The 72,089-nt window shown below is 39.7% G+C and overlaps 2 protein-coding genes across 3 annotated transcripts in view; both read right to left on the bottom strand.

Moving 5' to 3' along the window:
- stt3b (STT3 oligosaccharyltransferase complex catalytic subunit B) overlaps positions 1 to 3,708 on the bottom strand; it is a 35,089-nt gene extending 31,381 nt beyond the window's left edge. The window contains exon 1 of the mRNA XM_053633316.1: positions 3,215 to 3,708. Coding sequence (XP_053489291.1) covers positions 3,215 to 3,471 — 257 coding nt within the window. The 5' untranslated portion in view covers positions 3,472 to 3,708. The remainder of the gene's footprint in view (positions 1 to 3,214) is intronic.
- Positions 3,709 to 23,020: 19,312 nt separating this feature from the next.
- tgfbr2b (transforming growth factor beta receptor 2b) lies at positions 23,021 to 48,045 on the bottom strand. Of its 2 annotated transcripts, XM_053633355.1 has the most exons (8): positions 47,676 to 48,045; positions 40,923 to 41,070; positions 40,573 to 40,763; positions 39,858 to 39,917; positions 31,490 to 32,271; positions 29,376 to 29,517; positions 26,398 to 26,525; positions 23,021 to 24,407 (listed from the first exon to the last, which is right to left on the bottom strand). In XM_053633355.1, the coding sequence occupies exons 1-8, from the start codon at positions 47,752 to 47,754 to the stop codon at positions 24,219 to 24,221; spliced, it is 1,719 nt and encodes a 572-aa protein (XP_053489330.1). In that variant the 5' UTR covers positions 47,755 to 48,045; the 3' UTR covers positions 23,021 to 24,218. The 2 variants fall into 2 exon arrangements, with proteins under 2 accessions (XP_053489330.1, XP_053489337.1); XM_053633362.1 differs by lacking the exon at positions 39,858 to 39,917 and having other exon boundaries at positions 23,028 to 24,407; positions 47,676 to 48,034.
- Positions 48,046 to 72,089: the final 24,044 nt, after the last annotated feature.

The following is a 72,089-nucleotide window of genomic DNA, read 5'->3' as shown; positions in this document are numbered from 1 at the left end:
CACAAGAGATGTCTCCGTGTATTAACAGCTGCACTCTTCCTATTTGTATTTGGCCAGAGACATCTGAAAGCTTTTTTTTTTTTTTTCAGAAGAGGCTTTGTTGCTTCATAAACTCTCCCCTCTCACTCATTCTGAGTGATTACTAAAACACAAGGGAATCGGAGAATGTAGAAGCTAATGGTAACCACACACCGTTAAAATGTGTGTAGACTAAAACCTAATCAATTACTTCCTCTCCAAATTGAACAAAGTCAGTTTCAGTGAAAGTCAAGTCACACATCACTGATGTTCCCCACAGCTAAGGGCTTACACTAATAAGAAACAGCAGCGTGTCAGTCATTTACCAGAGGTCAAGTTAAAGTGAAGTGATTTCTGGAGATCATTAGCCAACGCATGTAGGAACTATACGTTATACTCCAGTCTGCTCCGTGCATGTGTTACATGCCTATAAAAAGAGGACAAAGCAAACAAGAGCTGTCAGGACTAAGCCATGGAAAATGGATTATAACCTCCCAAAGCTGGGAACTGAGTAAAAATGGGGACAGCATGATAATTCTTAATAAGCCAGAGTGTTTTAGATGAAGGATTTATTCTGTGGACATGCAGAGTCACAACTGTAAAGAAAATGTGTACTGCAGCATAAGCCTCAGTGTAGTACATTCATTAATAAAGAGAGAAAAGAATTACAATTAACAGATTTCAAATCTTCTAACCAAGTTTGCCTAAACTACAATGTTCAGGAAATTGTGTGTTATGCAAACAGCATTACTAGAGGGAATTTCAGAAGGACACAGGAAACTGGATACCTTAAACCTAAATTTGACTCAAATAAGACAAGGATCTAAGAATAGTGAATAATTCCCAGTAGGACTTTTATCCTATAAGAAAAAAGTTAGAATCTGTTCTTTCCTAAAATTATTCAACTCTATTCTAGTTGTCTTCAGAAAATCTTCCTTTGATATGCAAACTGTCATGCCAGTTCAATGAATATGAAATTTAGTCTAACAGAACCAATAGTCCTGGGGAGGGGAAGGACCTGATCCAACTCCTCTTATAACCTTCGCTCTGACCCCTAACCTATGAAATGCTATACAGGAACAAATCCACAAAAAAAAAAACAAATCCGGACTAACGGACTGAGCTGGACTTTGGGTCGACTCCGCCTTGGTAGGACGAGCTGGATCAGGTCTGTCTCCACCTCCTGGATGTTTAGATTCTGCAGCGAACAGTGTTTGGACTTTGAGCACGCATTTTCTACTTTCACATTAAAAGAGCTGGCACCCTTTTTACTAGCACTCTAGTACTTTGAAACATGCATCAGTGTCTTGATAGTCTTAAAGTGCACCTATTATGGTTTTTCAAATATTACCTTTCATGTAGTGTTTTATAGAGCTGTTTGTAAATGTAAAACGTCTGCAAAGTTTCAAAAATCAAAGCGCATGACACAAGGAGTTATTGACACCCAAACGAAGGAACCGATTCTGAACAGCTGAAACGAGTCGTTAGTAATTCCAGACTTACTTCCTGTACTAACCTACATAGGTTTGTAACAAAAACCCTGCCTCTGGTCTTCATTGGCTACTCGCGAACAACGTGTACTTTGACCCGCCCTCAAACACTACAGTTGTAGTTGCCCTGAAAGAGTAGGTTCCTGTTGTCGTCGTGTCTAAAAGACATTTTCTGCACTGCAAAAGCAAAACCACTTTGCAGTTAAACTCCGAACTTCATTTGTGTTCCTGTCATGTCACTGATGACTGCTTCTCAAATCCAGCTGAAGTCAATGCGGTATTTGCAGAAAGATTATTCGTTAAAGACGGGGCTGTACCCACTTTATTTGGACCAGCTTGAGCCTCTGGATCTCAGCCTGTTAGTATGATTAATTATTTATGTATACATTTTCTAGAGTGTTCCAAATGTGTCGTTTTGTGTTGTAAAAGTATATAGCCTGTGCACAGCTGTTATCTGTTAGCCTCTGTTAACCGACTATCTTACGTTATTGCCAAACTACATATAAACTTATCACTGAGAAACGTCCTGTTCTCATCGTGCTTGCGATGGTGGCTCGGGTTGATCTTCCAATACATCATTATCGGGACTCGGGCTCAAATTGATAAAGGTAAAACCGACAACACTATTACTGAGCTGAAATTCAGATATGGTAGTGGGCGTTTACTTTCCGACACACGCCGCAAGCGGTAGACCAATCACGACAGACCTGTGACCTCTGACCAATCAGAGCAGAGTCAGCTCTCTGAAAGGAGGCTTTTATGACACTAAGGAAAAAGAGGTGATGCAATGTAAATTATGAGAAAAAACTAGTGTTTTTTGACATCAGACGCATGTAAACCAAATGTACGAGACCTCTAAAAACAAAATTAGGCACTTTAATATTGCATAACAGGTGCACTTTAAACATGAAGATTGCAATATTGATACCCATCATTAATACACCCCTTGCCTGTTAAAGAGAAACTAGTTTAAGTCAACAAGTACCACTCAAGCATTATAGCATTATTGTTGCATTCATTTTTACCAATAACAGATCAATTTATGATCAATTAACCTCTACTGCTACACTGAATTCTTGGACCAGTCACATCTCCACCTGATTTCTCCAAAAACCACACTCAATGCAGACATTACTAATTAGTCCAAAATATTTCTCAGTGAATAAGGATCATTCTGTGTGAATTAAAAAAATAACGGTTGCAAAAGTTTTCCTTTTCTGACAGCAAACACATCACTATACCGTTTCGGATATTTCCGGTTTCCTATTACAGCAATATCAACGTTTACACAGTTAGCCATGTCTTCTGACATAAGACCTAACAACAGACTTAATACTCTGTAAGATGTAATGTGTTTCCGTTAGAGAAATGTAGGCTACAGAAACGGAAAATCTATGAAGTAGTAAACTTCTCAGAAATCTACAACTCTCTGTCTGTCGCTCGTGTGAATTTATTTATTGTGTGTAATATAAAAGGCTAACTGTGTTCATTATGGAGAAGGCACTAGCTTGTGTGCTGCACTGTCAGTCAGCGGTAACTCTGAGAATTAAACGTGAAAGGAAAGATAGATAGATAGCGCTATGTTTGGTTATACACACATTGCAAAAACATGCATTTCCTTCAACGCTGTTTGTGTTTAACTGAGACCATTAGCAAATGTATTATGTTGCTAAGACAGCTAGCAGAGTACGCTAGGATTTACTCACCAGGGGTCAAACTCGTGGATGATGCTCTCGAATCGGATGACTGCGAAAAGCCGAGAGCTGAAGCCTGCTAGCCAGGCCAGAAAGAGGATGGTGAATGACAGGAGAGACTGCCACCCTGCAGGCTGCGTTAACCCGCCGGACAGGCCTCCAGCACCGCATGCCGCTGGAGTGTTAGCTCGCCCGTTACCCGATAACGAGCCGCTGGAGTTCAGACTCGCTTTGTGCTTGCAGTCGGAGGTGGCGCGGTGCTCCGCCATGTTCTGCCGCGGTGTGTCAGTCAGCAAGAGCTTCCTCACAGGCCACACTCACACACCGCTCCGGCTAAAGCGCGTAACGCTGCTATCTCTTTCTTTTTTTTCAGCTTAGCTTCCTAGTCGAACACAAACTGCATGTATTTGTACTATTTGTTTTAAATCGATGCTAATATGTGAGCGGCATGCTAGCCGGCTCGTATCTCACGGCACGCGAGATTGAGCGAAGGGGGTAGAGGGGCGGGACAACGCGACGCATCAGGAAGAGCGCCCAGCCTCTCACAGCGAGACAGGTAACACTATGGAGGTCACGCGCTCGACAACACGAGCCAATCATCGCCAAGCACGCACCAGATGGACAGCAAGAGTGACCAATAGAAAATGGGCTTGCAGTCCGGATAGTTGTCAAACAAGCTAGGCTAAGGTGCGCGGTGAAAAAAAAGACCAATGGCCAATCAGTGCTACTGTAACTTACACCAAGAACAACCAATCAGCACAAAGACAGCCAAAGCGCCGCGGATATGAAAACCAATTAAATAAATGAATTTGGTTGGAGAAAGGCAGGGAGAAGTTTGTTATTGGCTGCCGTGGAAGAAATTTTGTATCCAGAGTGAGAGTTCAAATCTTTATTTATTTATTTATTTCTCATATACAGCTAAATTATGTTAGTTTGTTTAGACCGTACACATAAGTGTGCTTGTTAGACTGGTCTACCTTTGGGCTGCGTTGCTACATGTATTTACACTGCGGGTGTTTTTTTTGTTTGTTTGTTTGTTTTTTTTTAAAATAATGGAGCCCTGCTTTAGATTTAATACAGGACTTAGAGACCAAACAAAAGAGTTATCTTTTCCCAGGTGGAGAAGCTTCGTAGTGGGTGTATGATTCAGAGAACTCAGAAGAGGTTTTGTGTGTGTGTGTTTAAATCCCACTGCCGCCCACTCCCTAAAAAAATGTGACCCTGCTCGCCCACTTCCACAAACACTTGACTACTCCTGTACAGTTCTTCCCTCTCCCGCCCACAGTACTTCAACTACACACACACACACAAAAACATATTTCAGCAACATTTAAGGGCAACTAACACAAACGTGCATACAGGGTAATTAAAAAATGTACGAAATAAAAAATATTAATAATGAATTGGCTTTGACATTGGCAGTTATTAGCCCAATATACATTTATGTTATTTGACAGTGATTAATTTACATTTTTTTGTTTACAGTATATTGCACATACCCTTGTTCACCAGGAATTACAGAGGAGCTTTGTTGAAAAAAAAAACCCAAAAGAAACAATCACCAAAAGAAATTCTAATGGTTTCCACTACAAATACCATTACAAACCATTAAAACAATTGCCATTACTATTATTGGTCTAGGCATAACATGCCACCAGTAGGCAACAAATTACTGGTAGAGATCCACAGGGACCCTTACAGTTTCCATTAAACTAATACATTTCCCATTATAACCATTGAAACCATTACAAATTCTATGAGGGTTTCTTTTCTTTCTCTTTTTTCAGCAGGGATCCTTGAACTTTATCATCAGCAGGTTGATGTGTATATTACAAGGAATTAGAGCAGCACCTTTCAAAGTGGGACGGATACTATCCTGCACTAAAAGGCCAATGTTAATAAAGCACAAAAAAGTAGTTGAGCGACTACTTGCTGTAAGCTACACTGGTACACAACACTGAAATGGTGCCAGGATATAACCAGCTGTTTTCACTAATTTATTTACCCACTGCTACAATGTTATTTCTAGTGACCTCTTTTTTAGTTAGTTACAGTTACATGTAGATAGCGTTTTTCTAGACACTCAAAGCACTTTACTGGGGGGGGGGCGCCAGGGGGAATCTCAACCACCACTTTGTAGCATCTACCTGGATGATGCGACAGCAGCCATAGTGCACCAGAACACCCACCACACATCAGCTATTAGTGGAGAAGAGAGTGATGTAGCCAATTCAGAGATTCAGCCAATTCAGGGAATTTCCCCAGGACACCTAGGTATTTTTAATGACCACAGAGAGTCAGGACCTAGGTTTAACGTCTCATCCGAAAGACAGTGGTGTTTTTACAGTATAGTGTCCCAGTCACTATGCTGGGGCATTAGGGGCACCCACACAGACCACAGGGTGAGCACCCCCTGCTGACCTCACTAATACCACTTCCAGCAGCAACCTTAGTTTTAGCAACCTTAGCCAGGCTCAACCCTGCTTAGCTTCAGTGGGAAACCAGGCGAGATCTACAGGGTGATATGGCTCCAGGTAAGCAACCTACACCCGGCCATCCACATAATGTAAAAGAAAACATGACTCATCAGACCTTCCTTCCGTTGCTCCATGGTCTAGTTCTGATGCTCACATGCCCATTGTAGGTACATTGGTGGTGGACAGTGGTCAGCATGGGTACTCTGACCGATCTGCAGCTATGTAGCCCCATACACAGCAAGCTGCAATGCACTGTGTGTTCTATCATAGTCAGCATTATCAATTTGTGCTGCAGTAGCTCTTCTGTGGGACCGGACCAGACCAGATGGGCTAGCCTTTCCTCCCCACATGCATCAATGAGCCATGCACACCAATGACCCTGTCACCAGTTCACTGGTTGTCTTTCCTTGGACCACTTTTGATAGATACTAACCACTGCATACCAGGAACACCCCACAAGACCTGATGTTTTGGAAATGCTCTGACTCAGTCATCTAGCCATCACAGTTTGGCCTTGTCAAAGTCTCTCAGATCCTTACGCATTTTTCCTGCTTCCAACACATCAACTTTGAGTAAGGACTGTTCACTTGCTGCCTAAGATATCCCACCCCTTGACAGGTGGGACAGCCATTGTAACAAAACAATCAATGTTATTCACTTCACCTGTCAGTGATTTAAATTATATGGCTGATCTGTATATTTATATATTAATAATATGTATTCAGTACAGTGCACGGAGTAAAAATATATTTTTTTGGTCTGTACTTATAAAAAACTAGTCAAAGCATATGTAATTTTTTCTACCCCATATTCTTTTAGGTCAACTTCCTGTTTGATGCCAACCACTTTAATTATATGATGCTACATGAAATAAGTCATGTTAGTTCTATCAAGCAGTGAGTTTTGACTTTGACTGTTTGTTATCAAGCCAGATAACTAACCCTGCTTAGTTACACAGTCCAATTTACCTGATTTCCCAATATATCTGAATTCACCCTACTGTATTGTTGGCACAAAATCTAGTTTGGCCAATCTTTCCTCTGTCAGATGTAGCTTTGATCTGTAATGTTTGCATTGCTGTACAGTGCTGTGAAAAAAAAAAAATTATTTACTTCTGTACTGTTTTCTTCTGTTTTTGTATATATCTCATACTAAATTTTTTTCAGAAATTTAAAATCTAAACTAAAACAGGCAGCCTGAGTAAACACAAAATACAGTTTTTAAATGATAATGTTATTTATTGAAGTAGAAAAGTTATCCAATAGCAACTGGGTCTGTGTGAAAATGTATTTGCCCGTGTGGTTACTAATTTCCCACATCTATGAAACTGCATTCATAATGGGATTCAGCTGGACTAGACGCAACTAGGCCTGATTACTGCAAACCTTGTTCAATCAAATTAACACTTAAATATAACTTTTTTCAACAACATGAAGTTGGACCACAGTGAGAGCCAGTATCTCCAAATGGAAAAATTGCACACAGTAGTGAACCTTCCCATAAGTGGCCGACCTTCCAAAATTCCGCCAAAGAGAAAAACAATGACTCCAGCAAGTTACAAAACTACCAAGAACAGCATCAAAGGACCTACAGGGCTCTCTTGCATCAATAAAGGTCAATGTTCATGACTCCACTATCAGAAAGACACTGGGTAAAAATGGCATCCACGGAAGAGTGGTGAGGTGAAAACCACTGCTAACCCAGAAGAACATTAAGGCTCATCTGAATTTTGCCAAAACACACCTTAATGATCCTCAAACCTTTTGTGTGGACTGATGAGTTGAAACTGGAAATATTTGGAAGACAGGGGTCCCGTTACATCTGGTGTAAACCAAACACAGAATCCCACAAAAAGAACATCATACCTACGGTCAAGCATGGTGGTGGAAATGTGATGGTGTGGGGATGCTTTGCTGCTTCAGGGCCTGGGCAACATGCAATAATTGAGGGAAACATGAATTCTGCTCTCTACCAGAAAATACTAAGGGAGATGTCTTCAGTCCGTAAGCTGAAACTCAAGTGCAACTGGATTATGCAGCAAGACAACGATCCAAAGCACAGGAGTAAGTCCACCTCTGAATGGTTCAAAAAAAGCTAAATTAAAGTTTTAGAGTGGCTTAGTCAAAATCCTGACTTGAACCAATTGAGATGCTGTGGTAGGACCTTAAATGGGCAGTTCATACTTGAAACACCTCCACTGTGGCTGAACTAAATCAGTTCTGTAAAGAAGAGTGGGCCAAAATTCCACCACAACACTGTGAAAGACTGATCTCCAATTATTGGAAATGTTTGGTTGAAGTTATTGCTGCTAAAGGTGGCACAACCAGATTTTAAGTTTAAGGGGGCAATTAGTTTTTCACATTGGTGGTAGGTGTTGGATAACTTTTTTGCGTCAATAAAAAAAGTGTATTGTGTGTTAACTCAGGTTGCTTTTATTTTATGTTGTACTTTGTTTGAATATCTAAAACTATTTTGTATGAGATATACACAAAAAAAGACGAAATCAGGAAATACTTTTTCACAGCACCGTATGTCGATGAATGGCCAAATTCTAATCATTCTGTTAACTGTTAAGTGATCAGCAGCACGTGCTAATTTAATAACAATGCAGAAAGCATTCAAAGCACCATTATACTCATAGAGTCTTTCTTCCTCAAAGGATGGAAATAAAACTGTAACTTGCAGTCTATAGTAGAGCTCAATTTTATTCAAACAAGTCATCAATCATGGGTACACATATGTATCGGACAGGAATTCAGCACAGTGCATCAATTTTTAAAATTTTATTTCTTTCCATCAGTTCAGTTCAGACAGGGCCCTTGTTATGCAGTCTCTTGGGTCTCCAACAGACAAATGCCATGTTGGTTGCTTACCTGAAAAACCTACAGTAGAGCTAGATCTTCAAATACCAGTGAGCTTTCTCAGTAGTCCATAATTATAAAGGAGGCCGTACTGAAGACTGCCGAGGCTCAAGGGAAGGTAGTGACTGAGCATCAATTTGAAATCAGTGGAAGTTATTTCCAGTATCACATCAACAAAAGAAATCTATGAGTTGCTTCACTTTTCCACTTCAATCTACTTTTGCAAATAAAATAAAATAATAATAGTAATCCATATTTTGTATGCTTTCCTACACCTAGTTATGGGGTGGAAGCAGATCAATATTTCAGTTCTTCTGAGTTCTTGTTGTTTTGCTGTTTTAAGCATATATATGTTTATATACATACACAAATATATATTTACACACACACACACACACACACACACACACACACATATATATATATATATATATATATATATATATATATATATATATGTGTGTGTGTGTGTGTGTGTGTGTGTGTGTGTGTGTGTGTGTATGAGTACAATGGTCTTGGATCTCAAGCTGAGAGCAGAAGGTGAAAATCACTCAAAACTTCTTCAGCTCCATATAATGACTGGTATGATAGCTTCCACCCCAGTAACAAGAACCAAGAACCCTGAGCCCAGTTTATCAATGTATTCTTATCTAAGGCTTACTGTATTGTCTTTTTGATCCTGAAAACTTTACTTGTGCCAAAACAATTGGCTTAACCATTATTCTGGATGTTTGATTAATTATTGTCTCATTTATAAATGTAAACTGATTGCCTTATCCTCAGTTAGACCTGTGCTTTTGTACTTGTTATGAATTCTTTTCCCCCCTCACAGCTAATCCTTGTTTCTTTAGTCAGCTGCATGCAGACATGGAAGCTTATTCTTTAGTAGGTTGTTTCATCACAGTTGCCTTGAGTCACAACTTGTGAGCACTTCCAATTACTTTCATAATTGAACATTAAAGAAGCTCGCCTAACAGGCTTTTCCTACATAATTCAGCCAAGTTGTTATTTTTCAGTCTACATAATTCAACCAAGTAGATTTTGTTATTTTTAAAAATTTTGTTAGGCCTTAGATTTTTGTCTTGACTCAGACTATGTGCTACTGGATGTCTGATGCATTTATTTGAATATGGTAATAAACATGCTACACTATGCAGTAACTTGTTCCTTCAGGTAAAGTAAGAAAAATATACTACAAAAAATACTCTATACACAAATTAATGGTCTGGTCTGCACTTATATACCACTTATTTTTAAACTTACCGGTTCTCCAAAGTGCTTTACACTGGTTCTCATTCACTCATTCACCCATTCACCTCTTCACACACAAACACACCAGTGGTTGCAGAGATGCCATGCAAGGCGTTAGCTTGCCATTGGGAGCAACTTGGGGTTCAGTGTCTTGCCCAAGGACACTTTGGCATATGGAATCATGTGGGCCGGGAATCAAACCGTCAACCCTACGATTAATGGACAACCAGATCTACCACCTGAGCCACAGCCGCCTAAGACAGTTTCATAATTTATGATATTTGTTATTTGGGTGGAAACCATTCATAAACAAGGAAACACAGAGTCATTGACCCATTGCACCACTACTAAAGAGCACAGAATTTTGAGGTATTTGTGGTGTATTTCGAAAGTAAATATGGCTTTAATCGGAAATGCTGCAGTGAAAGTGAAACAATTAGAAAAAGCGGTTAGGAAGAAAGCAGTTAAATATATCTGCTTATAGAAGCGTTGCAGCTCTGTATCTATAATGTGAGAGACTGTCCTAGCTGTAGGCGTGTGGTTAAAGAGTGCAGTAAATTGTTGGTGTCACTTGGATGACAAAAATATGTATTATATTCAAAGTCATTTTAACAAACACTTTTATTGTTACGCTTTGGGCATTGCTGGCTCAGTGGATACGATTATGAGCTCATGATTGCATAATTGTGAGTTTAAACCCAAGGACGACCATAGAGCCTCTGCTGGGTCATTTCCTCTGGCTTGCTCATTAGGGAGTTAAACCTACATCCAGATTCCTGCAAACCTGCTTGGTGACAATTTCTACTGTTAAAATAAAATGTCTGCTATACAAAAAATAATAATTTATTGAGCAAGATGCTTTCCCCTGAACTGCTCAGTTAAAACTTTGTTCCCTTTCCTGATCATATTCTTTCATCATTTCCTGCATCTGCCAAAGCAATATATACACTAAGCTGGAAAAGTCAGCGTTGCCAATACCAATGAAATCTGTTTTTAGTTTGAAGCCTGCATTCATATAGGAGGGTTTTTGGCCGTTTTTTCTTCTTCATAAAAACACATTTTGCAAGTGAAAACATCCAATATGTGCATTTGGCAGGTCCTGCTGCTGTGTTCATGCCAGTTTCCTCCTTTTCAGCAACAACTCCCCCTTGTGGAGAAGTAAGTGTGTGTGTGTGTGTGTGTGTGTGTGTGTGTGTGTGTGTGTTACAAGGACAGCTGCTTCATACTAAAGGCAATAAAATGCAACAAAATGATGCATGCAAATGTATTTCTAGACATACATGAAATCTTATTGATTTATGACTCATTTTATTTCTCTGCCTTTCTTATTTGCGAAGCTGACAAACTCTTTGCCAGTGGTGAGTGCTTGCTCATGTTCTCAGTTGACAGGTATAAATATGAACACGCTCCAGTGTTTGAGCTGACAGACGAAACTGTGCTCGTGATGCCGATTGAGTTCCTCAGATGGGAGGAGTAATAGGTACTCTTCCACAACCGGAATGCCATACATGGCAATTGCCAGTTAAGAATCCAAGTGACCTTCACCTTTATAGAGTATTGAATCAGTGAATTTAAGTTGAATGAGATGAAAATAGACTGACTAGGGCTAAAAATGCCACGTTCCCACATTCAGCTTTTGGTTCATTTGTGTAGGCGAATATTTGTCAAGCATAAATGCCTTTAACATGGCCCGGTATTGTCACTGTCCTGTCACTGGGCCATGCAAAAAGACTAGTCATGTTCACATCAGATCAAGTATGAGACATTGTATGTAATGTTCTCTATTGCTCAAAAGCTTAGCACTGTAAAAACAAGGAAAGGGAAAACTTCTAATTTGCAGTTTTTCTTTACTGAGCTTTTACACAATATCCGAGGCAGCAGTGACTTTGGGAGTTGGCACCAGGAATATTTCTGTAATTCCATGAAGCAAAAGCTACCGGCCAGGTATTGATCATGATACATCATACATCATGAAAGGGTTTGTGAACCCATTAGAATTTTCTACATATCTGCATAAATATGACTTAAAACATCATTGGTCCGAAAAATAGATAAAGAGAACCCAATTAAACAAATGAGACAAAAATATTATACCTGATCATTTATCATTTACTTATTGAAGAAAATGATCCAATATTACAAATCTGTGAATGGCAAAAGTATGTGAACCTTTGCTTTCAGCATCTGGTATGACTCTCTTGTGCAGCAATAACTGCAACTAAACATTTCCGGTAACTGTTGATCAGTCCTGCACATCGGATTGGAGGAATTTTAGCCCATTTCTCAGTACAGAACAGCTTCAACTCTGAGATGTTTTTGGGTTTCCTCAACGAACTGCTTGCTTCAGATCCTTCCAGAACATTTCTATTGAATTAACATCAGGACTTTGACTTTGTCATTCCAAAACATTAACTTTATTCTTCTTTAAACATTCTTTGGTAGAAGGACTTGTGTGCTTAGGGTCATCTTGCTGCACAATCCACTTTATCTTTTGGTTCAGTTCACGGACAAATGTCCTGACATTTTCCTTTAGAATTTGCTGGTATAATTTAGAATTCATTGCGCCATCAATGATGATAAGCCGTCCTGGCCCAGATGCAACAAAACAGGGCCAAACCATGATACTACCACCACCATGTTTCACAGATGGCATAAGGTTCTTATGCTGGAATGCAGTGTTTATCTTTCTTCAAATATAATGCTTCTCATTAAAACAAAAAAATATATATTGGTCTCATCCATCCACAAAAGTCATGAACATAAACAGTTGCCAATGTGAGAGAGGCGTTTAGTTGCTTAGAAGTTACCCTGGGTTCCTTTGTGACCTCGCAGAGTACAGTATGTACATGCTTTGCTCTTGGAGTGATCTTTGCTGGTTGATCACTACTGGGGAGGGTAACAGTGAACAGCCTTGAATTTCCTCCATTTGTACACATTCTGTCTGACTGTGGATTGGTGGAGTCCAAACTCTTTAGAGATGGTTTCGTAACGTTTTTCAGCCTGATGAGTATCAACAATTTTTCTGAGGTCCTCAAAAATCTCCTTTGTTCATGCCATGATACACTTCCACAAACATGTGTTATGAAGATCAAACTCTGATCCCTGTTCTTTAAATGAAACAGGCCGCTCACTCACACCTGATTGTCATCACACTGATTGAAAACACCTGACTCTAATTTCACCTTTAAATTAACAGGTAATCCTAGAAGTTCACATACTTTTGCCAATCACACACACACACACACACACACACATACATATATATACATTTTCCTTAACAAATGAATGACCAAGTATAATATTTTAGTTTATTGTGAATTTGTTTAATTGGGTTCTCTTTTTCTACTTTTAGGACTTGTGTGAAAATCTGATTAAGTTTTAGGTCATATTTATGCAAGAATATTTATATAGAAAATTTATTTATAAAGAACATTGTAAATATTTATATTTACTTATTTATTTTAGTTATAAAGAAGATTTATACTTTATTTATAAAGAAGATTATTTATAAAGAATATTGTAAAGTGTTTACAAACTTCAAGCACCACCGTAGATGGCACTCAGTGGATACAGGGTTGGCCTGGGCACATTCTCATCTGAAAGATCAGATAGATTGGTAGGTTCGTTAATATGCTGTAGTGGCAACACTTTTGGCAGCAATGATGGGTTCTGCTACATGTTTAAATACAAAATGACATGTTTAAATACGTGCAAATCCCTGATTCATTTGGCTGTAGTGTTGGCTAGCAGAAAATCCTATGTTAAGTCATAGCAGCCTTATTTTTGCAGCTTCTTTTAGCTTGAATGGTAAGTTGCACAAATTGCTTAGCATCAAGTGCAATACCCGATCATCATTTTGCATCGATGTGGGAGTATAATTCTGTTAATATAGTAGGAGTTAGTGCATATAGTAAGAGATTGGCTAAAACTGCCAACCTGCTCCTGTTGTCTACTCAAACTGCTCAAAGTCTGGTCATTAATAATTCATTAATGTCCAGAATACAACTCCATTTGAGCCTGGCAGGATAAACCACTCACCTTCTTGCCCTTAAATTCAAGACGGTGTAAAAGTTTTTAAAATGCAGAAATTCATAAGGATTAAAGAATTATATTTTAAGCATCTTTGAATCCTCTTCCTCACCTCCCGGCAGTAAGAGAAGGTAAAAGTGGACGAATATGTTGTAAAGGGGAGCTTTTATAGGATACCCACGTGAGGTGACACTGATAACCTTGTCATTTGTACTCAGCAAGAAAACCAGCATATGGTAAGACTCAACTAGTTCTAAAAGAAAGCACCCTGACCCTTTGCTTTGAAGGTTTAAAAAGCATATGTTTGGTATCTTCTTAAGATTTACAGTTGTATTAGTATTAAGTATTAAGTGAATACCTGAGAGGCTGTGTGTCTGTTCAGGGAGATGGTGAGTACAACAGTAGGAACTCCTCTACTTGTGGCTTTTATTCCTCTGGAGCAAATTGCAGATGTCTGTAAGAGACACAATCCCAGGCTCCATGTAAACCCATGCCAGTCTTTCCTCCTGGTTCAGTTTATCTGTCCATATCTGATTGTGTTTGTCACAATCTCTTCCTCATGCTCTTTAGGCATGTTGGGGTGGTGGAGTTATGATGACAAAGGGGATTTTTTTTTTCCTCCAGAGCCAACTCTGTTGCTTAGAGGAAAGGAAGCTGATGGCTGTTTCACCTTGCAGTGTACTCTTGGTCCAGGGCAAAACAGTACTTCATATGATGCCATTAAATCCTCCACTACTGCTCCATCAGTGACTCAGTCTTGATACAGTAGGTCTCATGCATCATGCAGTCTCATCATTAACAATGAGAAAAATAATCAGTTCTTAGGTGCATCACAATTCTCTCTTGTAAGATTAGACCATAGATTCATAGCATAATCAGATTTTCTGACATATGCATTTTTTTTTTTTTGTCAATGGAAAATGTCAACTTTATCAGACATTCCTGTTAAAAAACATTATTGGAAATATATCACACTCTGTGCTTATTAGGACAATGAAAGAAAATACCTTTATAATGTTATAAATGTGTCATCATCAAACTGGTAAAAAATAAATAAATAAAAATCCTAATGAAGGCTGCAGAAAACAAGCCATTTTTTTAATCATGTAAAATTGTGAGGTGCCTAGAAATTCCCATCCCTAATCATCACAAGTGGGTAATGTTATTCTTTAATCATGTCTACTGGCAGTAAGTCATTGTGACTGGACTATAATCATGAAGACTATATGTTACCATTCTTATTATAAGGTCAGGCTGTAATCTTCAAGATCATCTTGATTTACTACTACTAGGCATTATAATTGTCTGGTTGAAAACTTTCAAAGACATGTTAAAACAGAACCTCAAATTTTCACTCTGTCCTTACTCTCACTCAAGATTCTAGTGAAGCGATGTCTCTTAGTCGAGGACTCCAACATTTTCCATCATGCCGTGCGAGATCTGTGATGGGAGTAGTGAAGCAGAAAGTGAGCCTGTATCATGCAGCTGCAGCTCTGATGCTTTCAAGCTGTCACTGATCTGGAAGGCAGTTGGCCTGCAGGCCTTGGAAGAGAGAGTGGACAAAACCTTAATCAATGCCAAGGAAGTGTGCCTCATTATTGTCTGAATAGACACATTTTTAAGCTTGGCTCAATATGACTCTTTTCAGTATCTGCGTGATTCCACTACTAAACCATGTTTTAATGATTATGCAAGTAATATTAAGGGCTGAGTTTCTTTTCCAAGCTTTGGAATAACACCTAAAATGGATAATGTTTACAGCATAGTAGATGTGTCACTAATGCTTATTTGGTATACTTTGATATTATTATTATTATTAAAAAAAAAAAAAGGCATTTTATTAAAAATACCACAAAAATGATGAAGTGAATTAGATTTAAGAGTTAGATAATGTCATGTAAAAATTACACAAGATGGTCTATAAAACTAAACTCCAGCGTTTAATTGTATGTAGAAAAAGAACATGTAATGAAAGATATAGGCAGCATTAACTTTGAAAAAAACATTTATTTTTCTTTAGTAAACACTTTATCCTGATCAGATTTGTGGTGAATCCAGAGCCTATCCTGGGAACACTGAGCACAAGGCAGGAATACTGGATGAGGCAATTTAGAGTAGCTAATTAGAGTATAGTAACTGATGCTCTGCACAGACAGTAACCTAAGCTCAGGATTGGAACTAGGAACCCTGGAACTGAGATTCCATGACATAGTGCAGCCAAAACTACTAACATTCACTATGTAAAATATTTGTGAAATATTTACTCAGTCTTACATCCATCCATCTTCTGTAGCGTTCATCCTACACAGGGTCGTGGGGAGCTTGGAGCCGATCCCAGGGAACTCAGGGCACAAGGCAAGGGACACCCTGGACAGAGGGCAGCCCACTGCAGGGTAGAATCACACACACATTCACACACTACGGATAATTTAGAAATGCCAATCAGCCTACAACGCAAGGACTGGGGAGGAAACCAGAGTACCCAGAGAAAACCCCCGAAGCACAGGGAGAACATGCAAACTTCGCACACACAGGGCAGAGGCAGGATTTGAACCCCGAACCATGGAGGTGTGAGGCAAATGTGCTAACAACTAAGCCTCTGTGCATACCGTGCACTGTGTTTATTGTTTTGCCACATTTCCTGCTGCTGCATGCTTCACAATGGTTCAGAACACACATCCTGACTGTATAATAATAATGATAATAATAATAATTCTTCTTCCTCACCTTATTATTATTATTATTATTATTATTATTATTATTATTATTCTGTGCATTAAATTCTGTTCATGTATGTTGTGTCATTAAAAATAGCTGATTGATTTTCTACATAATTCAAACAAGTTGCCAGAGAAAAGAAGCCTTTCTGAAAAGTTTTTAAATATCAACTTGAACAAGAAACTTCTTTAAGAAACGACTTCCTCGCACTGCTTTGGTGACAGCGCCCTCTAGTGGTCTGAAGCTACTACTCATTCACATGTTTCCTTTATCGAAAGGTATTTGGCTGAGGAAGTGAAAAGAAGAAAATAATTTCACCGTCTAATGGAGGTCAGATATGCACATAAAAAAAGCAAAACAAGGCTCCGACTAAAAATGAATGAGAAATCCACACCACACCCATACATTCAGGGAGCCATCAAGATTAACTTCCTTAGCAAGACAGGAATGTTTGTCCATTTCTCCTTATAGCATTTATATATAAATACCTGCTTGTGGTACATCCCTCCCAGTGTGGTGAATGGGCCAGAAGATATAGCATTCTGGGGAAAGGTTAGTTTGGTAAGCAGGAAAAGAAAACAGATAACATATAGGGATATATTTTGCACCGTGGTATTGAGACATAAGAAACCCCTACAGAGTACAGAGATTATTTCAATAAATTGAATGGGCAGCTCTGAAATTCAGCTTAAGCATCTGTCTAACATAAGTCTAACTGTTAAACATAGGCTGGCAGCTATGAATATGGCCCAAACTGACTTTAAGGCCATGTTCACATTGAATAGTTATTACTTAAAGCCTTATTACTCAGTTATGATTTTTTGTTTTTGCTCAGGTCCAATCTTTCTGCATTCATGGTTCACATTTGAGTTTGTCATTGAGTCAAATCTGTTCCTGGTCTTAACAGATGAGTGAAATGACTCATATGATACAACTCACATTTGGCCCATTGAAACAACTCATATTGCTCCTCATATTGCTTTTGGGGTTTGAACAATTTTGATGGGGAAAAAGTATATATTCAGATCTGACCGTTCCCATTATGGTGACATGATCATGTATCAGTTATGTGGCACATCTGGAAGGGGCACAAATCTGATTTGAAAAGATTGTATTTTTGTCCTTTGGCAAATTTAGTCACTTAAACCTTGTATTGTGAGATTGTTCTTATATACTGCTTTACTGAATTTACCTTGCATTTGATTACCAAATAAATACCTAAAGTATTCATAGTAATTACAGGGAAGTTTCATAAAGGATAAATTTTTGAACATCTTGGTAGACAAATATGAAGATCACATCACTGGACAAAGACTTTACTTAGCATTCGAGCTGGAGAGTTTAGTTATAAGATGTGCTACTTCTACAGGAGAGAGAGAGAGAGAGAGAGAGAGAGAGAGAGAGAGAATACACTATATTGCCAAAAGTATGTGGACATCTAATCATCACACCCATGTGTGGTTCTTCCCCAAACTGTTGCCAAAACATTGGAAGCACTCAATTGTCTAGAATTTCTTTGTATGCAGTTGCATTACAATTTCCCTTCACTGGAACTAAAGGGCCCAAACTGTTCCAGCATGAAAATGCCCTTGTACACAAAATGGGGTTCATGACGCCAAGGTTGGTGTGGAAGAACTTGAGTGTCTGCAAAGAGCCCTGAACCCGTTTGGTGTTTCATTATTCACCATTTCTGACCTTTCAACTATTTGAACTCTGTCTGCCCTCAGGTGGCACTGTTGATCAGAATGCATATGAGTTTATGCTACATGCATTATGTTTGCCTACCAGTGGAACCAAAGAAAGGCCAGCTTCTTCATCATCATCCCGCAACTCAGCCTGGAGTACTGTATGTGCGCCCTGTTATGGATGAGATTTACGTGCTGGGGAAAGATCAGTGAAAACTGCTTTTACCTGCTCCACACACACACACACACACACACACACACACACACACACACACACACACACACACACACACACACACACACACTGAAAGTGAACTCTTGGAACAGAGCACTGAACTCAAGCTTGCAGATCTAAGTTGCATTATATTTTATAGCATACAATAGCCTCCAACTTTCTAATTTACTACTAGTTAAACAGCTCCAGCATGCTCTATAATCAGTATATGATAGAGCATTTAATTAACAGTAGTCAAAGTTATAGATCTCATCTGGAAATTGTATACCAGTGTAATGGAAAATCCATTGAATCAGAACTCACTTATAATGGAAGTGTGCAGGCATTTTGTGAATTTAATCAATAACTATTTTATTTATATAATGCAAACTTATATAGTGCAAATTAACAGTGAAAGTTTTAGGACATAGTAAAAAGTAATTCTGGTTACTTTTATTCTTTTATAATTAGACTGACATCTGAAAAGACAAATTATACTGATCTGATTGGTCAAGAAGGTGTTGATTAATTTTCTATAACAGCACGGCTCAGGCACCAGTGCCGGTTGTAATTCAAATAATAGTTTTATATCAGTGTGCTCAATCTAATATGTTATCATTTCTTAAGTAACAGCTAAATCATAGCGACTTCTGTAGTGGACATTCTACAAAATCTAAGCCTAATAATAAATGAAATAAAAACATGACAGTTAAATAAAAGTGGATCATTTTTTATATGGTGAAGCTTGGTCATGTTCATTGGTTATACTTGTGTCATGTACACCGACTAGCCATAACATTAAAAACCATCTGCCGAATATTGTGTAGGTCCCCCTTGTGCCGCCAAAACAGCTCTGACCAGATCCTTTAAGTCCTGTAAGTTACGATGTGGGGACGCCATGGATCAGACTTGTTTGTCCAGCACATCCCACAGATTGAGATCTGGGGAATTTGGGGGTCAATCAACACCTTGAACTCTTTGTCATGTTCCTTAAACCAATTTTCTGAACAATTTTTGCAGTGTGGCAGGGTTTATTATCCTACTGAAAGAAGCCACTGCCATTAGGGAACACCATTGCCATGAAGGCATGTGCAGTACTCGGTCTGCAACAATGTTTAAGTAGGTGGTATGTGTCAAAATAACATCCACATGAATGCCAGGACCGAACGTTTCCCAGCAGAACATTGCACCAGATTATCACACTGCCTCTGCCGGCTTGCCTTCTTCCCATAATGCATCCTGGCACCATCTCTTCCTCGAGTAAGCAACACACATGCACCCGACCAGCCACAAGATGTACAAGAAAATGTGAGTCATCAGACCAGGCTATTTTCTTCCATTGCTCCATGGTCTAGTTCTGATGCTCACATCCCCATTTTAGGTGCTTTCGGCAGTTGACAGGGGTCAGCATGGACTGGTTTGTAACTCATATTGCTCCTCATATTGCATTCAGGGTGTGAACAAGTTTGATGGGGAAAAAGTATATATTCAGATCTGACCGTTCCCATTATGGTGACATGGTCATGTATCAGTTATGTGGCACATCTGGAAGGGGCAGAAATCTGATTTGAAAAGATTGTATTTTTGTCTTTTAGGCAAATTTAGTCACTTAAACCTTGTATTGTTCTTATATACTGCTTTACTGAATTTACCTTGCATTTGATTACCAAATAGGGCCACTGAGAGTAAATCAGCCCATATTTTAAATACCTAAACTATTCATAGTAATTACAGGCCACTTTCTTTCAACGCTCCATGGTCTAGTTCTGATGCTCACGTCCCCATTGTAGGTGCTTTCTGCTGTTGACAGGGGTCAGCATGGGCACTCTGACTGGTTTGTAACTACGCAGCCCCACACACAACAATCTGCAATGCACTGTGTGTTCTGTCACCTTCCTATCATATCCAGCACTAACTTTTTCAGCAATTTGTGCTACAGTAGCCCTTCTGTTTGACAGGACCAGATGGGCTAACTTTCACACACCACGCACATCAATAAGCCTTGGGTGCCCTTGACCAAGTCGTCTAGCAGAGTGGTTCTCAAACTTTTTCAGTGTGAGGCCCCCCTTATGTAGGGTGCATCTCTTTGTGGCCCACAAGAGTTGTCAGAGTTTTGAAATTTTTTATTTTTTTTTCCACGCTAGGCTCTTCTGTATTAACTTTGTCAGCTAAGAGACTGTGTCCTCTATCTAAAAACATCATGTTAAATAGTCTTACGTTTTATCAGTGTATGGCTAACAGTATTGTGCACTAGTATATCAGTGCATGTCTCTGTTTGGTGTGTTTTAGTGTGCTGGGTATAATTGATTTAACTTATTAATATTTCTCATTTATATGTACATCATTGTTCAAAGGTTCACAATCCCGACTTACATACATGCCCCCCCCCCGCCCCCCCACTATTCTAGCCATCAAAATTTGATCCTTGTCAAAGTCGCTCAGATCCTTACACTTGCCCATTTTTCCCATTTCCAGCACAACAACTTCAAGAACTGACTGTTCACTTACTGCCTAATATATCTCACCCCTTGAGAGAGCCATTGTAATGAGATAATCAATGTTATTCATGTCACCTGTCAGTGGTTTTTATGTTATGGCTGATCAGTGAATGTTGCACAACATTAAATGTAACTATAAATGTACTGCTTAAAATGTACAATATGTCGTTCTTTAAATAATCTAAGTAGTGTAATTGTTGCCAAATTTCTGTGGTCTAAGAGGTATAAAATACACGGCATGCTGTTGGAAAATAATCAGCTTTTGGATGGTAGCAGTAACTCTGCTTCACACTTTGCCTCATAACACTCATAACACCACCCTGCCATTGATTGTTTTCCTATTACCACACACCTCATTGCCCCCCCCCCAAAAATAAATACTGTTGAATGAAGAATTCAAGAATTTTGAATCGCTTTTTTAAAAAAAAAGTTTTTCTTTCCATAATAAATATTTCAAGTTGTTCAATTCATATTTTGTATGTCCCCTTGGCAATTGTGGTGAAGCAGAGTGTGCAATGTTTTCATGCTCTCCACCCAACACAGAAATGCAGAAATGAAGTGCTTTGCTCTGGTCAGCCTAGTCCACTTTAAACCAGCAACATGTCGAAATGCCAAGACTTACTCTATGAAGGCTATTCTGAGATTGTCGCCACAAAGAGCTATTTTCCGACACAAGTTTACCCATGGTTATTGCTCCAGACAAAACTCCAGTGGTTTAAATCTAAAATAGTAGAGGGACAATGGGGGCTGAGTGAAGGGGGGAAAGAGAGAGAGAGACAGAGAGAGAGAGAGAGAGAGAGAGAGAGAGAGAGAGGGCAGGAGGAGAGTGGGAGAAACTCAATTTGTAGCTATTCTAAAGTCAGACAGGGTCTGTCTGAGGGATGCGGTGTTCAGCCTGATATTCTGGTTGTGGGAACATCTGTTCAGCAAAGCCCAACCTAACTGCTGCTGTGTCTGAGCTGAAAGCTCTCTCCAAATATGCTCACGCCTCAAGAGACTCAGTGTAAGGAAGAGGTTATTAAGCTCAATTACATGGCCATTCACCTGCTACTCCTCTCTGCCACTTAGCACAGTCGCAGTTCTACATTTGTGGGACCATGGTGCATGCCTCCAGACTCCTAAAGCTAAGCTTTACTCATCTTTACACCTGACATGCTGGTAGTGCTTATTATACATGATGATTTATCAAAACACATATCAAGGTGGTGTCTGTTGAAAACATTGCACAAAATTGATATCAAATGGGATGTAGTTAACAGGCTTGTTTCCCAGAACTGAGATAATATAAAGATGTACTGGTAACAACACAGTGTCAGTAAGCAACTGACTACTAAGAAAGGAATGTTGTCGAAGACACGAGGAAAACTCATCAGGCCTCCAGTAACAGGCAGCAGTGTCACAAGTAATAAACGTCAATCAATTAAGTCAAAAATCAACCTGAGACAGTATATGGATGGTAAAAAAAAACCCTCAGGAAAAACGTACTAAACTGTACCTTTGCTTGTAGCTGGGATAGTATTCACAAGGAGATGCCTTTTATAATTTAATATGTATCTTTTACTGTGACATGTGAGTATAGTGTACTTTTAAACATTATTAAAGTACATAATTGGTCCTTAGGGTCCTTTAACCTGGTAATGGGTTATCATTTTAGCACTTAGGGTTCCATCGTCCTGAAGTCAATGGATTTTTTGAATGGGTTTTTGGTTAAATGCCTGAAATAAGGTCTGTGGTGAACACAAGCTCAAGATATTTTCACGTTTTATTCTACAAGATAAAATAGCCTACATCAGTAATACCCAATTCATGATTTTATTAAGCTTTTACGTGTCTTGAAAAAGGCGGTTGCTAACAAGTGGCTAACTGGGACTACAGAGGTTTTCTGGGACATTAAACATCATCATGCCGAAAACTCATTTACTACAGCCTTGTCGTGTTTATACTCGCGCTCTTGCAAACTATATCAACTCAAACTTTCCAACTTCTAGATTTGTCAATTTATAGTATTTTCTAAATGTAGGTGGCCGCCACCCCCCCAAATTGTATAGCTTAGTGGTGGTGATGTTGAAGTCATGTGACTGTGGTGTAGTTTGTTTAAAGCTGTTTATAACTAAGTTTTTACTTCTAGCGATTGTATTTCGGATTCAAAATTCATAAAAGTTGTATTAACTGGTGAAGATTATCTTAATGAACAAAACAAGTAAGAATCATAAACATTTGTTAGTCATAGAGCTTATTTTCTGCAGTAATCTATGTCGAGGGAACCAGGGTGATGCTAACGGAGCACTCTATTAGCTTTGAGTATAAAGCTATGAAGGTTCACTACCTGTATTTTATTATAGTTTCCTGTATTTCTCATTACGTTTCTGCTACTGGTATACATTTTAGTGATCAAAAAGAAAGGTAAAAAAAAGAGAGAGAAATAAAAACGGAGCATGAAATGCAGCAAATCCCCTAAAAATAAAAAAAATTACAATAAACATTGTAAACAAATTTATTTAATCATAAAATATTTACAATATACTGCTTATAAAAACCAAAAAGAAAGGCAAATTTAACTGTGTTCCTGATTATTTAGAAAGATACACCTTTGGAAATACTTTATTAAAATACTTCTTGGTGTCAGAGCAGGGTCCTATTCCCTTTTTGCCTTTCCAATGCTGTAATATGATTTTTATTTATTTATTTAATACTTATATTTACACTGTGCTTTGTTTCTTTGGCAAAACAACAACAACAACAACAACAACAACAAAACTTTGTTAAAGCAAAGCCAAACATACCACATTCGTTTATGCACATGGAATCAAACATGCTTCCACACATTCATACACACAAACCCATGAGCACACATGTACTCACACACATTTTCATGAACACAGACAGTGCTAAATCAAACTGTACATGTTATAGAATCTCTTATGGATACCTGTTCGGTGAGCTGTGAGGAGTGAAGCACCAGCCACATCCTCTTGCAATAAAGCCACCAGTGCTTCTTTACTGTTGCATATGCATAGACAATCTGATAAAGTGCATTATGTCTTTGGTTATGAGACACATCTAAAGCTTAAAGCTACTTCATTTCCCTGTGGCCTGTGCCCCGAGGCCTCTGATACACACCCGCACACACTAGCACACATTGCTTATAGCATACTGAACGTATTCCAGTTTCTATAGTTTGGAGGGAGTTATTCTTCTTTGTTGATCACATGATGTGAGATCAGATAACACTCTCCCGGTCCAGAGTGAGAGTAAATGGGCTCTAGCTCTCTCTCCCACTCTTTCACTTGTCATCACTGACGCTCACAGAGCAGTCCTCTGGAATCTTCTCCTCTGAGCTGCTGCGGGTGGACAGCTTATCCAGATCGTCGTTAATCTCCCTGAAGCGCTCGGCCACACACTGCGCCGTGAGCCGAGCCTCAGGGTCCTGGTCCCAGCATTCATTGATGGTGGCACACACCAAAGCCACACCCTGTGGGAGATCACAATTGTGTTATTGCATTTCAGCACAGACACGAGGCCAAAACAGTTTTTTTCCTAACATAAGTGAAGTCCTAAATGTAATGTTCTATTACTTCTTTTGGATGTTCAATATTCATGTCAGTCCACTTAAACGTAAACAGGCAACTTCACCTAAATACTAATCAAATACAGCTGAATTATTTATTCTGTATCATAAATATAACAAATAACTCAGCTGTGGTTACTGAATGCAAATAATACATCTCATAAAACATCAACAGAATCAATGAACCATCTAGGAATATAACCAGTCCCTCCAGGATTGCAGAAATAAACGCAAAATCAAGCAGACTCTGAAATTTTTTAAACTTTTATTGCTTGCAACTTTTTTAAATTACTACAGATTTTCTGCAGGTTGGGGCTGAGACGCGTCAATATGACGTCATCACAGCTCTAGTTCAGCCAAAGCCCTCTTCAGTTCAGTTGTGTTAAACATGAGCACAGCTGAATGGTCTGAATTACCAACAAACATCACTGTAAAAGGCCGTGTACAACGATTTTGTGCAAACGTCGTTTTCTGCAAACATAAATAAATAAATAAATAAATCACAATAAAAAAAAATGCTGCAGCAAAATCAAGCATTTTTTTGCCATAACAATCACAAAAAAACCCCTCTTGAAATCCAGTATGGACTGTACAAGACTTGGGGGCATCCTGTTATAGAAACATAATCAAAGATGGGGTGATGAGATGCGTCTTGACATAAAGTAAAGTTATGTTATGTGATTAGATTATGTGAATTTGAGCCATATAGGTACTGTGAAGGACAGAAAATGAATTTGTTGTAAGCTTTGTCAGCCAGATGGTTATTTCTTCCACTGAGATATTTACATGAAATCTATAAGTAAAGTCAAATTGTATGTTATTATGAGTATACTGTGCACATTCAGTCTTTAAAAGGAATAGGAAGAGCTGATTTGACTGCATATTGGATGAGCATACCTAAGCACATATCTTGATAATGTATGCTATATGGCCGAAGGTTTGTGGACACCTGAGCATCACACCCATATGGGGGCCTTCGCACACTGTTGCCACAATGTTGGAAGCGTACAATTATCTAGAATGTCTTTGTATGCTGCAGCTTTACAGTTTTCCTGCTCCAGCACGACGGTGTCCCTTGGCACAAAGTGACGTCCATGAAGACATTGTTTGCCAAGTTTGGAGTGGAAGAACTTTAGTGATCTGCACAGAGCCCTGCCCTCAACCTCACTGAACACCTTTGGGATGAATGCTCACTCACTAATGCTCTTGTGGCTGAATGAGCACAAATTCCCACAGACATGTTCCCAAATCTGGTGGAAAACCTTCCCAGAAGACTGGAGGTTATTATAACGGCAGAGGGACTAAATCTGGAATGGGATGTTCAACAAGCACATATAGGTCTCATGGTCTGGTGTCCACAAACTTTCAGCCATACAGTGTATTCAAGTTAGTTTTAACTCAAAAGCTCTTCACCTGCTCCTATTAGCAAGAGAATTCCAAAAATATACTCTATAATCGCCACCTTATTATTGTGGTTGCATAATTTTGCACAAAATTCATAAACACGTCATAACCAATCAGAATAGAGCATTCAGGAGCACTGTGGTATATTTCTTTTTAACTAAGTAAGAAATTATTATATTATCATTCATAAAGCATGTCCTGTTATTTCATACAGTGAAATATACACTGATTGTGTATCTCTACTAAACATTAACATCTATAAACTTTTATATTGCTGAAGAAAATTGCTGGTTTATAGTAGTCTATAAATGGATTAATAACGGAGTGTCTAATGTGAACTATGCAAATAAAGTGTGACTGTTTTTATGCTGCAGCATATGCTACAAATGACTGTTTGTGATCAGCCTCTTTTTAGAACATTTCCTTTAGTTTCTCTCCATCAGCCATCAGTGAACCTCAGTGTCACTGTAACAACTGGCTGCTGTCTTACCGGGTGCTTCGTCCAGCTGTTAGGGATCTCAGGCCGGCCCCGGTCTCGGAGCACGTTGTCCTTCATGCTCTCCACACAGGGGTGCTCTCGCACTTTAGAGCCAAATGGAGGTTCATAATCTTTTACCTCTGAAACACACACACACACGCACACAGGAACACAATTAATCACTCAGAGTATAACTTTCTACAGGAAAAAGCACATTTTTAGAGATCCTAAGTGTTCTCCGGGGCTCTAAGAGTCGACGTGAGAAACGCTGAGGTTTGGGAAACGATAACGCTGGAACTCACCTTTGGAAATATTTATTTGGCACTCCTCTTTACACTGGGAAAGCAAACAAATGCAAAACAACATTGGCGCGATCAGCTTACCCAGCAGAGTGCCAACAATAATGAGAAGTTATGATGCTGTGTTGTTTGTTTTCCGTATGAGAACAAATTGGAGGAAATATGGGATAATGACTGGACTGTGCCAGAGAGAACATGAACAACAGTATTCCAGTAATTTTCCAAACCCTGTGAAATAGAGCTCATAGCAGCTGTGCTATAACTCACAACAGCTTTGCCTTATAACTCTCACCCATCCACACACACACTCAGCTTGCAAGACAGGAAAAATGTATGGGGGGAAAAAACCCCGGCTATAATAGAACAGTGGGAATGTCTGCTATTACAATACTAACCAAAATCCTTTCCCACAAATGTAAGTAGATGAATGAGTTTACTTTGGTGTATGCTTTTTTTTTTTTAAAAGAGTGAATTTGTTATGCGGTTCTTCCCCGCTATACAGGTCCACAGGAAGAGGCTAGACCAGCATGGAGTCTGGGACAGGAAGTACAGGGCTGTGATTGGGCCCCCGCAGAGTAGCTGACTCCACAAGCGCACACATCCTGTTTTTGACAAGTGGACTTCCCCTGTTTCAATTCTAAAACAAAGCAGTCGTACCGCACTAACCGCTATTCCTGCTGTCCCAGTTAGGTTCTTGGCTATAAACTCGAGAAGGTAACATGGCAGAAATCATACAACCCACACACTAACCTGCCATGTGTACACAGTGTTAGACAGATTTGCCAGCCTCACACCTGAAAGGCATCACATAAAGCAGGAAGGAAACCTCAGTTCTCCCTCTGCTGTCTGTCTGCTCTGGGGGCTGTCTCCTGAACAACGTGAGTGTGCTCACTATGTGAGGAATGTCGCGGTTTTGGTAACAGATGTCCAGGGCACCAAGGCCTCTCTCTCCAGGCCGAGTCGATCCGCTCTAGTGGTGCTTTCTAGGAAAACACTTTTTAACAACTTTTTCCTTTGCAGATGATCTGTCTGAGACCTCCACAGACCTACCTGTCTGCATCTGGGATATAAACAAGCTTTAAATCTTTCTGAGAGCAGGGTGGTCAGGCAGGACAGGGCAAAGTAGAATTCTTGACCTAGTTAACGTACAGAGAAATAAAGAGGCAGCAACAATATTATATGACTAGCAGACATTCTCTGAGACTTGAAGCAGTTTGGGTAAGAGCTGTGAATATGTATGCATGTCAGAGAGAAGTACAATCCTGCTGGGAATAAGACACCTGTAGTGACAAATGGTTTGGCCATATGGAGTTCTGTCACTTGCCACACAGCTGCTATGCCCTCCATCGCTCTATCACAGGGAGTAGGAGTGGAAGTGATATTTAGGCTGGCTGCCTCTCAGCTCGCCGCTCTACTCTACGCCGTCCCATCCAGGGCCGCACCCCATGCTAATTTAGGACACGCTAACAACAACATAGTGAGCCACAGCACAACAAGGCAGCTTCATGGCTTTTTCATGACTGCCTTATAGCCCATGCTATCTCCATCCCGAGCGGGATTCGGGTGGTCCGAGACTGAAAAACAGACTTCGGATAGATCCTAACGATTCCTGCAACACTGGTGCAGTGCGCTTGGCAGGAATGTGACATTCGGTCTCTCTCGTCTGTCGGGAAATGTCTCAAGTTCAGCAGATAAGCCTGCAGGAGCCTCTCAATCACAGAGGGGGCATGCTGGGGCATGTGGGTAACACAAATGATGGTATGCATGACACCACACACTTACACACACATACACACATGCACACATAGAACAGTGTGTACAAGGCTCATTAAAATAGCTATCACCAACTGGGTGATCTCACGGTACAGTATCGGTATGGCTATAAATTGTGTCACAGTATGTCACATAAATTTTCAGACACTTTCGGTGTATTGGCAGTTTGTTTCTAAAAACCAACTGCCTTGAAGGTTACTCATAGCAGAACGTAGATAAACAGATGTTAGAAAATACAGTAGAAATAAAATGTTTTGTAAGGTTTAAGGGGTTAAATGTGGCTCTATCATGTGAACCTACTTGTGAAGCTACCCTGATGCATACATATAAATAAAGAATACATACTGTTCATATTTTGTCCTGGGACATTAGGTACCATATGACAACAACTCATTTTGAAAATATTTTTTTAAGCTCATGTTACAATGCACATACACACTGACCCTCCAGAAACCTCCCAGCATTTCTTTCCACCTACTCAATGAAGGCTTGACATTCTACACATTCCTCTTACTCCAGCAGCTCAGTTAACAGTATTGCTACTATGTTCTACTTTAGAGTTTATTGAGAGGCTTCAAAATAACAGGAAGCAGCAAATCGGTCAAAACCGCTCACAGGCCACATTGGGCTTTCCGTGCACAACTCTGGGACAATAGCCTGGCTGCACTGGCAAAACAAAATGCCACAGAATAATGGGAGAAATAGCTAACTTATTTTTAATTCAATCGCTCCTTAAAGGGCAACCACCGTCTCCATAGAAATAGAACTCTGTTCCTTTAAGGGGATTAGAAATACTGACAAAAGTCAGTGCTCGGACATGAATACGTGAACAGACATAAAGAAAAACCTATGTGTTTGCTACTGGCTTGCTACACTGTTATCTGGCTGGTAAGGGTGTGGTGTTATGAGTGATCTCACCTCCAATGGCGTTACACCTGGAAGTGATCTCCCACAGCACAAGCGCCATGGAGTAGACATCAGTCTGTTTAAAGGACTCGATGTTCTCCAGATTGATTCTGGACTCGAGCACCTCTGGCGCCATGTACCTCGCTGTTCCAACCTGCAATGAGGAGACAATACAGAGGCACGGCTCATTACTTTGCTTTCTCTCTGTAGTCTAAACTCTGAATAAGCGCTGGTCTTCATCTTGGAGTTCAAGTGTTGACATAATGAGACACTGCATTATCTGATCACCGAGTAAGTACACTTTGAATTCAGAATAATGATAGTAAACATAAAACAGTGAAGTGAGTTTTCAAATTCTATTATATTGCATTTATACCATGCACAATCACACTATAAAATATAAGCAGTGTTCGGTAAATTCCTCAAAAAAAAAGTAATCCACTACAGATTACTAATTACTACTTTACAATTGCAATCTGATTACATTACTGATTACTGCATGTAAAAAGTTATCAGATTACTAATTACTTTACTTTCAAGCTACTTTCAAAACCTACAAAATTAAAAATTACAAAATTACACTACAAAAGAGTCAGATTTATCATGACACTTTCCTCGGGTGTTGTCACTGTTTGTAGTACTACCAGATCGATAAAATATAAAACTTTTCTAACTAGGCTAGTTTGGGGTCGCTAGCTAAGGGGAGGCACAACTAAGCTATTATTGTATGGGTTTAGCCACTACAGTGCCATGCAAAGTACATTATCTTTCCTTATGCTCAGCTCATATCATGTTCACGTAAACTGGAACTCATATAGACATTTACACACCTTGTTTTCCTGCTCAGCATGAGAGGATGTTATGGTTTCAGTTTCAACCCCTTTACTGGTTTGAAAAAAAATAGGCATACAGTACATCCATTTTTCCTCACACTGACTGTGAGCTAGCGTTTGGCAGAACTGAGAGCCGTCAGCCAATAAGACACGAGTGTTTCTCCGTATTTTCCTGTAAACCCTGTCTGATTGGTCTCGCCTCCATTCACTGAAGATATAAAATTACAACACCGCCGTCTTCTTTTACTGACGTTCAGATACGTAGTAACAAACCACTCCAAGTGGAGAATCATTCGGGGCTAAAGAAAAAATCTTCGGGATTTTTTCCCGAATGCCCAGGCCAATTTACGCCCCTGGCAGATGGGCAAAAACGTGATTTATTTTAAAAATGCATTTTACTTAATATTGTTTTCTTAACAATAAATCTGTAATGCAAGTAGCGTAATTTTATTGATGTCAGCAACTGTAAACTGACATCAGTGACTGCAAATTATATCAGTTTAAAATGCAATGCATTACATTACTGCGTTATCAGAGAAAGTAATTAGAATATAATAAACAAAGTTATGCGTTATACTCAACTCTGCATATAACAGACATTAAAAAACTTAAATGTTGTACCACTTAATATACCACTTAATGTTGAAAAAAACACGATTATAAAAAGAGCAGTTCCATGATAAGGAAATCTTCACAGGATGCGACATATTTACTCATTCACTCAACACCTCTGCATTTTCAGCCTGTGAATCATAAATCAAGGCAAACACAAAGAACAAAGGTCACACACAAATCTAAGTGTGAAGATGCTCGAGGGGGTTTCCCCCTGCAAGTTCAGACATATCCCTACTCTAACTCTTACAAACACAATCGCAAGTTTCTGCATTTCTGCAGTGGTGTGTCACAATTGTGACTTTCTGCATTAGCTAGGAAACACACCAGTGTGCCATCAGTGGTGGCATGAGAGATATGAGAGAGACAGAAAAAAAATACAGATTTATATCTGCTAGTAACCTATGGGTTGATTCCAGTCGCATCTTGTAACTTTTCTGAGAGCGAATTGCAGTTTATCTGTCCATTATAAGCGGAAATATCAAGTTGATCATCTCTCTTGGCAGGTATGTATTCATTTAAATTAACAGCACAGATTTGCATTTTTAAACATGCATAAACTAAAATCTGGGATTTATTTTTGTCATTTCTTATAATTTGTCAATTCTTTTCAATTTAAATGATATAAAAAAGATTTAGATATTTGTTCCTTGAGTCCCTGAGTGACGCACACAGTATTACCTGTCCACTGTTGGCCAGGTCGTCCACAGACAAGGAATTATCCAGTCGTAAAGCCAGGCCGAAGTCACACAGACAACACGTGAGGTCGTTCTTTACCAGGATGTTGGAGCTCTTGATGTCTCGGTGGACGATGGGCACTTTGTGCCTTCCGCAGGGCGTGCGCTCACTATGTAGATGAGCAATGCCCAGTGCCAGTGAGCCACCAAGCCTCCGCAGGTCCTCCCAGCTTATCAGGTGCCGAGTGAGGTAGTCCTGCAGATTCCCACGAGGATGGTAGGCTGTGATTAACCAGAACTGCCTCTCGACCTTCCTTTCTTCAGCGGTGAGGAAGTGCAGCACGTTCTCGTGCTTCAGGTCAATGTCAGAGAAGACATCTTTCTCGTTCTTCCAGGAGGCATACTCTTCACACGGGAAGATCTTGACAGCTACTGTCTCGAACTGCTGTGATGAGCTCTGCCTCAGCTTGGCCCGGTAAACCTCTGCGAAACGACCCTTGCCCACCTGCATGTCCAGCTCGATGGGCAGTGGTTCTGTGTTATGGTTGAGACTGTTGGCGTGTGTGGAGCTGCTGTCTGAGCGATCGTCATCCATCATTATGGCGCATGCATCGCTGCAGTCTAGTGGACCTTTGCGTTTTGAAGGCTTCTTGGTCTCCCACTCGCTGAGCTTGCGACGCCGGTACATGCGGTACCAGTAGAAGGAAGCCACGACCACCACAGCCAGAACCAGCAGAGGCAGCAGGCTGATTAAGATGACTAACACCACCTCATGTTCTGGGGTACCTGGGGGCAAACGTGGGGACAAGCAAGATCAGTCAATTTTGGCAGTAAAATGTCTATTTTGCAACACGATACCTAAAGTTTCGGTCTCTACAGTTATTGTCCAGTATGTTATGAACTGAACTAAAGGTCGTAATGCTGCTACTTAGATGCCGCTAAAGATGACGTATGTTCACAAAGATGTTAAATTTCACATTTGCTTTGCATTTCTGAAGGACATGTGAGAAAAAGGCTTATACAGTGAGACTCTGTCTACAACATTGAAGGAAATTTACCATGCCACTCAGACTTCCTGCCAACTTGAGGTTTGGCAAAACCTCTCGAAACATTACAGGTTGAGTCTAGAGGCTGAGACAGACTAGTGCTAGCTATAAAGGTAAAAGTAGGGTAAAAAAGTAGAGTAGGCTAAAAAAGCTCAGCCTGTCTACATTTTTCCATCACACACACACTCACACATTACACACCACCATCACTGCCGTACAGATATAAAACACTCATAAATAGATACCCGACTCTGGAACATTTAACATGACAATAAAAGAAAAGAGCAGGCTGGAAAGGATTCCAAAACAAAGAAAGGTAAAAATAGAAGCGCTACTCATGAAGAATGAAATCTACGGATTTAGACCTTATACTTTTATACTTCATCGAATGAGATGTGAATAAAGCAGCAGAAACCTTGAAAATAACTCCCTGCTGTGGTGAGCAGTGCGATTAACCATTCTCAGACCATTTAATTAAACACATCACTGTGTTTGTATATAAATGTGTGTGTGTGTGTGTGTGTGTGTGTGTGTGTGTGTTTGTGTGTGTGCTGAGCTCTTTATAACAGGCAGTACGAAGCTTATGTTCTCTAAAGCCCCTGACTCACAGGTTAGTCAAATAGATCCTAATTGCTTCAACATTTCAATGAATCACACAACATAGCGACACAGACGGGATACAATGCGACATTACAAAAAGTGTTATTAAAATCTAAATACAATGGCATGATTTGATGTGAAAGTTGACTGCCACACCCTTAAGACAAACGTCTCACTTTTTCTGAAGAGCTGTTCTTCAGAACACCACAAAGATAGTCAGATCAAGTGAGTGCACTTAATCCTGCAAATTCCAGGTGGATATATGGCCTCTGCTGAAACATTTACATACCAAAAAAAGAATTTAAAAAAATCACAATTTTATTGCCAGATGTTTAATTTAATAAAATGTACATTCTCCTGTTTGGACAGAGAATGTGTTGGTTTTGCTAGGTTGGATTGGTAATATGCATAGTAAAGTGTTGGGGTCACTGTTATTTGTTTGTTATGGTAACGACTCCATTTCACAGTATGACTAGTGCCATAAAAGTGTTTATCACTCGTTTTGCCAGAGCGCTCTCACTCGCTCCCCCCCGCCTTTTTAGGCCAACAGTGACTCATACCTGTCTTTGGAGCATCTGCTCTGGATTCCATAGTGTGGGGGAAGAAAGAACAATCATCCCAGACTAGACCTGTCAAACAGACAGCTTTTCTTCTCCTTTCTCTCAAAAAATAACCAGTGATAAAGGATCAACTGACGGTGAACAATTTTACCTCAGAATCAGTCTTGGAAATGAGTAATTCAGAAGAATGACACATACTGAGTTCCTTCTCTCTTCTCTGAGTCCAAATAACCTGAACCTTTTGGGACAGCAGTATAAAGACATATTCAAGGTGCTCATGATGTGAGACACTCTCTCCTGGGTCTCCCTCTAAATCAGGGGTCTCCAACCGTTTTGTAAGTGAGGGCTCCCTGAAGGGATAAAACAGTCTAGAGGGCTACTTGCTTGATATACTCAAAAAATATATATAATTAGGGATAATTATATAATAAGGGATAATGATATATCTTGATATCATGTTGTAAAAAATTTTTATTAAACAATCAATCCTGGAAAATATTCCAAGAAAATGTATTGAAATTTTGTGCTCGCCCCGAGTTGACCGTCGGAGAGTGCAGATGTGATTTCATCTCCATTCTTGTGGTCTTTAAACAGTGTGTTCGCTATCACAGTCTTTGCACATTTGACAATTTCACCATCCGAGAACGATTTTTTGTCTTTTGTCAAAAAATGAGCAACTGTAAATGAAACTTCGGTTGCAGCCTGTGACTTCTTAGCAGGTCTGTTAAAAAAAAGATTGCTGCCTGCATAATGTTGCTTTCAACTCGTTAACTTTTGCTTTTCTAAGTGATGTACCTGGTGGATGACTGCTATTGAAGGTCTTGTGGATTGAGGTGAAATGTCTCTCCGTGTTGTGCCTCTTGGATACCGCGATGCTAGTCCCACGGATGAGGCGTACTCTTTTGCCTTCGACATTTCTGAAGAGAACTTCTGTCTTTTACCACTCCTCGTTAAAGTAATGTCTTTTTCTTTTTTGCAGGACCTGGTGCACCATCAGCTAAACTGTATCCTTTGTCGGTTTTTTTGTTATAGTTGATTTCACCTTGTTCATGCCGTCAGCTCGCTACTGCCTGATTTGATGTTTTAATGTTATATGGAATGTTATAACACTTTTTCATTTTTGTAAGTATAAATAAAAACTCAAATCAATAATTAAAATTATTTATAGACCGTGCTTGGCGGGCGTCTCGCAGACTACATGCAGGGTACCAGGTGCCCGTGGGCATCACGTTGGAGACCTCTGCTCTAAATAATATCCTGCAGAATAAAAATTATTGTACATTCTTCTAAATGTAGAAGAAAAAAAAAAACTTAAAAAAACACAAAAAAGGTTTGCATATATACTATTTACAATGTAAAAATGTCTAGCATCATATATATTTCACAGCAACAGCCTGTCAGTGGCCACATACACTAACAAGCTGCAAAAGCAGAGTGTGAAACTTGTCATGTGTGAAGCTCTGACTGTAAAAGGGAGACGCTTCCAACAGCTATAAATCAAGACAGCTGCTGCCGTCTTCAGTACATTTGTCACTCTTTGTACTGAGCCGATCCAGTGTACAACAACAACAAAATCGTGTGCAACTCATGCTACAATGACCGACATACATTCTCAGACAAGCTTTACAAGTTGTTTATTAGAAACGTTTGTACTTTTGATAGAAAGCTAATATCTACTACTAAGCTACTATCAAAATAAAGAGGAAAACAGTAGTAGAGATATGTGGTTCACTTAGTGATAATCATCATGGGGGTGCCACATGATTGGGGAGGCTTGGGGTGGTGGGGGCTTTAGTAACAAAAGTTTGAAAACCTCTGTTCTAAGTGGTATTCTGTCTACTTGACAACTGACATTTGGAGCTCATTTACTGACAGCTACAAAATTTGATGACGCAAACATGCAGACCTGATCTCAGTTTCGGTTTATGTCACAAATATCATGCGCAGTGAAAATAATGACAAACATTTCTGAGAAAACTAACCTTGGCTCCTTTCCTATAAGTAAACATGGACTTCCTGCAGCACGTGCCTCATTAGGAGTAGGACTCCTCCTCAGAAACTTGAAATGCCTTTTCACATTTCATACTTAACACACCGCAGAAGTGCAATGGAAGTCTCTGTGTTATGTACAACACTCTAAAATTAATCTTAGGGCTGTCTATTACTCCTGGAATGTTTATGGTTGTGTACCATAATGAAAATACTACGACACATGGACCATGCACCACTACAGGCCTGCTAACACGAGAACGTATTAAGTCAGAGCATGCCCAGTACACCCAGCTGTTTTGCTATGTGGTTGTATTGTCTCTGTTTTGAGTTAAAGAGACAGGAAACCACACGTCTGGGATCCTTTGCTGCATGCCTCACCACACAAACAGAGCCAGCACTACAGTCTGTCTTGAACAGGCCAAGCACTGCTAACTAACGTACAGTTGGTGAAGAGTATTACGACTGTCTACAGGTGTCCTATACGTAACATGAGCTAAACCCTAATATATCATCTTAATGCATGCTTACTGTATATACAAGCTTACAGTCTGACAAAATTTGTTTTAAAGACGCAATTTTTTTCAATACTGAATAAAAATTGTTTCACGTGACATAATATGACAACAGAAAGAAGTACACAAGAATGTTTACACATTTACCCTACATTCTAGATTCTATGAAAATGCAAATTAGATACACCTCTAGCCTTATATATTCCCACCACACTCCTGATATCTTGTGGAATGGCCTTTATTTCCATATTGCAATGTAATAAGCGGTGATATTTTTATGACACAATAACGTTTGCCTGATACGTATTCAGTGCAATCTCAGAGATGTCCAGACTACATGCTCACATGAACTCCGTCAAAAGGAATTCATTTACACACACAAAACAAACACATTTTATATAATTTAGGGTCACTTCAAGACAGGTACATACTGTATTAAGAGCTTAGACGCTTTTATAAACTCACTTGTAACGGAGGTCTAAGGGCAGTTGTTAAACTCCATCAATAAATATTTAGAATATGGAACTATATAACCATTATACTCTATAAACATTATAATAATAAATACCTTAAGAAAGTAATGAGAGTCTGTCTCACCAAAACTGTTCCAAGGTAGTTTTATTCAAGTTAGCATCATAGCAATATAGTGAAAAAATAATTATGGTTATTTTCTTGAGGTTTCCAGAAGCAATCAGACCCACATAACTCCTCACTTTAAGTAAATGCTATTTCCTGGTTTGGGCAACAGTGAATCCGGAGCCTATCCCGAGAACACTGGGCATGAAGTGGAAATAAACACTGGATGGCATGCCAGTCCATTGCAGGGCACCATACACACACACACACACACACACACACACAAACTCATTCGCACCAAGCGGCGATTTATCTTTAGCCAATCCACCTACTGGCATGTTTTTGGGAGGTAGGAGGAAACCCTGAGGAAATGTACATGGACATGAGGAGAAGCTGCACACAGACAGTAACCCGAGCTCAGGAGCTGCACCACCATGCTGCCCAACTCCAAAATTCAGCTGTCTAACAAGTAGTCCCATTTCCTTAAGGATTCGTTTTACAAATTTGGACACATTACTAAAGAGAATGATAAAATAGTTCTATAAAAAAGTTTGTCCCAACAACTGGCAATAGACTTCTATTATATGTAAGATTTACGTAAACAGGTCGATCATTCTTTTCTCAGTTCTGGGAAATGTTTAAAAATTCTTGTCTGTGGTACACTACAGATGTGGTGTGTGGCAAATATGTTGAGAAATACCAGCATTTCCTGGTAAAATATGAAGAACACTTAAAACAAAACAATATTGCACTAATTATGCAGTGTATAAGCTATTTTGGGGCAAAAGCACAAACCAGTTAAGTGAGAATGCTAGTATGACTTTAGTAGCAGCATTGGCAGTTACAGAAGCTAAACTACAGTTCAGATTTTTTTGACATATACAGTCACACACATATGCACTCCTACAGCCCTGTCATTCTGAAACACACCTTTGCAACACGAGCTGCTAAAAGTCATGCCACAGCAGAGCTTGAACCCTGCAAAGTTTCACTCTAAAATCTCTCGAGCTCCCACACACACTCCTACAAACGCATGTTTACCCTACTACTTTCTGTCCTCATGAAAGTGCATTCAGAAAAGCCAAGCTAATTCACCTGAGCATTTCTGAACATTTGGGGGCCCTAAGTGACAACTTGTATAGGGGTGCCCCACCCACACCAATCATATTATTTTATATATATGAATGAGCAGAATTAATACTTTATTATTCTGGATAAGGAAAAACAGTTTAATAAACAATAAAATAAAAATAACTGAACAACAACTGAACTACATACACAAGGAATTAAATATCTACACAAGAAAGTTATATAAATTAAGTCATTAATTAAAAATGGAAATAAAATATATATTAAAAACGAAGGTAAAGTAACTATTATATATAAAATATATTTTATAAAAAATAACTATTATAAATAATCTGCACTAACTTTGGCTATCATAATTTAGACAAGACTGGGGGAAATGATCTAGTTATTCAGTCTCCTCTGAAAGTATTGGAACAGCAAGGCCAATTCTATTTTAATTTGCTGTACACTGAGTACATTTGGGTTTGAGATAAAAAGATGAATATGAGATGATATATCAGCATTTCATCTTTTATTTTCTGATATTTGCATCTAGATGTGTTATACAACTTAGAGCATGGCATCTTTTGTGGTAGACCACCCAATTTTCAGGTATGCAAAAAGTAATGGAACAGACAGTCTTAAAGTAAATTAAAGTAAATAACGCTTAATATTTGGTTGCATATCCCTTGCTTGCAATAACTGCATCAAGCCGGTGACCCGTTGACATCACCAAACTATTGTATTTTACTTTTGTGTTGCTTTTCCAGGCTTTTACACCAGCTTCTTTCAGTTGTTGTTTGTTTTGGGTCAAATGGGTTAAGGTCTGGTGATTGATTTGGCCAGTCTAAAACCTTCCTCTTTCCCCTCTGATGAAGCACTTTGTTGTGCTGGTAGTGTGTTTTGGATCATTGTCTTGCTGCATGTTGAAGCTCCTCCAAATTAGATTGGAAGCATTTCACTGTAAAGTGTAAGACATTGTTTCTGTAGACTTTTGAATTCATTCTGCTGCTACCATCATGAGCTACCAACATCAATAAGGATCAGTGAGTCTGTTCCAAAAGCAGCCATGCAAGCCCAAGCCATAACATTACCTCTACCATGCTTGACTGATGAGCTTGTATGTTTTGTGCCATGAGCAGATCCTTTCTTTTTCCACACTTTGGCCTTTCCATTGCTTTGGTAGAGGGTAATCTTGGTTACAGGACTTTTGTGGTTCATGTCTATATTTCTATGTGAATTCCAATCTGGCTTTCTGATTCTTACTGCTCATGAGTGGTTTGTATCTTGTGGTATGGCCTCTAAATTTCTGCACTTAAAGTCTTCTTCAAATGTTGGATTGAAATACCTTCACCCCTGCCCTTGTGATGTCACTAACTGTTTTTTTTTGGGAGGCTTTCTTCACAGCTCTCACAATGTTTCTGTTATCAGCTGCTGTTGTTGTTTTCTTGGCCGAGCTGTTCTATGTCTGGTTGTTAGTACACCAGTGGTTACTTTCTTTTTCAGGACGGTCCAAAATGTTGTATTGGCTATGCCCAATGCTTGTGCAATGGCTCTGATAGATTGTCCCTCTTTTCACAGCTTCAAAATGGCTTGCTTTTCTCCCATAGACAGCTCTCTGGTCTTCATGTTGGTTTATCCTTTTTAACAACAAATTCAGTCTTCACAGGCGAAACCCAGGGCCAAAGAGAAGACCAAACCAAGAGTAGTCATTCAGAGCTATTAATTCTTTAAACAATCAATTTAACATGGCACAACTGGGCAGCAAGAAACACCTGTTTCACACGCTCCAATATTTTTGATCACTTTTTCAAACAAAAGGTGGAAGTTGTTTAACACATCTAGATGTAAATATGAAGAAATGAAAGCTGAAATTCTGATCTGTCATCTCATATTCAGCTTTGATCTCAAACCCAAATGGCTTCAATGTGTAGTGAAAACACTAGAATTGGCCTTACCATTACAATACTTTCAGAGGGGATTGTATATAGTCAGTCGAGTTTGGTTTAAAAATGTACCTGGATTGCTTTCAGTTGGCTCTAATTCTGACGACACCCCAGAATATTTCCTTTTAGCACCTGAAAAATGACCATTAGATCATTAGGCTACTTAGCATATTGAAATGTTTGAACTTGAAATAATTCCTTCTTTGTCTGAGTTACTATAAGACTGAAAAGAACTGTAGGTGATTGACGTTTCGACCACCTGAGTAGTGATCTGTAAAGTCAACAGGCTACTGTTGTCAGAGCTAGTAGTAACAAACTAGAAACTTAGCTTAGCTAGCAAGTTAGCCTAACACTTCTTTCTCTAGATACTAGTTAGTGAGTTAGTCACTAACCTTTTCTTCCATTTCAGTTACTTCACTAAACAAACTGACTAAATACAATTGATTAGCATTCATTTCTTACTGCTGTGTACTTACTGTGGGTCTGATTTTTTTTTTCTTTTTGCATTTTTCTGCCCTAGATAGATATGGACACTTCATGATCATTGCTTATTTGTGATTTTCTGATGTTAGTTACCTTAGTTACCTAATTTAACTGTTTTTTTCATACCGTATGCCCACCATGACTACCTGATAAACCTTTTTGCTAAATGACAGTAAAGTGTGCTTTTTTTCATATCTGTTTAAAAATATTATCTGACCCCACGGTGGTAAGGTTATACTGCTTATAGCAAGAAATGGCCTGACACTGAGAGAAAAGTGGATAAAAGAATGGAGCTGAAACTCACTGTGCAGAAAATTCAGGTTCTCGTTGCACTCTTCCTCTTCACAAGAACAGATGTAGAGCAGACCGCTGTCTGTCTTTTGTTCCTTCATCTCACATGTGCTGCTGTTGTAGTCTTTCAGAAACATGCCATACAGAGGTTGTGTTGGAGAGTGACACACTGTCTCAATTGTATTGTTCTCCTCATTCTTCCTCCTGAAGGACCGCAACACACATGCAATAATTAAAGGGATTATTAAATAAAGATAGTGCTACTTAGAGTAGAGTGTTTCCAAATCTATGCATACATAATAAACCTGCTAAAAAAAAAACCTGAAAAAAAAACCCCACAACAACCCAGTAGCAGTGACATACCAGATTGCCACACAGACTTCATCGCTATTTTCACAGATGGAGGTAATGCTGCAGTTGACCTTGCATGTACCAGAGCCATTACAGGTGGAGATCTGCACATCGCAGAACTTACACAGCTTGGGTGGATTAAGTCTGCCAGGTATCTCAACTAAAACACAACATACAAGCAAATGAGTTCAATACAATCTAGAACATTTGAAATGTGCTTTAAAACTGTCAATAACACCTTATGATGAAACATCTACAATATCAGTTATATCACAATTCTCAAACCTGACTGGACAGGAGGTGTTGGCTTTTTTTTTTTTTTATTTTTTTTTTATAACCGTAGCTCTGACAATAGTCCCGGTTGTAATTCAAATGGTTTATATTAATGTGCCCCTTCTAGTACATGGAAGATATAATAATAATAATAATAATAATAATAATAATAATAATAATATGTTTAATTTGTATAGTGCCTTTCCAGAGCTAAAGGACACTTCACAATAAAAGACAATAACAGTACAGTACAACAGTCAAACATATGGGTCATATGGACAATGGACATTTGCCCAGTCCAGAGCAAGCTATGCAGCTGCATAGTTATAATAAATTTTACAACATTCAAAACCACAACAAAGGGACAGACATTTAGCGTCATGTAGACAGCACAGAAAATGAAGCACTATAAACAGATGAACACAATTAGTATTACATGAAGCAGATACAAATTATGACTGGTAATATTGGGTGAACAAATGGGTTTTGAGCTGAGTTTTAAATCCTGAGATAGAGGTAGTTGTCCGAATTGCCAGGGGAAGTGAGTTCCATAGCTTAGGTGCCACAACAGAAAAATACCTGCCTATTGATGAAAGGCAAAATCTGGGAACAAGGAGACGTTCACACCCAGAAGATCTGAGTGAGCGAATGGGAATATAGGGAGAGAGCAACTCAGAGATGTAGGAAGGAGCAAGACCATGGAGTGACTTAAATGTAAGTAAGAGAGTTTTACATATAATATGGGATGCGACAGGTAGCCAGTGAAGGTTATATAGGATGGGAGTGATATGTGCAGATCGTTTAGTGTAAGTTAGTACTCTCGCAGCAGAAATTTGAATATATTGTAAGCAGGAGATAGAGTGTGCCGGTAGTCCAGAGAAAAGGCTGCTACAATAGTCAAGGCGGGATGTAATAAAAGCATGGACTAATAACTCAGCATCTGATATTCATAATCTAACAATGATAATAAAAAAACAAAAAACATGTTGCTATTAAACAAAGAAAAACATCTTGATGATGTGGTGCAGTTTTCTGTAAGGAAATGTTTATTTAATATTTATGGAAGGAGTCTCAGGGGTCAGCACAAATGTTTCTGCCATGGGAGAATCTTCTGGACTTTGAACTTTCCAGTTTCTCGCTAACATGACAAGCTGCATATGGTTTTATTAACTAATGAAAAAAAGAGGCTGGTGAGGGAATGATTAGGAACTGATGAAAATGATAATTGTGGACAAGTAACTCTGATATATGACGAATAAAGCAGTTAGGACATCATGTTATAGGAAAATAATTCATGTTCAAGTGGTAACACATTGTGGATTCTTTTCTTATAACAAGATATGTTTTATTCATTATATGATAAATGATGAATGAATAAAGCCTGTGTTTCAAATTTCTCTAATTATGAAATTTTATCCAAGTTATTATGAAGTTATCCAAGACAATCAGCCAGTCGACATTTTTGCTCTGTTCCAGTTCCCACCATAGCTGGGCCAGGTAATTACCACTCTGCAGCACTTAATTATGAACTTTAAGTATGTTTTGGTCCGGAACAGAATGAAAATGTGGCCTGGTGGTCCCTGAGCACTGGATTAGGAAAATTGCATTTATAATACCCCTTTCCTGTCTTTAACAGGGGCAGACCAGTTGGTTGGAGGATGTTGTGAAGGTGCATTATGGTGTGTCAGCATGATCGGTATGATCTTGCGTGCTGATCTCCTGGGCCATCTTCTCCTTATGACTTGTTCAGACCTGTTCTCGGCTGTAGCCACACTGAAAGTTTCCTCAGACACTAACCCGAAACACTTAGGACAATTTTCCTTGGAGTGAACATTATTATGCTGGATTACTTAAAATAAGTGTTGCCACACAGTACACCACTTATACAGATTTTTGAATCTGGTGCGAAAAAGTGTATTTTAGAATGTGCTTAAACTATGTGTGAATGGTGTCTTTGTCATAAGTAAAAGCGATGCACAGTCAGGCAACACCAGGAGCTGAAGGCCCTGTTGGCTCTGTGCGTGTGTGTGTGTGTGTGTGTGTGTGTGCGCACTCATATTTGTGTGTAGGGGGCATATGCAGGCATTAAACAGTGTAATATAGCCCTCTAAACCAGCTGTTGGCTTGTGTAATAAGCATGCCTCCCCTGATAAAAGCCTTCCTCTCCTCTGATAAAAGGCTTCCCAGGTTCTGATTGGCTGAAATGGGAAGCACTTGGGCAAAAACTTCACAGGAAATCGGGTCCAATACACGTTATAGGATATGTCAGCACCGCAACCAGTGAACAGCTTGTAAAACCCATGAACATCCAATTGCAACAAATTGCACTGACGCAATATCAACCACATAAAGCTATGAATGAAGCGCTTAACTATAACTTTGATCCTTGCTACTGATATAAACTGCCATTAACCACATATGCTATGAGTTAGAGCAAATAGTGCGTGGTGTTTAAAGGAATACTCCAGGGTTTATCAGCTGCATCTGTATCATAGACGTGATGACCACAGACTTCCCAGAATATTTACACTTCTCTGAGAAAAGAACAGGAAACTCACTTATAATGGAAGTCGAAGTGCAGTTGTTGAACTCCATCAATAGATATCTAAAATATGCAACTAGATAAGGCTACCTCACAACTACAACCATTATAATCTATCAGTAAAGGTAAACGTAGAAATTATTAACTATAGAAAATAATAAGTGTTCTACAAAAAACAAAAAGTTTATCGGCTGCCCCAACAACTTCAATTATCAGTGAGAATCAAGTAAACATGTTGCTCATGCTATTTTCAGTGCTGGAAAATGTTTTGAAATTCCTATCTGTGGTGACTGCACATACACCACAGATGTGCTAGATTGAGATTATGTTCAAAACACTGGTTAGAATTTAAAAAAACTCTTACAATACAACATTGCAATAGTCATGCAGTGTCTAAACTATTCTCAGACAAAACGCAGAATATAACCCTGATTGGTTGGGAGATTGGGATTGGGAGATTTCTCTACTATTTCCCACTAAAAGCTTCACAGACCCTTCAGAAAAACACTAAAGTGTGCAGATGATGCACTTTTTGCGCGCCTTTTTCCAGACAGTGGGATACAGACTGTTTTTCACTTGTAGTAACTGTTTAAATCCCTTTGCAATCCCCAAAACAATCAATCATAGAATTAGAACGCATTAACCTTTAAAAGCTATGGCCTTAAACTAAACTGTCCTCTCTCTGTATCCTTTCCTTTCTAATGCTCTCTCCCCTCATAGCCAGTAAAGGATGGACCAGGTGACCTGGATGAGGAAGGAAGAACAGACAAAGGTGGAAATGTGTCTTCCTTTGCACAGCTAAAATAACAAACTTTGGAGGGAAAAAGCTTACTGCCACTGTGGAGAGTTATCAATGCACTGCACGACATTAAAAAAAAAAGTTCTCTACATGCGTCATGGGTGGAGTGCATCTGGTTTGAATTTGATATCACTGTGCCAAAACATGCAGGGAAGACAACAGGCCTACTTTGCTGATCAGCTGGGCAAATGTTCAGGGTTAGTGAAGCAGGCCAAGAGCGGATTGTGTCCATGATGAGGAAAGGAAGACTAATATGGTCAAATCAGATCCTACCACTTAGAGGTTATGTGACCCCTCTTCTCCTCCCTAAATAGCTGTTTCTCAGCTCTTCACTCAGAGGCCCACAGAGGCAAGAGTAAACATGGGCTCAGACTAACACCCCTTCCTGCTTCACTGCCTGGGCGTTGCAGTTTTCAGAAGGCCTACAAAAGGTCTCTTTCAGACAGTAAGCATTGCTGCCTGAACTGAAGAGCCTTTCACTGGAAGGTCCATCCATGCAATCTTCTTAAAGGAGATATTAAAGTCCTACAGTCCCCTTTATGTGCATGTAAAGTGCAGGGTTTTCAGGTACTGAGTAAGTCCATGAGCAGGACTTTATTTGTGGTGTAGCTAAAAATATAGGTGTCTGCATTTTGTGTCCAGGTCTAATGCTTGACACTGAGCTGCTGGCGTTGTTAATGTTCAGTCAGCTCAGGCAACAGAAACGGTGGCACACTTTATCTCAGAAAAACATGTGATTATCCACATCGTGGCAGAGGGAAAATTGCATTCAGACAGAGGTAGACGAGCATCCAGACAGAGAAACAGTCAGACAGGCAGGCAGACAGACAGACGAGCACCCAGACAGACAGAAGCATACACATGATCACACACACACATTTGGTTATAAAATAACAAATTTAGGGGCCTTCGTAAACATGGAGGAGGATCTAAACTAAGGACATAAATGCCTCTGTGTGGTGTGCTACCCAATAACAGTGTGTGCTGTTTGTGAAAATGACAGTAAAAGTACAGAAAGTAGACAGGGAGCAGATAGGTAAAGGAAATGTCACTAACTGAGTAAAGGCATTACGTCCACATACTATATTCAATGACTAAGATAAACAAAGGTATAGTAACTGAAAACAGATAAACATTATAGTGTGTGTTTATCTGTATTCAGTTACTGTACCTATTCAGTTGCTATACTCTATCTATCTATCCATCTATCTATTTATAGTGTATTTTCTAATGAACACTCAATAACAGATAACATGGGTTCTCTCTCACTACAGGCGGAATAGGAACCATTAGCTTTGTCTCTCACAGAAAGGTTGCTGTTTCAGAGGAGAGCTGAGGCAGGGAGGGACCCATTAGATGTAATTAGTACCTAACTCACCTATAATTATGGGATGAAGAGTTAACATGAATACCAAGGCAGAGGAGAATAAACAAGCAGCTTACACTATTCAATAAAAGGAAGGGGGTTTGGCTAGAATTGAAATCTTTCCCTCTCGAGATCACACTACTGTGAAAGTGTTCACTTAAACTCGCAGAATGACAAAGAAAAGGTCTGCAGTCATCATTATTCTGGATTAGTGATTCATTCATAGCCTGCTGGTTGCAGGGGTTTGTGGCAAACTCGTCATGACGTGACCTTAAAGATTTATACATGCAACAGGAGTGCACAACATCTGAACCCCCATGTTTAAACCTCTAATAACGGAATCCAAAAATTGTGACCATGTTTATAATGTGGTTCATTGTACCTGTATTAATTCACACACTTTCTTCTGTTTGTGTCCAGGTCCAGTGAGCAGTGTGTTGGTGAACCGTTATGGCAGCAGGCCATAAGGTGACATGAACTCCTAGCCTAGACTTTGCTCTTTTTTTTAAAAAAAAACTTTGAATGCATGGCCTATTAAAAGTGCTTTATATTTTGTGGTGTACTAATTAATCAGTTTAATTCTAACACACTTTCTAAATCTCCAAACCCTAAGGGTAATAAATCAGCAACTAGATAGAAAACAATGCCAAATGATTAAGTCAAAAACAAATTTAATAATAAAAATAGTATAATGTTTTAAGAGTGAGGAGCTGAAGTGTGGAATCATCCACCGTTCCTTAGATTTGAGGAGATTGAGGAGAAATAAAAAAAGTACTATCCACTATCTGGTTAGCACGTTCGCCTCACACCTCCAGGGTCCGGGGTTCGAGTCCCGCCGGGGCCACGTGTGTGCGGAGTTTGCATGTTCTCCCCGTGCTGTGGGGGTTTCCTCCGGGTACTCCGGTTTCCTCCCCCAGTCCAAAGACATGCATGATAGGCTGATTGGCGTGTCTAAAGTGTCCATAGTGTATGAATGGGTGTGTGAATGTGTATGTGATTGTGCCCTGTGATGGATTGGCACCCTGTCCAGGATGTACCCCGCCTTGTGCCCGATGCTCCCTGGGATAGGCTCCAGGTTCCCCCGTGACCCTGAAGAAGGATAAAGTGGTACAGAGTATGGATGGATGGACTATCCACTATCGGAAAATAAAGGTAGCAAACCCAACATTTCCTTCACGCTCGCCTTCAGTGGGACCCTCAAGAGGTCATGTTTTGTACCACTAGTATGTATATTTTCTCTGGAAACCATTCAAAACTATGAGTCCACACGGTTAATGCAAATCAGGTGTATGCTTATTAACAGCACAGATCTGTTCATGCTCAAGTCACAACAGAGCTGAGTTTGAAAGAACAGCTATCTGTGCAAGAAATGAGATGAAAGAGATGAAATAGTGAACAAATAGTGAAACAAAAAAAAAAAGTCCAGATGAAAACACATCTCACAATCCACAACTCTGTCAAAACTCTCAAGCAGGCAACAGGAGAAATGTAGGCTATGGTATAGACTCTATAACGACTTGACTACTAGGCTATATAACGATCATTCATAATCGGCACGTCTGTTCTGCACTTGTGACGTCATTCTAACGAGACACCTGTGGAAACGTGTGTGCTCTTCCTAACACTGCGTGACTTCTACACGATACAGTGACAGAACGAAAGTACACGTGAAAAGAACACCGAGAGTAAACCATAACCTGTTGGAAAGAATCGCTGGAGTAGTGTTGAACAGGGAGTGCTCCACTGTGTGGTGGTGTCCCAAATCTACCAGAAGCACACACTCACCGAATGCGTTCCTCCCCAGCGTGAGTGTAGACATGAACACAGTGACCCACCACAGCGCGGAAAAGACAGCATACTCCATTAGAGAACTTTTCTCTGTCCGTGTCTCACATTCATGAAGTTAAAAGTGTCCCCGAGTTGGAAAGAAGTGGACGCTGTGTGGATCTCCGCTCCTCCGCTCCAGCTGCGTGACTCCGGAGATGAACAGGCTCGCGCGTTCTCACTCAGTGTGTGAGAGAGAGAAGTGTGTGTGTGTGTGTGTGTGAAGTGTGAGAGTGAACTCTGAAGCTTGACTCACTGGATTCTGCTCGCTTTGCTCTGAAACAGGAAATCTTTCAGTAAGGGCAGGACTTTTCCTCCTCCGACTCCCTCCCGCTGCAGAACGCGCTTCTTGTCCCGGTCTGTAATTATACGCCTTAAAGTCTAATTTAGGGTAAACAACATAAAATGACACGTTGACAATATTACACACAGAAGGTTGTTTTTTTTTTTTTTTTAAATTTTTTTTTTAAAAATTCAAAAACGTTATTATTATTGTGTGTATGTGTGTTTGTGGTTTTTCTCGATGAGAAGGTTAGGAGATAAAACATACTGCACCCGAACCCCTGCTCTTTATGGACTGTTTGATTTCCATCCATCCATCTTCTATACCGCTTTATCCTTTTCAGGGTCACGGGGATGCCAGGGAGCATCGGGCCCAAGTTGGGGTACACCCTGGACGGGGTGCCAATCCATCACAGGGCACAATCTCATACACATTCACACACTACAGACACTTTGTACATGCCAATCAGCCTACCATGCATGTCTTTGGACTGGGGGAGGAAACCGGAGTACCCGGAGGAAACCCCCACAGCACCGGGAGAACATGCAAACTCCGCACACACAGGGCCACGGTGGGAATCGAACCCCCAACCCTGGAGGTGTGAGGCGAACGTGCAAACCACTAAGCCACCATGCACCCACTGTTAGATTTATTAATTTTAATTATAATTTTTTTTAAACGTGCATTATTAAACATTTTCATGAAAGAAAATCTAATTATTATCATTATAAGAACACTTTCATTTCTGCCATTTGTTATGATGATTATAGGCTGCTATTTCTGAACTTACTTTCATTGAACATTTGGACTTGAAAATGTTATTCGTTTTGCATTCTGTACTTGATGTACTTCTGTACTGTAAAAAAAACTCTGGTTTGATATTGCAGACAGTCACAGTCAAAATATACATTTATAGATCCCATACAGTTTTCATACCGCTTATCCTACACAGGGTTACAGTGCCTGGAGCCTGGAGTCTAGCCCAAGCGGGGGACGCCCTGGACAGTGTGCCAACCCATCGCAGGGCACAGTCACACACACACACACACTATGGACAATTTAGAGATGCCAGTCACTTTACAACACATGTTTTTGGATTGGGGGAGGAAACTGAAATACCCGTAGGAAACCCCTGAAGCACGCAAATATGCAAAACTCACGCACAGGTGGTATTCAAACTCCGAGCCCCAGCAGTTCAAGGCAAATGTGCTAACCACTAAGCCACCGTACCCCGCTTCCTGACAAAAATCATACATCATAAATGACTTTGTGTTCCTGAGTTGAGACTGGTGGTCTTATAATGCATATGTAACCAGCAGACGATTTAGCGTCATTGTGACTAAAGATCACCGAAATCGAAGTTTTGACTAGAGCAGGTTTGACGTGTAACTTCAGTGGTCCTGTTGGATTTTTACCTGTCGTACTGTGCCCAAAGCTCCCAATAAAATCTCTTCGAAGTCTATGATAAGAACATGGTCTCCTCATGATAAAATGGATTCAAATCCATTTTATTATTAGTCTTAGATTATGTGGCATGTCCACTGTATAAGTCTCTGTGTATGAGCTGTTACTATAGAAACAAGAATACATTAGAAAAAAGTGCATTCATATTAACCTATCGTTCATGTTACAGCCAGAAATACTGATACTGAAGTACTGAAGCTGTGGTGTTATACAGAAAATAATGCATCAATCAGATTTGAGAATTCAACTGTACTGTGGTATAACCTCCTTTAATCAATGGTCTATCATTAGAGGATGTTCATTGTGTACTATTACATGGAGAACACGTTACATCTATCCCTCCATTTTATTTAAAGCTTATCCTACACACAATCGCACACTATGGACAATTTGTAACTACCAATCAGCATACAGCACTTGTCTTTGGACTGGGGGAGGAAACCAGAGTACCCAGAGGAAATCCCCAAAGCATGGGGAGAATATGCATGCGCTGTGCACACAGTGCGGAGGCAGAATTCAAACCCCCAACATCAGCGGTGCAAGGCAAATGTGCTAAACACTAATTCATCGTGCCCCCACATTCTATAGCACACTTTGTTATACAATTCGGCCAATATTTTATTGAGATCATCCCAGACAGTATGACATGTAATCATTTTAAAAGGCTGCTGTAATTGCATAGTCTAAAACTCTCAAAAGTTATACTGAATTGAGATAGAGAAGATAAATAGAGAGGGTGTAAGAGAGTGAGAGAAAGTGGGTGAGAATGAGAGAGAGAGAGAGAGAGAGAGAGAGTGAGCGCTTGTTATTGCACAGCAGACTATGATGCCACTTGTTCAAGACTGATAATCCACAAAATTAGCAAGTGGATCAGCTTGATATAGCTAACATGGATGTACAGTGGTTATTTTTGAACCTTATTTTATGGGGTGCATGTGTGTGAGAGAGGTATTGTGCATTAACTCAGTATTGTCTTTCTCCCACTTCTCCCTCTCTCTTTGTACAAAGAGACACAATGTGAGGTTCTACGACTAGTGCAGACAGACAGGCCTGAACACGCAGACACCTGGCAATTTGCCACCCAGCCATCCTCACACACACCCCCTGTATCGCTGAACATGGAGAGGAGAGGAGAGGAGAGAGAGGAGTCATAGAGTCTGTCTCCTTCACTAAACACACAGCCATGAGCACCTGATGTAGAGACAGACAGAAATCACACATCAAAAGACGGCGCATGTGGCTGTGTTCTGAGCCCGCAAGCCAAAACTGCAGAGATCTTGTGATGAGCGATTGCTGTTTGTGCATGCTCATGTTGAAACATTTTCTGGGCTTACATAACTGTAGTGGGGCATGAACATATCAGCACAGCTTAGACGTCTTGTTGGTCTCCTCCTCCGTCTCTTCAACTACACTATTTATTTAAAATGAAGTCCCAGATTACCACACACCCTCACTCCCTCAATCACCTGGACTGGATTCACAACTACTCAACTCACTCTCACTTCAAATTACGCCAAGGGCACATTTGAGTCATATGCATTTCATTATGGTAACGCACCCTTGCACAATGAGCAGGACAGGTTATGAAAGCTCTGATGAATATTTTCAAGAGCATCAGAAGGTTACTTTTTCATAGAATCAGGTTTTACTGAAAGTGAGAGAAAGAGCGAGCGAGAGAGAGAGCTAGCAAGAGAGAGATAGAGAGAGCTAGCGAGAGAGAGAGCGAGAGAGAGAGACAGCTAGCGTGAGAGAGAGCTAGCGAGAGAGAGAGAGAGAGAGAGAGAGAGAGATACGAGGGAGAGAGAGAGAGAGAGAGAGAGAGAGAGATCCTACTCTATACCTCCCTGCACTGGGGCTACTTTTTAGCACTGCAAAATCTGGCAAGAGAAAGGGCAACTGTAAGAGAAAATTCAAACCTTTATTTATTTCAAGACATTATTTAGCAAGAAGTCACATTTCCTATCCTATTTTTTAAAAACACTCCTTTCTACTCAAACTTAATATTAAGAATGTAGACATGTCACTCTGGCAGTTGAGTGATTAATGATACAAACTGTTTTTTTCATCTTTCATCAGATGCCCTTAGGTTGTTCTATACTATAATAAAAACCTACTTAATATCACTTGATATACATATATCACAAAAATACAAAGAAGGACATATCTAAACACATCAAATCTAATAAATTATATAATGTGAAAAGCAGAGGAATACTAATACTAATACTAATTCTAATTGTGGTTACACTATCCTTCTTTTGTATCAAAGCGTTCTCAGGAGTGCAAAGTTTGTTCAGGTCTATTCTTGGCACTTAGTGGCAGAGTGGAGGAGTTGGGTTTCTGTTGGCACGCTTTGCTTTGACAGAGGTGCCGTGTCTCACTCCTCCAGCGTCATATGAGCTGAGCCACTGTGGAAAGCGGTAGCAGGCAGGATGCTTCATACATTCATGCCGCAGGTCAGAGCCATAAACCAGAGAGAAGGATCTTTGCTTTGCTGATAACGTTTACATGTGTATTAGTCCAATATATCTCAAGTGAACAAAACAGTAAGAACATTTCTGAAAGGATTTAAAAACATTGTGTGTGACATAGTAGTGTGAAATTTGTTAAGGACAAAGATGCCAAAAAACACTTTCCATATTTTTGTAAAAGTCTTTATAGCACTGTGTGTATATATATATACATATATATATATATATATATATATATATATATATATGTGTGTGTGTGTGTGTGTGTGTGTGTGTGTGTAGATTGATAGATAGATCGAATGTGAAGGGGCCTACCTTGGGACCACTGCAATTATTCAGCACCACAGTCACACTATCATCGTATTGGTTCTATGGCTGTGACGAGGGTATAAGTATATTAGGAACAGCAATGTTCCTGGAAATTTTAAACATCCCAGTGTTGCTGCTGAGTTTAGAGTGTTGACATGGGTGAGGTGGTTGGGCATTGACCACTGATGAAAGACTAGAGGATGATGAACATACACTGTGCATGGAAAAGATGAGCTTCAGTCTCTGTGTATACATATAAGATGGCCCACCAAGGTAGGCGTGTTGAATAAAGTGCCCAGTAATAATATACAATGCTTAGAAATGACAGCAAAAGCGTCCGCACCTGCATTACACACACTATTAACACTATGCACTCTTGTATAGTCTGATTTCAACACAATTGTGCTGAGTGTTGTGTATCTGCTGATCTAAGACACAAGCAGCAGCTTTTCTGCATCTGATGATATGTTCAAGCTTTATTTGCACTTATTGTAGTCCTGAGTTATATGTTGCACCACAGTCCTGCACAGCAAATCATCCAAATACACATGTAGGCTACAGCTTTTCTAAAGTGCAAATATGCACAAAATGGGCAGTTGAATTGTTTAGTTCGCAGGTTGTAATCTTTCTCATGCTGTCAATAAATGATCGATAACATGCAAACATTCCTAGTTCAGAAATTTGCAAGCACAGCTTAAGGGATTCTCATTTTACATTTGTCACCAATTGATTCACTACAATATTATCGTAGATTCACTGCATAGGTTAGGTTTCTAAAGAATATCCATGCATACGTATAATAATACTGTACCAAGAAACTACTTTGATCAGTATGAAAGCAGTAGGAGCAGTGTAACAGAAATGTAAATAATAATGCCTCACAAAACCAAGAACACTAGATGATGGATGGTGGGAAGTGGAGCATGTTTTATTGCGGGGCAAGTGGCTGGGGTACAGAGTTGAAGGCTGTTCAACAAAGACTGTAACCCTGTAAAGGAACTCATGAATGTCTACTAGACTGCTAACAGAAATGAGAACAGCTGCTTACCCACGGTCTGATGAGTAAAAAAAAAAAATGTCAGTGCCACACTACAAATCATATCAGTTACACAAACAGCACACATTGCTAACACTGTTTGACTTATGAGAACCATTAACAGACCATAATGCAGATCATGAATGCTATGCCTACACCTAAATCTAACCTAGGTTAGATTTTGAAAAGAAGCAGCTTTCTTCATGGAGACCAGCCAAATGACTAGCTCAGGCATTTATCTGGATTTCACCATTTGTAAACATTCAGGTTTGTACGTGTCATGATGTTAGCATGCCAATTGCATTCAGTGTTTATAAACAGGATATCAGTCACTAAGGAGCACTTACTTAAGTTTTAGTTAATAACATTCCACAGAACCTTCATAACACATAATTCTGTTCCAAGAAGTTTTTGTATAAGCTTTGTATAAATTTATATATGTTAACCTGCTAAAGATCCATCCATTCATCCATTTTCTGTAACACTTATCCTACACAGGGTCACAGGAAGCCTGGAGCCTATCCCAGGGAACTCAGGGGGCAGGGGACACTGGACAGGGTACCAACTCATAGCAGGGAACATGCAAGCTCTGCGCACACAGAGTGGGGGTGGGAATCGAACCCCCAACCTTGGAGGTGCGAGGCAAACGAGCTTATCACTTTATCACTAAGCCATCATGCCCCCTGTTAAAGATCCAGTTTATCTCAAACTCCAGTTCATTCAATTAATCATTACAAAGCATATTATTCAATAAGTACTATGAGTTAATCAGTGTGAGAGTGCAAAAGAGATACAAGTACAGCAAGACTCAAAGCTCCCCCCCCACCAGACAGTGCACTATTATATAAATATATATAAATATATAAATATATAAACTATATAAATTAGCACTGATCCCACATGTTCTTGGTATTTCCACCAGTAAGCCATGCTGTACCTACTATAAGTATCCATGAATGGTAATAATACCCTTCCTGCCCAGATACCATGCGAACTGAGCCAGAAAATAATGCAGATCATATATTAGTCCAGTGCAATTGTCACAGAAATCGGCACACTTGAGTGTGTTTGGGTGAATATGCAGCCATTAAGTAAACGGCTGCTCCACTTTTTTTCTTCTTCCCATTTTCCATATATGCTTGAGTCTGAGTGCATACTGCTATTAAAACAAACTCACTGTGTACTGACATCAGTAGTTTACACCAAAGAAGAAACATGGCAACACCACAAACGTTTTAACTTAAAATGTCTGGTATAATTTCTGAATGATTTACGTATCTTCCCAGAGATTAATACTCTGCCTATCACTAAGTCACTAGTGACCTCCAGCTAAACCTGTAGTGTTATGTGGTGGGAAACTGACACAAGCATTTGGCCAGGCTGTGGATAGTCCTGGTTTTGTATTTGTTGTTGAACCATGCCATGTAAAATAAGTGTGAGACAACTGTGAAATAAGCAAACTAATATAATTATTAGAATAAATGACTGGTTCACTGGAGCACTGAAAACACTAGGTAACTTTATGGGAATGAGACTTTATGGGTGGAGAGTTTGAATACCAAGACGGAATGAGTCAATACACGCCTCTAGAGAAGGTGTGTGAAGTAGCATACAAAATTTTTAATCCCTTTCCTGATAGAAGGGTCACATCATCACTCATTTACATTCTCTTCTCTTCTCAACATCCCAAGGCTTACACATGCCCAATCATGTGTGCATTCATATACATAGACTCATACAAACACATGAGTATATTAGAGACTGAACAGATACATTTATCAGGCATTGCATTTCATATCTTTTAGCTACACTAAACACTTCCCAAGATCAGCGTGTAGTTCTCAACATGAAATGAGTCCGGTTTTCCAAAAGCATCAACTGCTGTACAGTAGAAAGAGTCCCCTCTACCATTTTGGGCTACAGTTTTCTTTGAACTCCCTCCTCCTGATGGTTACACCACTCATATATCATCTTGCATGAGGTTAGCCTATTCAGTTAGTCAATCATCATTCTTACTCATGAAGTTGGGTGGCCAAATCGCACAGTTTTCACTCAGCAAATGAAATGACTGTGATGAAACTGCCTAAATGTTTTAGTCAGTAATTAACTGGGAAATGTCAGTGTTCAGTGTGAGACCTCTATCTGTGTTGACAGTGAGACCGAGTGGAAAGGGAGAAAGAAACCCAAAGAGGCAGGAGGAAAAACAAAACCTGGAATATGTCACAAACGTGTTTCATAAAAAAAGCATATCCTTGCCTCCGCATTAGTTCATGTGCTGTCTAATTCAGCTCAGGCAGGACCCAGAGAATGACGGAAACAAGCCAAGGTAAAGGGTGTGTTATTTTAGAGATGAAGAAGACTGTTTGTAGAAGTGTCTGAATTTTCTTTGAGATCTAACACATGATTCTCTCTGCTTTTTTTCACCCTTCACACACTGTCTCTGCTTGTGAATCAAGCCGAGTGTGGAAACACATTTCCAAATAGTAAAAAGATTGTAGAGGAGGCGGGAATGCTGACCCAAAAGCTTGCAGATTGAAAAGTCAGACAAAAGATGTTCTAACTTCTGGTAATACATAGGATGGAGGTGGGAGAAACCGGAGAACCCAACATGGATATGGGGAAAATATGTGAAACTCAACACAGACAGTAACCCGAGCTCAGGACTGAATCCAGGATCCTGCAGATGTAAGGCAGCAGTATACCCTCAATTCAATTGAATTAAACTTTTATTTATTCAGGAAGCTCCGTCTGGCTTATTTAAAATTGAAGTGAGGCATTACATAAGGAATAAAACACTTTGGGATGTGCTCTTACACACACACACAGGTCTGATACAGCATGACATGAAACGAAGGATTGTTACCATTCCATAACAGTGCACCCTGAACTGTTTATTCCTCTTATCCCAAAGCAATTTGCCACCATTTACAATTTTTTAACTAATGAACATGAATGAATAACATTTAACCATGTATAGTTACATTTGATGTTGTGGAACATCATCGAGACATGTTATTTCCCATTATCACTTACACTGTAGCAGCTATAAACAAAAATTTTAACCTTTTCCTCTCCAGCATCTCTTTTTTTCTTTCACTTCAAGTTAATATGTTGGTAAAAGCACAACTTTTGCTGTTACAGGGAAACAAGTAAGCATGGAGTACAATTACATAATCTATTATTATAATACATACTTGTTCTTTAAAAATAGGGCTGCCTAAATTGAACATGAACTCAAGTTGAATAACAAATTCATTAGATGCATTAAGATTATGCTTTCTTACTAAATTCTGTGGAAATAAAAATAAAAACATTACAATCAGTTTACCACAACTGAGACTGTTTCAAAAAGAGGCAGTTGTGTGATCACCATCTATCTGGATTTTATGTTTCTTCTTCTGCTTTCAGATAAAAAAAATTCTGTTAAATCTTCACAGCTGCACGAACTATAACAGTTTTATGGTGAGACAGAAAGCTGTAGTCAGCATACACAAAGGCAAGAGAGCGAGAAACAGTGAGCCAACTGCCATGCCTACACAGCTGCATATTTAACCATTGGTTAAGACTATTGATAGAAGAGAAACTCCCAGGACACGTGTAGAATTTGGCAGGAAGGTACATGTGGCAGTAAGGATTTGCAGATAAGTAACAGGGTTATAGCTTATTGAATAAGGTGACAGTTTCCTCATAGTTTGTGACATTGGCAACACCATTAAGAATTACTTAATACTTTTGCACACTAAACCAGATACAGTACATTGCATTTTGAAAAACCCCCATGGGATTCCAGGATTAAACAAAAGTAGTATGTTAGTAAACTTTATTATAGAACAAACCTTTTGATGTCAAAATTCCTTACAAAGTTGAGAGAATAGTTCCAGTGAAGACCATTTTGCAGTGGTCTTCACTTATTTCCTTTTGATTTTATTTCTCATGTGCTTGTTACCATAGGTTCTTTTTTTTTTTTTTTTTTGTAATTTGAGTGTTTTATGCTCATTTACTTAGGAATCAAACACGGACAACTGCTTGTCAGCATATTAAGCTTGTTGGTATTTTACATTTACGGCATTTGGCAGATGCCCTTATGCAGAGCAACTTACAGAAGTGCTTTGAAGTCTCCATTAATAAACACATCCTGATACTGGTTCACAAATTCAGGGACTAAGAATACCATCAGTCCTAAAACCCTGTTGGGAAAGCTGGAATATATACACAATACATTGATTTATATCATAATAGTTGACCTCTACCAACATTAGGATATCTCTCTCAAGTAAACAAGACACTTACATAAATGGCTTTGGATAAGAGCATCTGCCAAGCATGGAAGACATAAGTGGCTTCATTATATGTTCATATACACTGGAATTCACTTAGCAAACACAGGAAAATGAGAACAGAAACAACTTATGAATTAAGCATGCAATATAGTACAATAAGTTATTGAAAAAAACAAAAAAAAAGTAATTCATTTCCCCTACCAGCTTTCCCTCAATGATGAACAACTCACTCCACTAATTTGTTTCTTGAATTGTTAAGTTTTTCATGATGTGAATCCATGGAGGCGGATGCAGAACAACTTTTATTGTAGACAGACACAGGGAACAGGCTCTGGCAAACAGGCTCAGGGAAAGAAACATAAGGAACAGACACACAAGGTACCAGCATTATCAAAAAAAAAAAAAAAAAAAAAAAAAAAAAAAAAAATTAAATTATCAAAATGCAGTACATAAACCCAATACCAACCATAACCAAACTTGAATTAATACTCCAGCAACTAAGGAGGAAACACAGGGAACTTAAATAGGACACTAATTAATCAAGGAAAATGAAAAACACATGAGTATGGTTGAGACCATAGACATATAAATAGATGCCCCATTGGCTGCTGGATTTTACGTCAATATCGTTGCCATATTGGTCTGGGCAACAGTAATAAGTCTCAGCTTATATTACAGTTTATATTTTAAACTAAATTGCCCATAATTGAGATTGTCATCTTTTGCCGTTTCTCTCCAAATTGACTTTTATGACAAGCTCCTCATTTAGGCTGAGTGACTGATTGTGAATCTTACCGTAGTTAGTTAGTTGGCTAGTTAACTTTTCTCACATGGAAGGTTTCCCAAAGAGACAGTTGAAGAGGCAGTGAGAAGTAACTGTAAGAAGGGAAGATTTTTCTGCAAGTGAATCCTCCGTGTTATGCAGTGAGCACTTCAAGCCGGAGGACTTTGACAGGACAGGTCATATTTTCGGGATAGAGATTGACATAAACCACCTGTCCACAGTTTCCCCACTCAACTCCAAACAATAGGTGTATCAGTAGGCTATAATGACTTGATAGCTTGTCATTTATTATTATTATTAATAATATCACAAATGTTCTACTGGATCCATAAATTATCTTACAATTATCTTATATCGTCTGTTTTGGAGTATATCTGTATCCTCATATTGCTAATAAAATATGGAAAGCAGACTGACTGCCAGTGTCTCACTGTTTGATTTGTATTTGCTGGTTTTGTTGCATTTTCTCAATGATGGTCAATTATTGGTACTTAAAGATACACTATTTCGATTTATTTATTTATTTTCTTCAGTATTTCAAAGTGAATGAGCTGTGCTCTGAACTGGAGCATGAGAAAAGCTAAAAGGTTGGGTTGAAGACAGGAAAAAGTAATTTTCACAATGGAAAATACTTTATGCGCATTTCATGTATATTCAATTATATAACATTAGAGATGTCTCCACAATTATTAACCATGAAAAATAAGCCAGATCTATGCTTGACAAGCGTGAATTTTCACAATTCCTTATGACTATTTTCCAAGTTTAACGATCGTGATTCTAAGTAACTGGAGACAGAACTTTTTTGTACTGCACGTAGATCATAAACCATTGAAATCGTTTGAGAAATGTAAAAGTTATTGTGCTTTTTCTCCAGAAAAACGGTAGCTCCGTTTACTTGTATTAGTTTGTAGGGCAGTCTTATGGCGGATCAATATGGCGGACACGGTGACCTATCGCAGTAACGGGCCAAAGCGGCCAATGCAGCGTCTACATATGGCTGTGGTTAAGACAGGAAATGGAAGGAGACAACAGAGGAAGAAGTTCTGCAAAGACAGTCAGTGTGCCTCTAGTGGCCAAAAGTGGAATTGCCCCAGGGGCCAAGACAAAGTTACGTTTTGTTGCTGCACTTCCTGGATGAAAAGAGGAGTGTAGTTTAAGGGAAGGTGTATTACACATGGTTGAGAGGGCATGGGGGTTTCATGGAACCCCAATTCCTAATGGTTTGTAGCACTACTGGAATGGAGTGTGACTAGGGCAAACCCCATAGCTTGAGAGGAAACCCTGATAAGGCGGGGAAGATGTGGCTGCTTGGGTTAGGGAACTGGCAGAGGTTGAATGTCCATAATGAGGAGCAGGTCTATCATTAGAGTATGAAAGCAGAGAGCTAAAACCAGAGAGAGGATGATTACAGGGATTGCTTACGATGGTTTGTGATATAAGACCCTTGCTGCAAGCAGGTTCAAGATTCAGTGTTTATGGTTCAAAATAAGAGCTTATAAAATGTGGTTGGAATCACGTACATAGTTTACAAAATCTCCTCCGATGTTCTGTACAACAACAAAATGACTGCTGAGACAAAAGAGGCATTTAACTCCAAGATCAAAAAACAAAATCTTCAGGAATTCTGCCAAAGCACCCAGAGACAGCAGGACTGCACAGCCTACATGAGCCGCAATGCAATTCATACTGTCATTCAAATAACCCTGGCGTCACCGCCCTCAGATTCTCTGGAACAGACCAGTTCCATCTCTTGACGGTACACCAGACAACAACTGCAGGCTGTAACTAAGACATAGTGTGGGACAGGAAATCCCACCAGGAAAGTCAGGATCCAATAACCTCGGGCCCAAATGTACAGTGCAGGCCCTCTTACTGTCAGCTATTACACAAAAATGATTTACTGCTGCTGAGGCCTCGGTCAGCGGCCTTATCTGCTGTACAGGAGGTAGGAGGAACTCTAATCTCTGCCCAGGATGAATAACAGCTGATAAGATTTTTGCTGAGATGTTATGCTTGTGTGAGTAGTGGGAACACACATACACACACTGATGACATCTGTAGAGTAAACGCCTGAGGGAGCTCTCAGTAACTAGATCAAATAACATGTATGCCTGAAATACTAGCTCAACCACGCTATCTACTAAGCTTCATGAAATGGCAAATGTAGTATGTTGGTGATACAGTGCATCCAGAAAGTATTCACAGCGCTTCACTTTTTCCACATTTTTTTTATGTTACAGCCTCATTCCAAAATAGATTAAATTCATTATTTTCCTCAAAATTCTACAGACAATAGCCCATAATGACAATGTGAAAGAAGTTTGTTTGAAATCTTTGCAAATTTATTACAAATAAAAAACAAAAAAGCAAATGTACATATGTATTCACAGCCTTTGCTCAATACTTTGTTGAAGCCCCTTTGGCACCAATTACAGCCTCAAGTCTTTTTGAGTATGATGCTACAAGCTTGGCACACCTATTTTTGGGCAGTTTTTCCCATTCTTCTTTGCAGGACCTCTCAAGCTCCATCAGGTTGGATAGGGAGCGTCAGTGCACAGCCATTTTCAGATCTCTCTAGAGATGTTCAATCGGGTTCAAGTCTGGGCTCTGGCTGGGCCACTCAAGGACATTCACAGAGTTGTCCTGTAGCCACGCCTTCATTATCTTGGCTGTGTGCTTAAGGACGTTGTCCTGTTGGAAGATGAACCTTCACCCCAGTCTGAGGTCCAGAGCGCTCTGAAGCAGGTTTTCATCAAGGATGTATCTGTACATTGCTGCATTCATATTTCCCTCGATCCTGACTAGTCTCCCAGTTCCTGCCGCTGAAAAACATCCCCACAGCATGATGCTGCCACCACCATGCTTCACTGTAGGGATGGTATTGGCCAGGTGATGACTGGTGCCTGGTTTCCTCCAGACATGATGCTTGCCATTCAGGGCAAAGAGTTCAATCTTTGTTTCATCAGACCAGAGAATTTTGTTTCTCATGGTCTGAGAGTCCTTCAGGTGCCTTTTGGCAAACTCCAGGCAGGCTGTCATGTGCCTTTTACTGAGGAGTGGCTTCCGTCTGGCCACTCTACCATACAGGCCTGATTGGTGGCGTGCCGCAGAGATGGTTGTTCTTCTGGGAGGTTCTCCTCTCTCCACAGAGACACGCTGGAGCTCTGTCAGAGTGACCATCGGGTTTTTGGTCACCTCCCCGACTAAGGCCCTTCTCCCCCGATCGCTCAGTTTGGCCAGGCGGCCAACTCTAGGAAGAGTCCTGCTGGTTCCAAACTTCTTCCATTTATGGATGATGGAGGCCACTGTGCTTATTGGGACCTTCAGTGCTGCAGAAATTTTTCTGTACACTTCCCCAGATCTATGCCTCCATACAATCCTGACTCGGAGGTCTACAGACAGTTCCTTGGACTTGATGGCTTGGTTTGTGCTCTGACATGCATTGTTAACTGTAGGACCTTTTATAGACAGGTGTGTGCCTTTCCAAATCAGGTCCAATCAACTGAATTTACCACAGGTGGACTCCAATCAAGTTGTAGAAATATCTCAAGGATGATCAGTGGAAACAGGATGCACCTGTGCTCAATTTTGAGTGTCATGGAAAAGGCTGTGAATACTTATGTAAATGTGCTTTTTTTGCTTTTTATTTTTAATTAATTTGCAAAGATTTCAAACAAACTCCTTTCACATTGTCATTATGGGGTATTATTTGTAGAATTTTGAGGAAAATAATGAATTTAATGCATTTTGGAATAAGGCTGTAACATAACAAAATGTGGAAAAAGTGAAGTGCTGTGAATACTTTCCGGATGCACTGTATGTATTTTTTCATCGCACAACGAAGAACTCAGACTTGAAGACAAACCAAGCAGAGACTTGATGGAGAAAACACAAAAACACCACATTACTTAAATGATTGAGATCAAACATTTTTTAAGCATTTCCATAACATGTAAAACCCACATAAATATTTGTAACTTTGACTTTGTTAACTTTTTAAGACAGAAAATTCTTTCCAGGTATGTGGTAGTGATGTGGCTTGGGTTTCCAGCTAACACGCTACAAAATTCATCCTAACACATCAGAGTGAGTATCAATTTAACCATTCTCAATACCATATAATGATGCTCGTTACACTGTGAAGCTTGGAACCGCAGCCCTGGGTTTTGATGCTGTCATCTCAAAGTGACCATACAATCCCCAGGGGGGCTGTGAAACACAATACTCTCACTCCGTCATGCAGTGACTAAGTGAGCAACATACACACACTGTCCAGGGTGGACAGGAAGTACACCATTTTGCCTGCCAGTTGAGGGCAAGGCCATTGAGGCAGTTGCTGATGTCATTATCTCTAGGGAAAGGCATAAATAGGACTTCACAAATAAGTGGAGGATGACTCACAAATGTTCAGGCAAACAGATTCTGTGGTTCATTACCACTAGTTTGTTAGCAGGGATAAAATCTGCCAGGCATACAACTAAACCTAACACTTATCTTACTGTCAGTGATGTATTGTATATCTTAACCAACAGTCACAGAAATGAAGTGTGTTTTATATATGAGTTTGAAGTTTGAAGTTTTTCTATCATGGCTGATTTAACTTCTTATTAATCCCTAAGGAAGTTGAATAATTCCAGCCCTCCAGAATAGTTTTTTTTTTCTCCTCCACAATCATGGATCAAGGGTTATAGTGTCTGTGTTCATTTGTTTTAGAATCACATGATATCACTAATTTATCCTGTACATGATTTGAACAAACATCTTTCGATCCATGGTGGTTTCTATGGAGAATCTAGCTCTACATCCTTAACCACTGCTCTGAGAAGCATGAAATACACCATAAGACATGCATGTTTGGGGATCTTTCAATTTACGTTCCCTTCTCTGACACATATATATCACATGTCTTGTCTGTCCTTTGCAGCCTAACGGTTAGACGATCATGTCTGGCCCATTCTCTTCACTTCCTTTTTCAATAAAATTTAGACAACCATACAGCAGCTTCAAATAGTCAGAAATTGAAAACCATCACACGCTGGCAGCGTGTCTAAAGCCGATTGAGTCAAAAAAGCAAATTTGTGTTCCACACAGCTGTCTAAACCAGGTCAAACACTACATTTTAACAGCTGTAAACAATGGAATCAAGGCCTTTCCACTTGCTATGTTATACTGGACCTTAGGGAGCAGGGTTTACTGTAGCTCAGCATATTGACATTACGCTTTTCCAGGGTGACATGCCCAGGCAAGGCACACAGCCAATGCAAACATTCTCCTCACACTGAATCACTGTTTCCAATCACACCAATCTTTAGTGTTGCTTCCTAATCAAGCCAAAGGCTAGGAATTTAGTTGAATATAATTATGATAGTCCCTATCTGAAATGGGGTGTGGATTGAACAAATATTTGACAGTACATTGTTTTTTTTGGTTGTTTTTTTCATTTGTAGATTCACTGCAGATTCATTTCATTGAAATCCATCCATCCATCCATCCATATTCTATACTGCTTTATCCTTTTCAGGGTCACGGGGAAACCTGGAACCTATCCCAGGGAGCATCGGGCACAAGGCGGGGCACACCCTGGACAGGGTGCCAATCCATCGCAGGGCACAATCACATACACATTCACACACCCATTCATACTCTACGGACATTTTTTTGGACATGCCATTCAACCTACCATGCATGTCTTTGGACTGGGGGAGGAAACCGGAGTACCCAGAGGAAACCCCCGCAGCAGGGGGAGAACATGCAAACTCCGCACACACAGGGCCATTTCATTGAAATACTTCTTGTAATTAATGTGGCTTGAGGATTTCTATTTTCAGTATATGCCAACTAGGTGGAGCACAGGTGTAGAGCTGCAAATGAGGTGCCAAGAAATCTGTAAAGAATGTATGGTTTCCTGTCATTGCTATAGCCTGAAAGCACAAAATTATAAAAGAAAGAAATCAATCATTTCACAAATGCAGTGATGGAGTACAAATGCACTTCTTGCTGAATGTTTTCTATGAACTGCCAGGCAAGAAATAAATCATACAACTTCTGCAAGTATTATTTGGAACATTGGTTCACTATATGATTTTGTGGAACTGCAATATGACAATACAAAGATGTTGAAAGGAAAGGACAATACAAAAATGTCCATGGCCTAAAGAATGTGCCGGATGATAAAAAGAGAGTGGGAAAGGGCTGTAGCAGAGCTGGATGTCAGCATTAGGAGGTGTAACATGTGGCAAATGGCTCTTCAAGGTGTTTCCTGACCAACATTCTAAGCAATACAATTATATATCATCAATTATATCTGAACTGCTAGCTTACTGATGTCAGTGAGAAATTACCTAAAATGGACCAACCCTCATCCCTATTGAAGTCTTTTGGTTTTTTTAAACGTTATTTTCCTCCGATTTGGTCTTTTGCTAGTTTCCATCCATCTCTCCCCCATCACAGACACATGAAGCTAATACATCTTTTCAAATTACTGCTCATGGCAGCACAGGGCAGCTGAACACACTTGGAGGGAAGCACTAACTGCTATATTTTGCAAATAGGAGTTCACAAAGGCCCACACTTGGTTAGTACCTTTCTGATTGACAGCCATCGCTCCAACATGGGGAGTTAATTTGGCTCTTGGACACTCATGGCTGTAGCATTGTCAGGATTCGAACATGCCGTCTCAGACACTTTTCTATTGCACCACTCTGGAGTTTTGTATAGCTGATCTGAAATTTCCCCTGTATCCTAATTGAATTAACAGCGATGCAGGCTGTCTAACGATCCAGTTATTAGAGTGGAGATCATCTGCATGGAGCAGCAGCCATGTTAGAAAGTTGTTCTGTCACCCCGCATTGTTTTAGATTGCTGTCATCCGCAAACCACAGGGAAAATTATTGGGTATAGAGGTATACATAGCCTACGATGCCATGTTTATTACCATCTGTTTATAGAATTCAAGACTTTTCACCCCTGTGTGGACACCCTAGCCCCATCTCTGGACAATATGCACAATGATTAATCTGTACACTATTTCACCTTAGCAGTGGGGCTTTTAAATGCAGCTGCTGAAGTAATAAAAACAAGGCATAAAAGACATATGTTGAAGCACTCAAAAGGATGAAAAACAAAGGAAAACACGCCTTCGGACGGATATGAGGTCTGGAAACATGGGCAAGGGCAGAGAAAAAATGAGCAAAGATTAGAGGAGGGACGGGAGGAAGATCGGTAATATGAGAAAAAGAAAATGAGCAACCAATTACAGAGAGGGGGAATGAGAAAGATCTGTGAGACGAATGTGATATTTTGATTGACACCTAGAATCAGCTTAGCTCTCTCTTAGGCTAGTGAGGAGTTATGTGTGGGAATGAGTAAGAAGTATCTGTTTTTGTATCTCAGTTTATGTCATACACATTACACAAGCTCAAGACTAACAGACAAGGTTTATTTGTTCATTTGCGCACACACACCAAGAAAATAAATAGCATGATGCTAGCTTGTAAAAACGAATAAGTCCATGTACTTTTTTTCATGCTGGACAGGTCAATTAATATAGCACTAAAAGCTGAAAAACACATTAAGAGTAACCACATATCTCCAGAAGCATGTGAGAGCAAGGGAGGTGAGAGAGCTCAGACTTCAGCATGGAGGAAGTGGCTGAAATGTTGTCTGAGCTATAGGTTATACTGCAGGACTGTTAGCTTGGCATCTGCAGGAGAAGTGTTTGAACAGCTGGGCCACAGCCTGCAAGCTCCAGACAGAGTTGAACTCGCCTCAGCAAACTTCAAAAACAGTGTAATAACTCATAAAGTCACATTTTTCAATACAGCAGGACTGTCCATGCATTATGGATGTCTGGATGTTCAACAATTTATTCTGGCATAATTGAAGACAGGGCTGCATTCCTGATGCAATCTAAGCAGGTTTAATCAGTCATGTGACGCTATTTTCCAAAAATTGACTGATTGTGAAATAAGACCACATCAGTCTCGGTTCCTGAGTATAGTATGCTGTGTAGTCAGCACTGATAGATGTGGACTGTCTGGACCAATTTATATACACTGACTAGTTTAAAGCAGCTTCTTTTCCTTTCTTTTTGTAGTCTCTCTGTGAATGAAACCATCTTTATTTCTTTTATTAAACATATTACATCCAAGTACATATGGCGAGTGTCTGTGGTGCACTGTCTGAGTAATCCTAAAGTGTGTTTTATGCACTATGTTTCTCAGTGACCCCAGTCCACCCATACTGGCTTTACCTCAGCACTCTGGTATGCAGCCTGTGTAACCACCTCCTTCTCTCTCTCTCTCTCTCTCTCTCTCTCTCTCTCCATCGCTTCACACGTTCATTTTTCCACCAGACCTGCAGCCTTTTAAATTAGTTTATTCCACTTCCTGATTTTATAGCTCTGCAGAGAGTGTGTCTGCTGTACACAGACTGGTGTGTTCAGTGTGTGAAGGTGACTTATGGTCAAGTGGCTTCACGTCTTAGTCATATGCAGTAAATTGTCTTGGAAATTTGTAGCAAATAGTTTAAGTGAGACAGAAAAGCACATAAACAAGAAGGAGACACAAACACAATAAGGAATGCTTCTACGTGAACTGTAGATTTACTGAGAATTCTGTAAAAAAAATTTTTTTTTGACGAGTGGTAATTTAACAATTTAACCAGATCCACAGTCTAGACTCCTTACGACTGTATATTTACACCAAAAGAGCTGTATGAATTGAAACAGCATATGGAAGTGATGGTTATGCCAATTACACAAGAGAGTACAGCAGAAAACAGAGAGAGCACTGAACTCCTGAACTCCAGGAAAAAAAAACAACAACATGGGGATGCATTGCAATCTGGAATCTTGAGTTTTGGAGTTGTGATTTTCATCTTATGAAACAAGCACTTGATCAAACCCTCCATTTAATTCAGAGGACAAATCTGTTTTAATCTACTTTTGACACTCTTTAATGGTCAGATGACTCATGGCACTTGCCAAGAGAATTAACCTGCTAATTGATTTTCTTCTTCATTCCCCTCTTCTTCTCGTTTTCCCTAACAGCTGCATCTCAGTCCATGCTGAAAAATAAAGTGTGATAGGCGGGGCCTGAGCGGCTTCAACAGTGTTATCTGTGTGTCCTGAGTGTGTGCTGAGTAGATAGGCAAATGTGTTTTGTGAGGGAACAGAGGTGTGGCGTGAGGACTCTCAACTGTGATGAGTTGGGAGGTCGGAGCAGACAAACACACACACACACACATAAACACACACACACCTCCAGGTGACACTAAATCCCTAATGGAGAACAGATGTGCTCTGGAGACATGGACTCGACTTACAAGTATGTGCATTAAGCATTAAGTATGTGCTAATGAAACAGGCCCCCACTTCTCTCCCAAATCACTGAGAGCTCCCAAGCAACACCAGCTAATTGGTAATGTGGGTCTTCAAGAGATACTTGATATGGAATACACTTCTGCTTCATTTAGAGCAGTTAACTTTTATACCCATTTTTCACTTAGCATACAGCAGTGTTTTAAACTCCAAGTCAAGGCTCTTAAGTTGACATCAGATGTATCCTGCAATCTATTGTACTTGTAGTTCAGAAACACCTGACCTTTCAACTTGGAATTCTGGGAACATGTGGGAACTTGGGCAGAGGGCACAGTGGCTTAGTGGTTAGCACATTTGCTTCACATGTCTGGGGTTGGGGGTTCAAATACCACCTCTGCCCAATGTGCCCTGGTCAAAAGACATGTGTTGCAGGCTAATTGGTATTTACAAATTGTCTACAGTCTGTGTGATTTTGCCCTGTGATGGGTTGGCACCCCAGTCAGGGTGTCCCCCGTGTTGCCTGGAATGGGTTTCAGGCTGCCCTGTAATCCTGTGTGTGGCTTAGTGGTTAGCACATTTGCTTCACATGTCTGGGGTTGGGGGTTCAAATACCACCTCTGCCCAATGTGCCCTGGTCAAAAGACATGTGTTGCAGGCTAATTGGTATTTCCAAATTGTCTACAGTGTGTGTGATTGTGCACCCCAGTCAGGGTGTGATTGGCACCCCAGTCAGGGTGTCCCCCGTGTTGCCTGGAATGGGTTTCAGGCTGCCCTGTAACCCTGTGTAGGATAAGCAGTATGGAATAGATGGATGGAACTTGTGCAACGTCCATCTATCACTGATAAAACACATCTGAAGTTATAATATGGTGACACACAATTTCCCTTTGCATCATTTCCTACTTGCTAAAACTGGAATTTACTTTATATGTGGTTTTTGTAATGTGAAAATATCAACAAAGCTTAGATTTGTCACATAATTCAGTTCAATTTTACTAACAATTAGACCATTGTGACAATTTTCATGAGCACAGATGAGGGACAGTTTACCTCATTAATTGCAAATTACTCAGAAATAATGCACACATATCTTTATGTTTATCAAATTAAGAGACCAGCCATACACATACTGTATGATCTTGCACTGGGCATCCATTATGTTTCCAAGTCGAAGCAGTGGAATGAGTTTAGATCAGTACTTGGAAAAGGCAATTTGGAACTTCCCAATTGTTGAGTACAATGCATTGCAGAATAATCCTGGTCTGTTTGTAGTTACTGGATGTTTTTTTTTCTGTAATGAAGCAATTTAGACCAGAGATGAACACTAAAGCAGATGGTTTTTAATGAACACATGGATGATAAGAAATACACACAAGTATAGACAAACACAAACTGGCAATAGAGGCCTAATAAACAAAGTACTAAGCTAGGCTATGCTAATAACTCAAAGGATATACCAAGGCAAGAGAGAGCATAATAGGCACTATGGTAAAGTAACACTGAGGCTAATGGCAAGACAAATAACACGGGTAAGAACAACGGGATAAACCCTAGGTCACAAATACTGATGGATAAGCAAAAGGCTAAGCTAACAGCATAACAGAAAGACAGAGAACATGCATGCTACATGATGCAAAATTAACATAGCCATAGCAAAGACAAAACACATGGAAATGTGCAAGAGTTCACAAACTGAGACACTGAGATGTGGGTAAATATACAGTCTTGAAAATGATCCGTGAAACAAGCTGCAGGTGTTAGTAATGAGTGGAGCCATTCATCTTCAGGAATGGCTTTATCTTGATCAGGGTTGTGGTAGATTTCAGAACCATTGGGTATAAGGCAGCAATACAACATAGTGTAGGGCATCACACATACACTCACACGCTCATTCACATCTATGAGTAATTTATAATTGACAATTCACCTATAGTAAACTTAGCAACCACAAACGGACACATGGACTAAACAAACGGCTAAAACGGACACACCACCAGCACCATCATTTGGTTGGGGCAACTTTCCAGATGGTCCCAATTGAGTTGTATTGGATTTAAAAGATGAATTTTCCATGAAAATTTTGTTTGAAAAAAAAAGGGGAGTCTGCTCACTGTTCAGCATTTGAATGCAATAATCATGGACACAACAAAGCAGGAAAACAAGGAAATGCTTATCTTATGAGAAAGCTTTGAAGATATGTGTTTTCATTTTATGACAGGGTTAGGGCAAGTTCAATTCTTAGCCAGTGTTTTTGGTATTTGGTAATACATTTAAGGTTCAGTAAGATTAGATTTGTGATTGTAATTGTATTTGTGATTGAGTACCATTGACTTATTTGGTATGGTAGGTTATGCTTATCATGATGTAATCTAGTTTGGGGCGTCTGTCCGGTTAGCTTTAGTGAATCCAAATCAAGTGACAAGTCATTAAAATTGTGACGTAAGTCAGATAAGTCTCAGTCTAGGACTCGAGTACCACCTCACTGTCAGGCCTGTTCTGTGTTAAAGCCTCCTGCTGATGTTTGGCATATCTGTGAGTTTAAGTTAACATTCCATTTAATTAGCTCATTACTGCCTTGCCCAAACACTACCATCCCCCAGCACTACTACAGAGAAAATAGTTCATATGCAGCCAGGTTCAGTGGAATGCTCCAGTACACCCACACACAGACACCTAAACTCACATGTACCTACACAGCTGCTGTACAAGGAGTTAAAACACAATGCAGAGCGCAGGTTGACTCTATTTGCTCTGAGACAACAAGCAGACATCTGACAGAAACTATCATTCTCGTACACTCTTATGCTCTCTACAACACTCACATACAGCCTTGTCTGTTGTGTCTTGACTGAGAAGTCCACATTCCTTCAGGCTGTCAAGGGAATAGACACAAGGGTCCATAAGAGCCAATCTGTTATTGCCAGACTGGACCCCCTCCTCTATTAGAAAGGCATGATATTCTCATTGTTTTCCTGAGTGGGAGTCAGTGGAATGCCCCTTTCTACTGTTGTGTCAATATAGAGCCCCACGCCTACTCAAAACCACACGCACTCACAGACAGCCACTATTTATCCCCTGGAACCATAGTAACCGCTCAAGCCATCTGAGCTGCTGTTAAGCTCACCATATCTGGAGAGAGAACATGGAAATACGAATGAGAGAGAAAAAATATGAGTGTGAGTTCCACATTCCAGCTCAAGGGAAATATCATAAGGGAAGAGAAAGGAAACAGCAGGAAAAGAGAAAGAGAGACAGGGGGAAATAAAAGGATGTCAGAGCCTGGCAAAGGTTAGTGTGTCTGATGAAAGTTATAAATGAACCTAATGGCCCTTAAATCATTTAAGGCCACTTGAGGTAAAGACAAAGGACCAAACCTACAAGCACTCAAAAGGGGTTGAAGGATATTAAGTAGAAGAAGGTCCAGTTCTTACTGCCATGCTGGACATATAATTACATTCTTACATATAATTGATTATAGAATGGCAGAGGCCTTATGTTTAGAGTTTGCCTGTTCATCTGTCAGTCTGTTCGAGATTCTTAGTGCAATACCTCAGGAACTAGTGGTTGAATATTTATAGGATTTATTTAGAAATATCATTGTAACCAGCAGATAAACTGATTAGATTTTGGAATTAATCCAAACCGGGTCAAGGTCAGTAGCAAAGGGTCACAGTCAAATGTCTTGAAAGGACTAGGCTTGTTGGTGGTGGAGGTGTCCTATGTTTCTACAATGTGTAAAGGAGAATGAATGCACCTCATCTGTAAGTATTATAATAAAAAATGCTGAAAAACTGCTGAGAGTCCAGCCCATAAAAACGGACATGAAACAGAGACATATGGAAACTGAACAGAAACATCTTGGCCTCAAGTCTGTTTTCCTCATCATTTACTACATGCCAGAGCATGTACAAATGTGAAACCAGCACAACTATCAGCTACACTGAGTTAGTCCAAGCCCACAATTCTGTCGGTTACCATAGAAACCTTTGTGCAGATTCCCGAATTTCTGAGTCTTCAGCTAATTGTAGGGCGAACTTTGTCCAGCTGGCGCACTGCTCAGGTGAAGCTGCCAGTATCTCCCAATTGCTTGCTGGCATGCCATGCTGAATGATCAGGCCTTGAGAAATTATTGCACTGGTTTCTAGAGCAAGCTTCTGAAAGCTCTTCACAGCTCTAGTATGCTGAGCACTCTCTTAAAGCAGTGGGCCACCACCCGCTCAGCCTGCTGTGTTTTTTCCATATATAAAGGCTGCACAAATTTGAAGAATTAGATCAATGGATAAAACAGATGTGTAAAATTCTAACATCTTATAAGGCATGCCTGTAAGCCAGTGTAATATTTTATGTACCTAAGAGCATTGGCCTTGAGTACAAGATCAAATTAGCTACTAATCATTACATATTGTGGCAAAATATGGTTTTTATT

This window comes from Ictalurus furcatus, chromosome 1 (assembly GCF_023375685.1).
Source record: "Ictalurus furcatus strain D&B chromosome 1, Billie_1.0, whole genome shotgun sequence".
NCBI classification, from domain to species: domain Eukaryota; kingdom Metazoa; phylum Chordata; class Actinopteri; order Siluriformes; family Ictaluridae; genus Ictalurus; species Ictalurus furcatus.
Note: the sequence above shows the minus strand (reverse complement) of the source record. Positions and strands in the feature narration are given on the sequence as shown.

Coding starts and splice junctions, on each gene's coding strand:
- tgfbr2b (XM_053633355.1), bottom strand. CDS start 47,754: ATGGAGTATGCTGTCTTTTCCGCGCTGTGGTGGGTCACTGTGTTCATG. Junction 26,526..29,375: donor CAGGTGTAACGCCATTGGAG/GTGAGATCACTC, acceptor TGTGTGTTTCAG/AGGTAAAAGATTATGAACCT. Junction 24,408..26,397: donor ACAGCTGGACGAAGCACCCG/GTAAGACAGCAG, acceptor GATCTCCCACAG/GGTGTGGCTTTGGTGTGTGC.